General features: G+C 32.3%; 4 protein-coding genes, 2 long non-coding RNA genes and 1 other non-coding gene across 7 annotated transcripts in view; 2 read left to right on the top strand and 5 right to left on the bottom strand.

Annotated features, from left to right (window-relative positions):
• The first annotated feature begins 14,464 nt into the window (after positions 1–14,464).
• Positions 14,465–16,552, top strand: LOC128285560 (uncharacterized). Its single transcript, XR_008276024.1, has 3 exons — positions 14,465–14,578; positions 16,116–16,388; positions 16,467–16,552. It is a non-coding gene; the product is annotated as an uncharacterized LOC128285560 (long non-coding RNA).
• Positions 16,083–16,189, bottom strand: LOC128282061 (small nucleolar RNA R71). The gene has a single exon (XR_008272351.1). It is a non-coding gene; the product is annotated as a small nucleolar RNA R71 (small nucleolar RNA).
• A 16,215-nt stretch (positions 16,553–32,767) lies between the features above and the next one.
• Positions 32,768–39,660, top strand: LOC108483595 (uncharacterized). The gene is made up of 4 exons (XR_008284423.1): positions 32,768–33,377; positions 34,255–34,372; positions 39,224–39,408; positions 39,479–39,660. It is a non-coding gene; the product is annotated as an uncharacterized LOC108483595 (long non-coding RNA).
• A 3,481-nt stretch (positions 39,661–43,141) lies between these two features.
• LOC108481228 (uncharacterized protein At4g02000-like) lies at positions 43,142–43,876 on the bottom strand. Its single transcript, XM_017784388.1, has one exon. It carries the CDS (start codon positions 43,874–43,876, stop codon positions 43,142–43,144), a length of 735 nt encoding a protein of 244 aa, XP_017639877.1.
• Positions 43,877–45,270: 1,394 nt separating this feature from the next.
• Positions 45,271–46,146, bottom strand: LOC108481992 (lysine-rich arabinogalactan protein 19-like). Its single transcript, XM_017785097.2, has one exon. It carries the CDS (start codon positions 45,996–45,998, stop codon positions 45,372–45,374), a length of 627 nt encoding a protein of 208 aa, XP_017640586.1. The 5' UTR covers positions 45,999–46,146; the 3' UTR covers positions 45,271–45,371.
• A 1,637-nt stretch (positions 46,147–47,783) lies between these two features.
• LOC108482180 (nuclear transcription factor Y subunit B-3-like) lies at positions 47,784–49,038 on the bottom strand. The gene has a single exon (XM_017785293.2). It carries the CDS (start codon positions 48,716–48,718, stop codon positions 48,164–48,166), a length of 555 nt encoding a protein of 184 aa, XP_017640782.1. The 5' UTR covers positions 48,719–49,038; the 3' UTR covers positions 47,784–48,163.
• Positions 49,039–71,759: 22,721 nt separating this feature from the next.
• LOC108482466 (uncharacterized) overlaps positions 71,760–72,089 on the bottom strand; it is a 1,477-nt gene continuing 1,147 nt past the window's right edge. Inside the window, exon 1 of the mRNA XM_017785600.2 lies at positions 71,760–72,089. This exon is cut by the window's right edge and continues 1,147 nt beyond it. Within this exon, the coding sequence (XP_017641089.1) occupies positions 72,010–72,089 (80 nt within the window). The 3' untranslated portion in view covers positions 71,760–72,009.

A 72,089-nucleotide genomic window follows, 5' to 3' on the forward strand; every position in this document is an offset into this window, starting at 1 on the left:
TTTTTTACTAAAAGTGTTTTTTGGAGCCTAGTAATACGTTACTAAATTGGTTGTTAAACTATTGATTTTAGGTACTAGTGTTTTTTTTTGTGGTTCTGCATCAAAATTTAATCAGGTGTGTGTTTCTAACACGAAAAAATCGATTCAAATTGAAAAATCTAAAGAAAATAATGTTGTTTTCGAACTACAGTCTGCGTCACACGACCATGTAGGCCCATTTTTTAAAAAATTTCACTTAGACCCATTTGACTCAAAAATGCATAATTAGACCATCTATGGGGTCCATAGACTTGAATAAGACCCGAAATGTTATATCTGTCAGTATGAGATATGACTAAGGTAAGTGAAAAACTTATATTCGATCTGTGTTCTGATTACTTTGAAAGCACAGTTATGTGTAAAAACATGTGTGCGATCTGTACGCAGAACAACTGTTAGTATAAGTGTAACAGCCTGATTTCCAGTGGTGTCAGAAACAGTTGTTTGAGGCCACCAAATCTGACGAGTAAGCTCACAACTTTTATTATTTAGTATTTATGAGTAAAATGTGGTTTTAGAAAGATTTTTAAATAGGAAATTTATATTTTATAATGATTTATTAGGTCAAGTAGTTTTAGAAAATGAGGTATCGAGACCTTGTTTCTATAAACCGAGCCGTAAATATTTTTTATAAATATTTAAGGAGTGTAACTAAGGTCGTATTAAAGTTTCGTTGAAAAATGTTAATATTTTGATAGTTAATTAATTAAAAAGGACTAAATTGAATAAGGCGCAAAACTTTCTAATTATAAGAAATAAGTGATTAGATGGCTTAATTATTAAACAAGGGAGGACTTAAGGAGTAAATATGCCTAAATGGAAGGCATGAGGCGGCATAAAAAAGAAAAATAATAAAATAATGTAATTTAATGGCAAAATGGTAAATTGTTTGAAACTAAACATACAAATTAGGAATTAAAAGGTTTCTAGGCAATTCTTCTTCAATTTTCTGCCCAAAAATGCCATAGGAGAGATCCTTAAGCTGATTTTCATATTTTTGCTTCATTTGAGTTCAATTCTTTCCCTTTTCTTGAAATTTTTATGTTTTTGAGATTGTTACAATTAGGTCCAACTAAACTTTACCTTCGTTTTTGATTTAATTGAAAATTTTGGAAGTTTACATTGATTAATATTAGATTTTTGATGAATAACATGGATTTAGAGCTTTAATTTTTGTTGTATGATGATTTTATAGAGTGATTTTGTTAAATATTGATTTTAGGATCAAATTATAGAAAGGTTAAAATATTAGGGTTTGGTATTAAATTTATATTTTATCAAGGGCTGTATGATATCCTATAATATTTAGATAAATTATTAATTTATAAAAATTAGTTAATTTGATAAGATTAATTAGTTAATGACTAAATTGGAAAAGTTGTGAAATTTTGGGGTTAATTGTGTAAATTTGAAAAATTGAAGGGAATTAATTGTGAAATGAATTAGAACTGAAATATTTGCTAATGAATGAGTAATTTTATATTTTATATCAAGATCCTGTAGATACTCGTGAAAAAGAAAAAATTAGTGGAATTGCCCCTAAACTACTGCAAATATTACAATTTAACCCAGGTAAGTTCGTATGGTTAAACTTTAATATTTATATTGAATTGATGAATGGTATTATGTATTTGTTTTATTTTTGAAAATGAAATATTGTTAAAGTTATAAATTTGAATTGGGTATTCGGATTAAATGGAACGCAGGATTTGAGTACATTCGACATTCGACGAATTGACGGCATTGGAGGAAAATGACAACAAATTACCCAAGTAAATCGAGGTTCAGTATTTGTTGTGAAATTTCACGTTTACTTTCCAATTAGGTCTCACGAGCTTCTGTTTAACTCATATGAGTTTCGGTTCAGCTCTATTGAGCTTCTGTTTAACTCTTATGAGTTCCCGTTCAGCTCTTACGAGCTTTTGTTCAACTCTTAAGAGTTTTTGTTTAGCTCTTATGAGCTTTTGTTCAACTTTTCGGCTTCTGAAAATGATGAACTTTTATCCGTAAATTGTTCTACGATTTAGGAAGATTTGGTAAGTGACTTATGAAATTGAAATTGAAAGACATATCGTTTATTATTGGTATTGATATGAAATGAGTGTATTCATCGATTGAAGTTGTGATTGGCAGGGAGTTTACATTGAATAAGTTTATTTAAACTGATTTTTTGTAGTAGGTTCGGTAAGATTTATATTTAACCCATTAAACTTACTAAGCTTCATTATGCTTACTCGTGTTGTTTAATGTCTTTGTAGATTTTCGAGAGGTCAGAAGATTGGATCAGCACATCAAGTCACACTATCTAGCTTATTCCGGTAGTTTTTGAAGCATTCAATATGATTTATATGGCATGTATAAGGATTGATGTGGATTAGATTAAAGTTGACATGTATAGATGTTATGAATGATGTTTTGTTTACATAATCAACCTAGATATATATTTTGGTTTGGAAATGAAGTAAATTGTGATGTGGTTATGATGGATATATGCTTATAGGTATTTAGTTAGTAGTAAACCTTAGTAAAATTTGCTAAATAGTCTAAATAGGTAAGTTTGAGTATTTAAGGTATATGTGATGATATATTGTATATAAAACATGACTTTGGCTTGTTTTGAATGCTTTGTTGTGATATATTGATGTGTTAAAATGTTGTGTTTAGGTTGATACCTAAATGGGTGAGAAATGTGGCCTTGATATGGCCTATTTTCGTCCACACAAGTAGAGACATGGGCGTGTATCTCAGCTGTGTGTGACACACGGCCTAGCACATGGGCATGTGGTTTGGCTGTGTGTCCCCTGCATCTTTAAAATTTAGAAATAGAATGCTCAAAATATTCACACGGCTTAGCACATGGGCATATAGCTTGGCCGTGTGACCCAAGTTAGAGAGCACCCAAGTTTGGACACGGGCTGGGACACAGTCGTGTGGCCCTATTTCAAATGCCCACATGATTTGAGACATGGGCATGTCTCCTGACCATGTGAGCCAAACGGGCGTGTGTTCCCTACACCTTTGAAAATTTTTTATGTTTCCGAAAAATTTTCTGAATACTCGATTTAGTCCTGATTTATTTTTAATGTGTAATTTGGGCCTCGAGGGCTCATATAAGATATTTTATGAATGATTGAAGATATGTTTGCTAGATAATATAATATGCCTATTATTCGATCTGTAAATCTCGATAATGCTCCGTAACCCTGTTCTTGTGATGGATACGAGTTAGGGGTGTTACAATAAGCAATTTGTTATGTATGATCTACAAGAATATGATTAGGTATACATGCCATACCATTTATATATGATATGTACGTATGTTATTACGATTGTGCATGTGCATTGGGCTGGATTTTTTAATATGATGGAGGAAGTGTTTCTAGCAATTTTACTACACTTTTGGCGGTTAAACCACAATATCTGTCTGGCAGCTCAGCTGCACTATTATGAATGGCATACCACCATGACTCGATGTGATTGGGTGGATGGACTCTTGTAGTCCTATTTTGTAAGACCCTTTAACCCTTATCCGTAGCCAGAACAAGGTTACGGAGCATTACCAGACATTTCAAAAAAAATATGAATAATTATATAATAATATAATATACACATCATAATTTAGCCATAATGTCCCTTTATTGAACCCTCGAGGCCCAAATCACGTGTTAGAAACAAATTGGGACTTAATCGGAAGTTCAGAAAATTTTTCCTAAGTGTAGGGCTCACACGCTTGTGTGGCTTAGGGACAAACCCGTGCTTCAAGTCGTGTCCAACTCCGTGTAACTCTCTAATTTAAACAAAAATTAAGTGCAGTTTCCACATGGTCAGAGCATATGCTCATGTGCTAGGCCATGTGCTTCACATGACTGAGACATACGCCCGTGTTTCTGCCCGTGTGGAGATTTCTGAGCATTCTGTTTTGAAAATTTTAAAATGCAGGGGACACATGGCCTATCCACACACCCATGTGTAAGCTTTGTGTCTCATACGGTCTGATCACGCACCTGTGTGTCAGGCCGTGTGGACTCAAAATGAGCCTTATTCATCAAGTTTACCAACCCTGCAAATCTTAAACAACAAGCAACTCAAAATTCAATCATTCAATCAATACAAAACAAATTCAAACATATCTAAAACATGTCAAATAAGCAACCTAATGATTTAACCAATGTACCAACATAGGTATCTCACAAATATTTACTAACTCAATTCATTTAACTTCATTTAAACCAATTCATACTTTATACCAAATTTCAACGTAAAATTTGCATATGTTAAAGTCATTCATACTTCAAATAAAACATACCATTTTATAATCTCAGCATAACTCATAAACTTATAAATATAACCAACTAAAATCATCTTATTTCATCACTTACAACCATTTCTCAAAATGACGAACACAACATCCTAGGTCCATGCCATTGACTAAAAAGAAATGTACTTCACCACAATGAGTTAGGGATCGGCCTTGGATGCTGATTCAATGTTCTGACTTTACCCTAACCTGTGCACGGAAACAAACCGTATACTAATTATAAACTTAGTGGTATTTCTATAATCCGAATACTTTAAATAATATAACATTAATAAGTATACACTTAAACCATATAAAACATTAGCTAATCAATAATTAAATCCATCCATTTAACTTTCATTTCTCATCACTAACTTTTCTCACTTTGATTCACATATCATTTAACAATAACATTACTCTTTTCATGAATCCATGATTCATGTTTTTCCATTTGAATAATTCAATTCAATGTCTACTCCAAGTTCATGATCAATATCATTCAATATCTATTCCAAATTCATGATCAATATCATTCATATTGCCAATTTATTCATTCTCCCCTATTAATAAGACTCGGACTTTGGCGAATATAGGGATCCAACCAAAACACACTAGTATGGCACCCAGTGCGTCATTGAATAACTCGAAGTAATAGATTGACACTCAGTGTCTCATCGGCCATGCCGAAGTAAGTTGGTACCTAGTACCTCATCGAATTTATCCGAAGTAATAATATGACACCCAGTGTCTCATCGACTTTTTGTCGAAGTAACCCTAAACACTTCCAATCCTATGGCATGCCAACTATATCCGACTTAGCCTGATACAGTTAATAGGGTATTCAAATCACTTTTCAATTTCTCAATTCAATTTCAATCAAAATCCACATCAATCACAAATTCTCATAATTTCAATACAACTATTCACATATGCTCATAAAATTCAATTCCATTAAATTTTCAATATCACATTATCAATTACTTACCTGAATCAACTTACCATACACATTAAGTAATAAATTCAACAATTAATTATTAAATTCGAATTATAGAAATACAAACCAGAATTTTCGAGCTACTCCTCGTTAATCTTGTCTTTTCCTTTCTTAGCCGAGGTCTCTGGCTCAACGTTAGCTACAGAATTAAAACAATTTAAAATCATTAATACAACACAATTTCACATTGAATATTTCAATTTATACTCAAACTTTTTCCTAAATTTCAATTTAGTCCCTAACCAAAACTAACTTTATTTTCTTCACAATTTATTCTATATTTTAATTCAATTACCACTTAAAACTAAATTTATCTCTCTAATTTCACCATAAATCCATAATTTTGAAATTCTCTCAATTTAATCCCTATTACTCAAAACTTATGATTTATTTTACAATTCAATCCATTTTCTCAATTCTAACTTGAAATTCTATTAATTTAACCCCTAATTCTTCAATTTTTCAACATGAACAACATCTAAAAATCCACTAACTTCTAAAATTTCAACATAAATCAAGTAGTATTTTATTCTAGGATTCTAAAAACATCAAAATTACAAGAAAATGGATTAAATTGACTTACCAATCAAACTTTGAACCTTTAAAACTCTAATTTTCCCTTTCTTTTTCTTTCCCTTTTTCTCCCCTGTTTCGTTTGCCCTTATTGTTTCTATTATTTTATTTTCTTTGTTTTATTTATTTATTTAGTATAATAGTATAATATAATAATAATTTAACAATAAAATAATATTTACTTAAATTATAAGTAATTATTTAATTATTACAAATATATGTTTATTATTTACACACATGGAATTTATTTTACCACACACATGTCAATTTATGGTTTAATTGCTTATTTAATTCTTTAACTTTTTATATTCTATAATTCAACTTTTACCTTGTTTACAATCTAGTCCTTTCATCTAATTAACCTTAATTCAAGCTAATTCACCTAGCTAAAACCTAATTAACCACACTCCTAACTTCGTAAATATTTTTAATAAATATTTACAAATCCATTTTACAAAAACGAAGACTCAAAAATGTACTTTTCCAATACCCGTAAATTTTGGGTCGTTACATATTTTGTGTGGTTGGTTGGACGGAGTTGGTATGTAGTGGATGGGGGTAGGATCTATGATTGCATCTATAAACGATTATGAAATACATCTGATTCTGTATAAGAGAACGTGTTTGAGATTTTGATTCTGAAATTATGAATTCTGTTATGATATTTGATTATGAAAATATGACATTTTGATTTGACAAATGTTTCTGGATATATGACATCCTGATATGACTTTTGCAAATGTGAATACTAAAAGTAAAACTCTGTTTTGATATTTGCAATTGTGCATGTTGTAGTAAGAAAATATTGTACGCGAGTTAAGCCACACACTGAGCTTCTAACTCATTCGTTTGTTTAATATGTCTTAGGTAATCTTTTGACTTAGGACGGTTCAACCTACGGGAGCTCAAATTGGTTTTCACATAAAATGATCTGTTTTGGTTAGTAAATCAAGATTTTCGAGCTTTTAATTTTCGGATTAAGTTTTCAAATTTTGTTTTGTTTTCAGATTTTTTTTGGATTTTGCTTTATTTGTCGGTATTTAATATTTTCGAGCATAAAACTACAAATCGCACTAATTAGCAAATTAGTTTTTAGTTTTCAGAACTAAAACAAGCTAAGGATTTTCATTGCAAATTGAAATGGGTTTTATGAAAATTTATAACGAATGTTTCAGAATATGCCCAATTGGCGAATATGTTTTCACTTATTGAAATCACGGTTTTTAAATTATTAACTCTAAATTTCTGCTGCAAAATTTTATTCAAAATTATGAGTTTTATAAAACTTTGACTTTCGATTTCGTATCAAGCTACGTTTTTGAAAGTAAAGATTTTAACGTATTATTGTAACCTTCCAGATTCGACCATAACGTCTTGGCCGAGTTTGCGGTGTTACAATTTGGTTCACCATTTGAGTGATTTTGTTGAGTTAGTAATGCACTTCTATTCCTTCAAGTCCCGTAATAGGTGTTCAATGGTGAGGACTCTAGATAGCTATTCAGATTTTCATTGAATAGAAACAAAAATGTCTTCCTAAAATCTCCCCTACACATTTTCACCTTGAAAACCATTATTTCTGCAAAAAATCACAAATTAGAGTCAAAATTAAAATGTTTCAGTTTTTATTTTTGAAAAAAATCAGACAGAAAAAAAAAATCTCTCTCTCATGGCTTGAAAGAAGTATAGGAAGTGGATGTTGAGCCTGCAAATCTAAAGATGAGGAAATCATGAGTTGTTTTTATAGATAAAAAAACAAAGAGACAAAAAATATGTAAAGACAACATGCAAAAGAGACATTGAAAAAGAAAATGGAATAAGTGGTGATATCGTACGAGGGTAAAAAAATTGTTGACCCTAACATTGATTTCCTATGAAATAACATCCTGACAGGCCTTTTGACCTTAGTATCTCTAAGTATGACCACCCGTTATTGCTCAATAGAGTCATCCACTCAAATTTAAGTGTGAATATTGTTTAAATGGGAACACACTTTTGAGGCAATAAGGAGTTTATTTAAGCTTAACTACCTCGTACTCCTAAAATCCCATGATATGTGTCTGTTGTTATCCATTACATGTTTAACGGGGTTAAATGTATATCCTGATATGTCATATCAATGGACAAGAGGATCTCTCTTATAAACACCTTGGAGAATAATGAACAGAGGATCGATCTTTTAGCACCCTAATGTAACATCTCGTTTTTCAGTGGTATGGAAATGGTGATTTTAAAATCCTATTTCTGATGACTGAGTCCGTAAATATTATTATTTAATATACGAGGTTAGTATATAGTTTAATTAAAATTTGATCCACTAATTTTTTTCATTTGGATAGTTAATTAAGGTACAATAACTAAATTATAAAAGTAGTAAAAGTTAATTGATATGAATTTTTAATTAATTGAAGGACCAATCAAGCAATTGAACCTTCCTTGTTATGTCAAACGGTGGTGGGTTTTTGGTTGGAAACCACTAAATTGTTAAACACAATTAAGTTTAATTGATTATGATTAATTAATTAATTATTAAACTATGTATATAAGCAAAATCAAGGAAAAGGAAACTATTTGTTTATATTTATCATCTTCTTCATGAGACAAAAGAAGAAAAAGTTAGGGTTTGAGTTTCAAACTTTCATACAAGGATTGGCAAGTGTTTTTAAGTCTTTTTCTTATAATTTATATATTTTTTAGGTCTTGAGAGCTTGATTTAGCTAGCTAGTGTATCAATTTGTAAAACTATTAAAGTTTTCAAAACTTTCCATTGTTTAATACTTGATGAAATTGGTGTTATTTTGTTAGATTTTAAACTTAGAAATGAAAAAGGTACTAGTTTATAAAGTTTAATTGCTAGTTTTTGAACATCGGGACTAAAGCACATGAATTTCAAAATTGGTGTAATATTTCTACAATTATAGATAATAGAGGGTTTCAAAAGGATGAAATTGAGATCGGTTTTGAAATTGATGTTCAAATTTGAAAAATATTACAATTTTGATTTTAAGGACTAGATTGAATAAAATGCAAAACTTTAGGAATCTTTCAAAAAATAAAATTGAATTGACATATTCATATAATAGGATGTTATAAGGTAATTGGAATTGATAAATTGAAATGAATTATCGTATAGATCAAGATTTGAATCAATCGGAGGATAATCAAGGAAAATATAAAATTACAAATTAGTCCTCGACATTTCGTTTGTTGTTGTTTTTGCCAGCTAAGTTCATATGGAACTTACTATGTTATTTATGTTATGTTTGAATAATATTATAATGTCTATTTGTTTAGATTAATAGTAATATTGACGGTTTTGACATCTAAAATACTAAATTATAAACTATGAGAAATATAGTATTACAAGTGAATATTTTGTATAAAATTGATGTGAAATGTTTATACGATTGAGTGGTATATATACAATAATGATACAAGGCTTGAAATGATACAAAAAAGGTAATAGTACCCGAGTGAACTTAGTAAACGATTAGGATATGAATGGCATGCCATTGAGGTCCGAATGGGAAAAAAAAAGAAAATTATTCAATCAAAAAGAATCAAAACAAGTGTTTGATCAAGGATTAATACGATTGTAACGGCCTAATTTTCAGTGGTGTCGGAAATGGTGATTTGAGATCACTAAATTCGACAAATAAGATTGAACAAGATAGTAATTTAATATTTATGAGTCAAGTAAGAATTTAGAAGAATTTGTGAAATGGTGAAATTAGTGAATTAAAAGAATTTATTAGGTCAAACGGGTCAAAAATGAGGTATCGAGACCTCAAAGTTGAAAATCGAGCTATAAATATTTTTATAAATATTTATGGAGTGTCATTGAGTTAGTATTAAAGTTTCGTTAGAAAATTTTAACGTTTGGATGGCTAATTAATTGAAAAGGATTAAATTGAAAATAGCACAAAATTTGTTAAATTGTGAGTAAATAGCTTAAGTATTTAAAAAGATGGATTTAAAGAGCAATTAGACCCAAAGGTTAATGGCTGGACGGTTTGGGTATGAAATAAGCAAGAAAACAATGTGAACAAGGGCAAAATTGGAAATAGATAAAAGTTAATAGTTAAATAATGATGTAATTGAAAAATCTAGACATTTTTCTTCATATTTTCTCAGCCAAAACGCCATAGAAGGTCTGGAGAAAGCTGGTTTTCATATTTTTACATCATGTGAGTCTAATTCTTGCTTTTCTTGATAATTTTATGTTTTTATGACTTTTACAATTAGGTCCACTTGTAGAATTCATTAGTTTTTGATTTTATGGGTGAAATTGGAAGTTACCTTGGATGGATATGGGAATTTTATGATGAATTATTATGAAATTTAAGTTCTAATTTCATATTAAGGTGGTTTTATTAAGTGATTTTGATAGGAAATGATATTTAGGACCTAATTGTGAAAAAGTTGTGAATTGAAGGTTGCTGTTGAAATTCAGAATATAAAAGGTTTTGAAATAGTTTATAATGATAAAATAAAGTGTTAATTGAGAAAAATTAGTTCAATTGATGGGTGAATTGAGTAGGGACTAAATTGTGAAAACTGTAAATTTTGGGGTAAAAGTGCAATTTCGAAATTTGAACAGCATAAATTGTGAAGTGAAATAGAAATCAAATAAATGCTAATGAGTAGAAATATTTTATATTATAGATCAAGAATCCAAAGAAGAACGAGGAAAAGAAAAAGTTGCGGAATAGTCCCAAAATTTCAATATCTTCTACAAATTAGCCGTAAGTTCATATGGTTGAATTTAGATGTTTATTTGTGAATGATTGAAGTTTATAATGTGTTATTATATACTAATTTGCTGTGGGATTGTGTAGATTTTGTTAATGAAAGAATAAATGTGGAAATGCAAATTAGGAAAACGCAGGATTGAGTAACGCTCAGATCGTGACTTGTGATGAATTGACGGATAAGACCATGGTTGTTCCATGGCAAAGTGTGAAATGTAGGTATGGTATCATCCATACTAAGTTGTGAAATGTAGGTATGGTATTATCCATCTTGAGTATGTGAAATGTAGGTATGGTATTATCAAATCCATACTTGAGTTAAGAAATGTAGGTTTGGCATTTCCCATACCGAGTTGAAAATGTAGGTATGGTATTTCAATGAGGAAAACCATACTGAGTTGTGAATCGTGGCATTGAGCAACGACGTACTCAATTTCGTAAGCCGCTTCCTAATTTGATTATAAGAAATAAAAGAGAAGTGATCCAAATGAAAGAGATTGAGTAGTTGTTCTTGTTGAGCTCAACTATGTGAATTATTATAACAATGGTTGTGAATCGCAGAAACTTTAGTAAATGTTTTGGTATTGTTTGGAAATATTATGTTTGGTAAGTATTACTTTTAACCTATGAACTTACTAAGCTTCAATAAGCTTACTTGTGTGTGTTTAATATTTTTATGTAGATTGACTTGAAGTGAAGTGGGTAGATCGAATCAACACAACAAAGCACACTATCCAGATCAATTCCGTAGCTTTTGTTTTATGTTTGAAGATTTATATGGCATGTATAGAGTTTAAATGAAGTGAAGTAAAGATGTTATAAACTAGTTAACAACATTTTGTACTAAAACAGTTTTTGGTTAGTAGCAGTAGTTTGAGTTTGAAAATTTACCATAAATCATGAAAATCTAATTAGAGGTTGAATAAAATATGAAATTAAATCTTATTGAATCTAGTTTCACATAGAAGAAACAGTGTAAGCAAAAGGCTTTCATATCAGGAGATATTTGAATTTTTGTGAGACAAGGTCAGAGTGATTTTGAACTCCCCTGTTCTGATTTGTAAAATCATTAAAATTGTAAACAATTAATTAGGAGTCATACTATATATGCATGGATTCCTTATTTAGTCTATTTTTAATAGAAATAAACGTATTGGTTATTTGAATTCTGTACATGGAGAAATTTGGTTCGTAGTGAACAGGGGTCAGAGCAGCCGAACCCTGAAACAGGGGAGACTTCAACTAATAAACTGTACTAATTGGCCCAACCAAAAATTCTAGAAAAAAATTAGTAAGTAGATATATGAGCCTAGATTTAGGGAAAATTTACGGATTTGGATTTCGAGTTTTGTAACTCGAAATATGATTTTTTTTGCATCTGTAACGCAGTTGGACAGCTTGTCTGGAAAGTGTGATATAAATTGTTTAAATTTGTTTAAGTGTTCAAATAAGTTTAGTAATGCCTCGTGCTCGACTCCGGCGACGGTCTCGGGTAAAGGGGGCGTTACAACGATGCCTTGAGATCCAACATATGTTGCAGATTCTCTGAAGTTATTGTAAGTAGCATCGAACCTTAATATGAAGCTAGTGTCAGTAGCCCGAATATGTCATCTTGTGTGAGCAAATTAGTCCCATGTATCCGAGTTAAATTTTCTATAGTTCTCCGGGAAAAAAATCGAAGTTAAATGGAAGATATATTGAAAGAATGAATGAATTATTTTTGAGTGAAATTATTTGTGTAAGCAAATGGTTCATGATAGGTTAATACATGTTATATGATGAATGTTAAAATCATGTTATGAGCTTTTATCTTATAAATGATCTAACCCTAAATGTACTTGTTGATGTGTATATGAAATCAATAGGATGCCAACAGATTACCAAGCTTATTTTCAATATGTTTTAATAGCTTAAATTGTTGAATTATCAAGGTAAGTTCAGTAATTTCATTTAACCTTTAAGCATTCAAAATGTTTACCATTGTCTTCCTTTTCTTTATAGATTATCAGTTTTTGAAATGTGCCAGTCAGATCACCTCGAAGCTCACACTATCCAACTATCTAATCGGTAAACTTTTGATTGTTTCAGTTTGATTATGTGGCATGTACATAGTTGTTAATATATATATGCTAACTGTGGAAGATAGTTTGAATTGAACATTAAATAATACTTGATTTTGGAAAGGCTAGTGCTCATGTGTATATGTGTTTGATTTGGTAAATTGTTGTGATTTTGAATGACTCTCAAAGGGTATGTTTGAACTTGAAATGGTATGGTGAAATGCTGGTATTTAGTGGTTAAATGTATGATTGAATTAGTTGAAATTGTATAGGTAGAATTGACATATGTTGAATGGTTGTTTTAGTGCCAAATTTGGCATATTGGGTTGAATGATGCAAATTGATTGAAATATGATTATTTAGGTATGTTTTTGTATTAGTTTGGTGTAGGTATAAATGTGCATTTATGCACTTATTGTATAAGTTGTTGTTGGCATAAAGTAGGATGAAAACGAAGTTTTTTTTTTTTTCAAAATTAATAGTATCGATTCAATATGATTGGGTATCGATACTTCATAAATTTTATTAAATTTTCAAAACATCAAACCTTAAATGATATTGATACCATCATAAAGTAACGATACTTTAGAACAAGCATCAATATTTGTCATTTTTTATCAATTTCTCAAAACTTCAAAGTTAGAAATAGTATCAGTACTTATCAAAAGTATCAATACCTTTTCAAAAATTTTGAAACTTTACAATTTGGTCCTATTTTGTAAGCTAGATTAATGCTCAAATTTATTTGTTTATAATAATATATAGATATTTATGATATGATTGAATATTGAATCTGTTACACCCTAAGCTTTCACATATGCATTTTTGGCTGTTGGCGAAGTGTGTACGGTAAAGGAATTGCGCGTAAGCTAGTTTAAATAACGAGATTAGGCTAGTTATAGTATTGGCATATCTTTTTTAGATTTTTCATTTTGTTCTGCCATATTGTGGACTCTTAATTTGTATTTGGTGAGCATTGGCGTTTGGCAAACTCTTGTATTTGGTGAGTACTTCCGTTAGCAAACCCTCCAATTGCAAGTTTAATGTTGCGATTGTAACATCCCTAAAATTTTCGGAGTTCAAAACAGTGACAAATAACTGATAAACCAATCATAATTTGAGAAAGCCAAAAAATAAGGGTTATCAGTGTTATGAGACATTAAAAACAAGTATTGAAAATGATAGGAAAAATATACATATTAAGATAAATAAATCCAAGGTATTGACTAAATTGTAAGAGAGTGAAAAATATTGGGACTAAAGTGAGAAATTTTAAAGTTAAAATGGAATTGAAGGGAAAAAGAGGAGGGACTAGAGGAGGAAATTTACCAAAAGAAAAAATGAATCATCTATGGGGTTGTATAAAAATAAAGATGTAAAAATGGTAAGTATTGGATAGGATAATTGTAGAGACTTAATGATTAAGGATTAAAATTGGTGGCAAAATATGATTAGAGAGTCAAAGTGTAAATAATTAATTTAAAAGATATTTTAATTAGATTTTTATATAGAAAAGTCTAGAGAAATTGAGAGAAATGAAGGGAAAAGGGCTATAAATCAGGCATCACCCAATGGTTCTCACGTTACCCCCTATGGCTATTAACTTAACCGTTTCTTAACCAATTAAGCTCCAACCTTCAAAATTTCTCCATAAGTAGTAAATGGAATTAATAGAAAAGAGTAGTAGCTATATCAATTCCATAAGATAAGCATACCAATTAAGCTCCAACCTTCAAAATTTCTCCATAAGTAGTAAATGGAATTAATAGAAAAGAGTAGTAGCTATATCAATTCCATAAGATAAGCATCCATGGTTGTCTTAAAGGAGAGAGAAAATAAGGGATTGTAAAGAATACAAGCAATTGAGGTAAGTACTTCAATATTTCTTCAATATTTCTATCTTTTTTTAATTTAAACCAAGTATAGAATATACTAAATTGATCTAATTAATTGTGAATATGCAAATAATATGTATGAATTTAAATTAGTACATTGAAGTAGTAGGAAAATGATTAAATTGTAAAGTGTACAAAAGTTTGTGTGTAAGAAATAGTATTGTGTTAGACAGTTTAAAATGAAATGTTGAGTGCTAGTGAACTAGTTAGAAAATGATTTTATAGTGAAATTATATTAGATGATGAATTGTCATGATGCTAAGGATTAAATTGTAAAAGTTATGAAAATTATAATTGAAATAAGAAAAGTTATTTTAAAGCTATATGTTAATGATAAGTGAGATATAAAGATTAAATTGGATGATAATTAAAAGTATAATGGTTTTGTGTGACTAAATGAAAATTAATGCAAAGAATCTTGAAAAAGTAAATATTAGCACCAAACAGTTTTGGACAATAGTAGTGGTTTCACTTTGAAAATTGACCAAAAATTTTAAAATTTGAATGAGAGGTTAAATAAAATATGGAATTAAAGATAATTGAGTCTAGTTTCACATATAAGAAACGATATAAGAAACGGAATTGTATATTGTGAGATATAATAATTTATGTGACACAAGGTCAGAATGATTTTGGATTTCACTATTCTAATTTTGAAAAATCATTATAAATTGTAAAAAAAATGTTTAGGAGAAAAATTAAAATTTTGAAAAATATTAATGAGTCTATTTTCAAAAGGAAACAAACAATATCTTAATATAAGACTTGTACTAAAAGATAATAGATTTTTGGTGAAAAAGGGTTAGTGTTGCCTAGCAATAGAAGAAGGGAAGATTTAAAGAATAAAATGTATCAATTTGCTTAAAAAAATTCTGAAAATTTTATGGTAGAAAATTCTTCGAGTCTAGTTTCAAGAACAAAAAACATAACTTAATTTTGAACCCTACATGTCAAGATACAAATAATTTAGTGACTGCCACTCAATGAACAACTTTCATAAGAGTATGTGTGAGATTAAAGAAACCTTAATTAATGTCACACCTAGGAATGGTATGTTAAGAGTCAAAGATTTAATAAATATATAAGTTAACATTAAGGATGTGGATTGGAGAGAAGGAGGAGGAAAATATTTGGAGAATTATAATACTAAGAAATTGTTACAAAGGATGGTTTTGTTAATCCATAAAGGAAGTGCAAATGTTTTATTAAAACACTAAGTAACTGATGTAAAATGAATTAAGGAGACCCTAATTGACAAATTGATTGTTAAATATTGCTAATAATAATGATAGGTAGAGGGGATAAACTAATTTAAAGTGTAACACCCTTAACCCATATCCGTCGCCGAAACAAGGTTACGGAGCATTATCGGAGTTTACAGAACAATTACAGATAATTCATGTCATTTATTAATCATATCCAAAATTATTCATATCCAAATTTTTACTGAAATACTTTTCGCCGGCTAAAACGGCTAAATTACGTAATGATATCTCTTCTTTTGTACAGATGGATTTAGAAACACTTTACGATGCATGAGAGAGATACAAGGACTTACTGAGAAGGTGCCCTCACCATGGGTTACCGCTTTGGCTTCAAGTGCAAACATTCCACAATGGACTGAATCCCTCAACTCGGCAAATGGTTGACGCGGCTGCTGGCGGAACCATCAACAATAAAACACCGGAAGATGCCTATGAGTTTATAGAGGAGATGTAACTGAATAACTATTAGTGGCAAGTTATGAGGACAAAGCCAATGAAAACAGCCGGCATTTATAATGTCAACTCAGTTACTATGCTGTCAAATCAGGTAGAACTTCTCAATAAAAAGGTTGATGGTTTACTTGGTTTTACACAGGTACATCCAGTAATGAGGTGTGACGCGAGTGGAGGAGGTGTGCATACAGAATATCAATCCTTCAATCCCACAATCGAAGAGGAACAAGTCAACTATATGGGTAACAATAACATTAGATCTCAAAATAACCCATACAGTAATACTTATAATGCAGGTTGGAGAAACCACCCGAATTTCTCCTGGGGTGGTCAATGGAATCAAAAGTAATAAAATCCTCAGGGTTTTCAACAGCCACCTTATCAACAAGAGAAAAAACCAAGCCTTGAGGAGATGCTCTCAAAATTCATATCAGTGTCAGAAACTCGCTTCCAAAATGCCGAGACAGCACTCAAGAATCAACAAGCATCGATCTAAGGGCTCGAAACCCAGATAAGCCAGCTTTCCAAACTAATCTCGGAAAGATCACTAGGAAATTTACTTAGTAATACCAAATCAAGAGAGCATGTCAAAGTAGTTACACTAAAGAGTGGGAAAGTGTTAGCGGAATCTGAAAAGAAGTTAGTACAAGAAGCCGTGGAAAGCAAAAAGAGGGAAGAAAAACCCGAAAATAGTGACAAACCAGTGCCGGAGGAATATACACCACCAGTCCCATATCCAGCAAAATTAAAAAAAGATCGCATTGATGCACAATTCGGTAAGTTTCTTGAATTTTTTAAACAATTACATATCAATTTACCTTTTGTTGAAGCCATCTCGCAGATGCCTACCTACGCAAATTTTTTGAAGGAGCTTCTAACAAACAAAAGGAAGTTCAAGGACTTATCTACAGTAGAACGCAACGAGGAATGCTCTGGCATACTCTAAAACAAGCTGTCAACCAAACTAAAATATCCAGGAAGTTTTACTATCCCTTGCTTAATTGGTAATCTGAATGTTGAAAAAGCACTAGTTGATTTAGGCGCCGGTATTAATTTGATGCCATATAAAATGTTCAAACAACTTGGTCTTGGGGAACCTAAACCTACTAGGATGAGTATACAATTAGCCGATAGATCTGTTAAATATCCTAGGGGTATTATAGAAGACGTACTCGTAAAATTAGATAAATTTATATTCCCTGTTGATTTTGTTGTGCTTGACATGGATGAAGATGTGGAAGTACCATTAATTTTAGGATGCCCATTCCTAGCCACTGGTAGAGCGGTGATTGACGTGGGTGACGGTAAATTGGTACTTAGAGTAGCTGACGAGGAGATGATCTTTAAAATTTACGATGCTATGTGATTCTCTAGGAAACAGGATAATTCATGTTATTTCATTGACTCTATTGATCATGTTACTCAAGAATCTTTTTAGGAGATTGTACAAGAGGAGACGATGAAACCATATCCAACTCAAGACGAGGAGACAGGTGAAGAACCTAATGACCATTCGTCAAGACAAGTAGAATATGAGGGTATTAAGATAAACGATGACCTTAAGCAAAAACCCTCTATTGAGGAGTTTCCCAAACTGGAACTTAAACAATTACCAAACCATTTAGAATACGTATTTCTTGGAAATAATTCTACATTACCAGTTATTATTGCTTCTAATTTGTAACCCAAGGAGAAAGAGGAATTAATCCAAGTATTAAAAGAACATAAGAAGGCCATAGCGTGGAAAATTTCTGACATTAAAGGAATCAGCCCTTGTTTCTGCACCCACAAAATTTTGATGGAAGATGAATACAAACCGTGTGTGCAAGCTCAAAGACGTCTGAACCCCAACATGAAGGAAGTTGTAAAAGCCGAGGCAATTAAACTTCTAGATGTTGGAATTATTTATCCTATTTCTGAAAGTTCTTGGGTAAGTCCAATGCAGGTTGTCCCCAAGAAAGGAAGCATGACGATCGTGACCAATGAGAAGAATGAATTAATCCCAACAAGAACAGTTACAGGGTGGAGAGTTTGCATAGACTACAGGAAACTGAACGACGCCACAAGAAAAGATCACTTCCCCTTACCATTCATTGACCAACTGTTGGAAAGATTATCCGGACACATGTATTACTGCTTTCTAGACGGACTCTCTGGTTACTTCCAAATCCCAATAGCTCCTGAAGATCAAGAAAAGACAACATTCACATGCCCATATGGTACGTTCGCTTATCGTAGAATGCCTTTTGGATTATGTAATGCTCCTGCCACTTTTCAGCGCTGTATGAGAGCCATATTTGACGAACTCGTGGAAGATATCATGGAAGTCTTCATGGATGATTTTTCGGTATTCGGTAACTCTTTCCACCTCTGCTTTAAAAATTTAAAACGAGTTCTAATAAGATGTGAGGAAACAAACCTTGTGCTTAACTGGGAGAAATGTCACTTTATGGTTCAAGAAGGTATTGTATTAGGGTATAAAATTTCTAGTAAAAGGATTGAGGTGGATAAATCTAAAATAGAAACAATCAAAAAATTACCACCCCCTAGTTCAGTTAAGGATATTAGAAGCTTTTTAGGACATGCTGGTTTTTATAGAAGATTTATTAAGGATTTTTCTAAAATAGCTAAGCCTTTGACTAAATTACTAGAAAAATATATACCTTTTAACTTCGATCAGGAATGCTTAGAAGTATTTCATACTTTAAAGGATAAATTAATTAATGCTCCAATCATAATTGCACCTGATTAGAACTTGCCATTTGAACTGATGTGTGATGCGAGTGATTTTGCAGTAGGTGCAGTATTGGGACAACGAAGAGACAAGCATTTTCAACCTATGTATTACGCCAGCAAAACCTTAACGGCTGTACAAGAAAACTATACTACTACAGAAAAAGAGTTGTTAGCCGCGGTTTTTACATTTGATAAATTTCGATCATATCTCATATTGTCTAAAGTTGTTGTTTACACTGACCATTCTGCCCTTTGGTACCTTTTAACTAAAATCGATGCAAAACCTCAACTCATTCAATGGATTCTCCTATTGCAGGAATTTGACTTGGAAATTCAAGACAAGAAAGGTGCTGAAAATCTCGTGGCTGATCATCTGTCCAAGCTCGAGAAATCCAATACCATATAACCAGATGACGTGGAAATAAATGATTCGTTCCCTGAAGAATAATTTTTTGCTATATCTAAATCCGAGGTACCTTGGTTTGCAGACATCGCGAATTTTTTAGCTGCTAACATTATCCCAAAAGGGTTAACACACCAACAAAAGAAGCGATTCTTTAATGATGTGAAAAACTACTTTTGGGACGATCTATTTCTGTTTCGCAGATGTGCAGATCAAGTCATCAGAAGATGAGTTACAGGATCAGAAATATCAAAAATAGTGAAACATTGCCACTCAGGGCCCACCGGAGGACACTAATGGTACTAAGATCGCACACAAAATACTTGAATCAGGTTTTTATTGGCCTTCGTTATTCAAAAACGCTATCAGGTATGTTACTTGATGCGACAAATGCCAACGGACAGGTAACATATCTAAACGTGATGAAATGCCTCAAAACTATATGTTTTCTTGTGAAATATTTGATGTTTGGGGTATCAATTTCATGGGCCCATTTTCCAGTTCATTCGAAAATAAATACATCTTAATAGCAGTTTACTACATGTCCAAATGGGTAGAAGCCCAAGCTCTACCTATTAATGACACTAGAGTTATAGTACGTTTCCATAAAAAACTCTTCTCGAGATTCAGAACACCTAGAGCAATTATCAGTGATAGGGACACTCATTTTTGTAATACCCAATTTGAAAAAACCCTTAAGAAATACGGAGTTCATCATAGAATAGCCATCCCATACCATCCTCAAACTAATGGACAAGTTGAAGTAGCAAACCGAGAACTCAAACGGATCCTTGAAAAAATAGTAGAATCAAATAGAAAAGACTGGCCAACAAAAGTAGACGATGCCTTATGGGCTTACAGAACTGTTTTTAAAACTCCTATAAGGATATCACCTTACAGACTTGTTTATGGAAAAAGTTGTCATCTACCATTCGAACTAGAGCATAAAGCTTTTTGGGCTATTAAATTTCTAAACCTTGATCCCGAACTTGCAGGAAAGAATAGGTTGATGCAGCTGAACGAGCTAGATGAATGGCGAGCCAATGCATATGAAAATTGACGCCTATACAAGGAAGCAACAAAGCGGCGCCATGTCATTCATTTAAAGCAACGAAAACAATTTGAAGTTGGGGATCTGGTCTTATTTTACAACTCAAGACTCAAATTGTTTCCCAGGAAACTAAAATCACGATGGTCAGGACCTTTCGTAATTCAATCTGTTCATTCATATGGCACAATAGAGGTAAGTCACTCATCATACAGTACTTTCAAGGTAAATGGACACCGTCTCAAACTTTATAATGGTGAGAATTTTAAAGTCGATGGAGAGGAGCTACGACTCTACAAACCGTCCTGAATATAGCAACAAGGTATGAGCTTAGACTATAAATAAGCGCTTCTCAGGAGGAAACCTGAGTATTATCAATTTTAAATTATTTTAAATTCAAGTTTTAAACATTTAGGTCACTAACAGGGTATTTGAAGCACAGGTTCCCAGCTCCACACGGCCGATAACACGGCTGTGCTTAAGGCCGTGTGATCAACACGGAGGGAAACACGGCCGTGCATTATGGTTGTACGAAAATAGGGTAAATGATTTCCTCAAAACACGGGATACGATAAATCCACACGGCCGTGCGACATGGCCGTGGGTGAATTTGATAGGTGAGCACAGGCGTGGGAATAGAAAAACATGAGCGTGCCAGGGGCAAGGCTCGATTCTGTGAAGCTGTGGACAATAATACACGGGTGTGGTACCTTAACACATGGGCGTGGTACCCTAACACATGGGTGTGAGAGAAACGAACAAAGCTAGGAACGACCGTGCGATATGGTTGTAGGCCACACACGCCCAAGACACACGGGCGTGGGATAGTAGCCGGGCACGACCTAAATTGAAAATTTTGAAAAACACGGGCTCACTTTCAGAGTACACGGGTGTGGCCCTAGGCCGTGTGGCTTCCCCCTATATAAGCAAACCACTATTCATTTTCTTCTTCCTTTCAAAACCCTAGCCGAAATCTCCCCCTTTCCACTCCCTAATCCCTATTCCGGCCACCATTCCACAGATTCTCACTTCCTCAACCCCTAACCCACCCTAAACTCCACTCCACCTGCATTAATCCTCACTTTCCCCTCTCTTTTCCCTTCATTTTTCCTCTACACGGTTGTACCCCCACAGCACGAGGACCCACTGACTCAGCCACCACCACTCTCTCGTCCAGTTCATGCGGCGACTTCATATGTTGACATCTCTGAGCGCCTCACCCGATTCGAGCAGCAGTGTTTTCAATAATTTGACAACATTGATGCTACTCTACAGCAGATTTGTCAGCACCTCCACATCTCATCTCCAATCCCACCTCGCGAACCATCCAGTGATAAAGATGTTTAGAAATATTTATTCTATTATTTTATGTTTTTAATTTTTATTCAAACTACTTTTTATTTTTTTATTTTTATTTTTATTTTTTAGTAGATTTAAAATTTTATTATAAATTTAGTTATTTCTTTTCGAGTATTTATTCTTCCTAATATCTCCTAAAAAGTTCCTGATTTTATCACAGTTATATAGAGCTCTTAAGCTCATCATCACGTAGGAACTAAAACTCCACCGGGAAAGGGTCTCCACGACTACCATGTCCTGCTCGACCATGACCATAGCTACAACTAGATATAATCTTCTTTTGGTGCAGGACTTATGGCCTAATGAACCTCTACGACCGCCGGAGTATCCTACTCCACTCTCGAATCGATCACTCTCTAAAACTCTAGTTCGAGGAATTCATCATACAAGAAGTTTCACTTCTCTCCCAATCTTATTTTTATACTCTAATATCTATCTTTGTACATTGAGGGCAATGTACATCTTAAGTGTGGGGGGGTATTTATTTTATTATTAGAAAAATCCCTGAATAATCATCTTCTTCTCTTGAAAAACTCTCATATCATATTTAGGATAAATTTTAATTAAGTTATGATTTTGATTGATATATCTTAAATTAAAACATAGGGATTTATGCATTGATTATTTAAACTTTAAGACAATAGAGAGTTAAGCATGATGAGTTGATTTTTAAGAATTCAAAATCTTAGGCTGTTTCACTAAGTCTAGGTATTACTTTGAATTGGAATTCACGAGTATAAACATTAAAAAACCATAATTTTTGTGAGATTTTTGAGCCTTTTGAGCATCTATTCATCCTTTCATGCTTACTTTTATTATTGCTTTGAGTGCGTCAGTATTGAACTGTTATTCTAGAACTTGCTTGATTATGCTTGTCGAGACCACACCATTTGATTTGATATATCAAAATGATTAAGGCACTTAGGATTAACCCACTCATGCCATGAAAAGCCTACCCCCACGATTAATCCCTAGTAAACCTCCTTGAGCCTAACAAACCAATTTTTGTATTACCCTTAATATTAACCTTTAACCCATTATTGAAATCTCCTAAATTAATCCCTATTTTTGTCGAGATTTGATTTGAATGGATTGCCTAGCTATGTTTTGATCTTGATATTTAGTCTATATTATTTAACTTGTTCTTAAAAAAAAAACTATGTATGCATATCTGTAATTTCATAATTCTGAGAGAAGCTCTGTTGTACGCAAGTGAAGATTAACTCTTTTTCTAGTTAGGCAAACTTTCAATTCAATCTCGATTCTAACCCTTTCTTTGAGCTTGTGACCACACTTCCTAATCAAGCATCATTACAAACCTCTAAAGACCTTTTGATTGATGTTTCATCTTAAATTATAGTGGTGGAGTTTTGATTTTCATGCAAGCCTTTGGTAATGACTTTCCATTATTGACTATTGAGTGCTTCCTTTATTATTCTTAAAACACCTCGAGTGATTTAAGTGAATCTTTAGTGAGGATATAAAACTCTATGATATTCTAAATTAAAAGTAATTACTTAGATGAGGGAAGACACCTATGTTTTCGGAATAAAATGCTCAACTTGGAATGATTGAAACTTTTATGTTCTTTTAGTTAAATTCTCAATGTATGATTACCTATGGATTAATTTGAGATATTATTAATAGAAATTATAAGTTGAGAAAGATTTTTTTTGATTATGAGTTGAGAATTTTGCTTGAGGACAAGCAAATGCTTAAGTGTGGGAGTATTTGATAAATCGTAAATTATACATATTTTTACCCTATGTTTAATGCATTTTATGGATGATTTCTCATTAGAATTGGTGAATTCGATGCTCCTAATGCTTTAGTTCCATGTTTTACACTTAGGAAAGCATAAGAGAGCGAAAGGAGCCAAAAAAGAGCCAAGAAGGGACAAAACGGACCAAATCGAGAAGATGACACAGCCTAAGCCTTACCACACGGGTAGCCCACACACCCGTGTTTTTTGAGGGTGTCGACCAAGGCTTTCATGATTCACACGGCCTGTCCATTGACTCACATAGCCGTGTGTAATTTAACGGATCGAACACGGCCTAGCAATCAATTCATATGGCCGTGGCACACGGGCGTGTCCCTGCCGAGCCCAAGTTAAGTCCAATTCAGAAAAGGCTATTTTAGAGGGCTTTTAGGCATTCCAAAGCCTATAAATACACCCTAGAAGAGAGGAAAAAGGGAGATGGAGAATAGAAGGGTAAGGAATTACTCCAAGGAAACCGATTGATCCATCTCAGAAGCAGGATTCATCATCAAAACTGAAGATCTCTCCTCAATTTCCCTTCAGGAGTTTTGGATTTTCTTTATGTTTTGTATTCTTTATTCTTCTGAGATGTTTTCTTATTTAGTTATGAACTAAAACCCCTAAATACCTAAGGGGAATGAAACCTAAGACGAATCTTGTTATTATTTTCTTAATCGTATGATAAATATTTAACTTGTTCTTAATTATGTGTTCTTAATTCTTGTTTTGATATCCCAGGATATTGATTCAAGACATGCTCTTATTCAGAGGAGGAATAGACCCTATCTAAGAGTACTTTTGTCATATTTAGGTGGAGTTGATTGCACGTCTAGAAATAGGGTGACAAGATTTTGCCGGATTAGGGTGAAACCTAATACGGGGATCCATAGATTGAGTTAATGCAACCCTAGAGTGTTAATTAGAGAAAAGTCTCGGTTATTCAATTTAGGGATTAGACGTTATTAGTCTTGAATAGGGATAATAACATAACTTAGGGATCTTTACGGAACAAGTTGAATGAATAAATCGTCCGGTTCGGAGCTAGAATAACAAGTAAAGTCTAGGTGGATTTTTCCTTAGGTATTATCTCAAGTCTTTCAAATTTCCCAAAAGCAATTCCCCAATTCTCTTCTCTGTGCGTTTTTAGTTTAGATAATTAGTCAATTAAAACAAAACCCCATTATTCTTAGGCTAGATAATAAAAAGACAGTCATTACTAGTACTTTTAGTTCCTTTGGGTTCGATAACCCGGTCTTATTAAAACAATACTACTGTTCGATAGGTACACTTACCTACATCGCGATATTAGTTAGTCTAGGTTTGATCTTCATTATAAATATTTATTACTTGTTACGAATCACGCGATCAGTAAACGAATGATGTGGTTGAGAAAGAGGTTAGTATGAGACGATACAGGTATGAATAGAACCTATTCGAGTATTAAGTAGAGAAAGTTCAATGAGATGGTATCTAATCATGTATTAAGACATGAGAAAGGTTTGTAGTTACTGTGAAATTGGCTTATTTACATTTATTTGATGAATTAAGTTATTTACATACTAGCTTACTAAGCTATGAAGCTTACTTCGTGTTATTTTTCTATGTTTTATAGTGAATCAAGGCTAGCTCGGATCCGAAAATCGTCGGAAACATCATTGCACTATCGGACATCTATTTGGTACTTTTGAGTTGTGTATATATGGTATATGGCATGTATAGCCTAGATGTGGTATTTTGGTTGTGTTTATAGCCATAAGAGTTGGCCTGTAAATGATATTAATGTTGATGTGTGTTTGGCCATTAGAAATAGCTTGTAAATGTATATGTTTGGTTTGCATATATAGCCATGAAAGATGATTTACTTTGGCATGTTTGGTATAAATATGGTTAAATGACTTATGAAGTATAAATGCATGAGAAATGCTTTGATGAAGTATGATTTTAGAAGTTAAGTTGATAAAGTATTTGATTAGGTAAATGACATTGAATTGAGTATTGAAATTGGTTGAAATGGATATTGTATGAAGGGTACATTTGGTTGATGTTTTGGCTGCCTAATTGTATGATGAAATGGTACCATTTTTATTGTTTAGGTGTGCATGAATAAGGGTGGCAAATTGGCCTTGCAAATGGCCTAATTTTGTCTACACGGACAGAGACACGGGCGTGTGTCTCAGCCGTGTGTGATACTCGATCATGTTACACGGCCGTGTGTCCCCTGGTGTTGTTATTAAAATGAAGTCAATATGCTCACACGATCTCACACACAGACGTGTCACAAGCCGTGTGGTACAAGTTAGCATACCTCCTAATTGGCACACGGCCTAGCACACAGACGTGTGACTTGGCCGTGTTTCATAAGTTAGTATACCCTATAGTTTTGGCACGGCCTAGTGCACGGCCTGGCACACGAGCGTATGTGGCCACTTCGAAAGGCACACGGGCTAAACATACATGCGTGTGGTTGGTCGTATGACCCAAGTCAGTATGTATGCCCTATTTTCATTCGGCCTGAGACACGGGCGTGTCTGGAGTTGTGTGAGGCACACGATCTGTTCACACGGGCGTGTGACCCCTATATGTTTGAAATTTTACTAAGTTTTAAAAATTTTCATATGATATCGGTTTAGTCTTGAACCACTTCTAAAGCATGTTTAAGGCTTCGTAGGCCCTTGTACAGGACAAGTAACTGTATTGAATGATTTATGGGAAAGAATGCTTTATGGTTGATAAATGTATGGTATACGTTGTGTATTGATCGGTAATATCTCGTAACCCTACTTCGGCGATGAATACGGGTTAGGGGCGTTACAACTTCCCTGTAGGAACACTACTTAGGATGCTTTGTAAGAAGACCCCTTTGTCTTGGCACCTTTCACATATCTTGTTTTATTGTTGTACACTTCCCCGCTAAGATCGTGATAATGACGAAGAAAAGAAAATTTTCGAAACAATAAACAACTGAACAATAATCGAGTATGATTTTTGAAACTACAAAGTAGTCTCAGACAAAATAGAAAAACAATTTATAGGCTTATTAGTACTTCTTCATAAACGTATTGCTTTGGGATTTAAGGCCACAACCATAAACATCTGAGCACCTACACAATGCCAAATGCTCCTCATCATGGCTATTACTCTTAAAAAATGTTACATTTATGACAATTGTTTTTAAAATCTAATGCAGCTTCACTTTTTCTAGGATAATAAGGTTATGATCAAACTTTAGAGAATGTCTCATAGAAGGTCACTTTATAACCCCACGCTTGACTGAGGAGGGGGCTATTGTTATATCTCTCTACCAAACGAACACATGTCAGCACTAGAAGCATCATTGACCCTCACATTAATTTCCTCTGAAATAAAATCCTGATAGGCCTCTCAACCTTAGTATCTTTAAGTATGACCACTGTTTTCACTCAATGGGGTTATCCACTCGAACTTAAGTGTTGATATTGTCGTAATGTGAAGAAACTTTCAAGGTAATAAGGAGTTTATATAGGCTTAACTACCTCATACTAATAAAATCTCACAATATGTGTCCATGGTTATCCATTATGCATTTAACGGGGCAAAATGTATATCCCGATACATCATACCAATGGACAAGAAGATCTCTCCTATAAATACCTTAAAGAATAATGAACAAGGGGATTGATCTTTTAGCAACCTAAAGTTATTCTAAGCATTTGTTTTCTTGATCAACCTGTCCTTTTGTTCTTGTTCCGACTCTCAACCTCTTCAGTTGAGTCGGCCTCCATAACACCACCTTATCCTCCTCTCTTGTTGTATCCTGCATCGACATATTTTATAATTTTATTACAAATTAAATACAAAAAAATAGAATAATTAATGGCTTTATTTATTTTTAATTAATGGTTTTATTTATTTTCAATTTTAATCAACAATAAAGATTTTAATATATATATGTAAGGTAATTGTTCACTTTTATCAAATAAATAAATATGTAAGATAAGATAATAATTTTAGGCATAATGACTTATTTGGCTTTCAAATTTTATTAAAAATTATTTTAGCCATATTTTTAATTTTTCACCTTTTTAACCCTTGAACTTAGATTTTTTTTGTCAAATCATCCCAAAATAGATGAAAAAGTTAACTTTTTAAACCTTTGTTGATGTGGCATACATGTGGATTATCACGTGGATGACACATTAGTATTTAATTAATTTTTTAAAATTTAAAAAATTAAAAATTATTACAATAATTAAAAAGTATAAAAATATTTTTATATATTTTTTAATTTTTAAAAAATTAATTAAATGCTAACATGCCATCCACATGACACTCCACGTAAATGTCACGTTAGTAAAGTTAACAAACGTCAACTTTTCCATCAATTTAAGATGATTTGACAAAAAATACAAGTTCAATGATTAAAAGTGATGAAAATTAAACAAATGGCTAATTTTATTTTATTTTTGTAAAGTTGAACTCCCAGAAAAATGATTATGCTTAAAATTTTTTTATCAAAATGCGAATGACAAGTCTTTATATTCGAAATAAGATGAAAAAAATTGTAATTTATTTTTTAGTTGGAATGATATCTTTTATTTAGTTATCAATGGTAATTATGAAAAGAATTGGTTTATTCAAGTTTTTTTTTATTACAAGTGAAGGCTAATTTACTAAAAAATGCCTATTTCTAAAATTATTTATAAAAATGGACTAATTTTTTGATTATTTATCGGAAAGGTCCAAATTCTCCAAAAGCTCGTCCACGCCAAATAATGAAGTCGAAATGTGTCGGAAATGCATCCTTGGGGGAGCATTTTTGCCATGTTAGCACAAATTGCGCCCTCGTGGACACGCTTTGCTGATGTGGCAAAAACACTCCCCCGAGACATGTTTTAGCCCGTGTTTAAATTTTCAAAAAAGGTCATTTTTTTAAATAATTATAAAAATAGACCATTTTTTTTTGAAATTTACAAGAATAAACCTTAAAAAAAGCTCAAAGTGATAACACCACTTTTTTTAAGGTGTCACCAATTAATATGGAAACAAAACTTACAAAGCAAATCTTTATATAGACTCAAAGTCTCATTTCCCCTGTTTTCTTAAGCAATGTGGGATATGAGATATGTGTATATATAGACTCCTGAATAAGTTTGCAGCGTATTCCTAAACAATGTGGGATTCCTTCCTCTTTTAACTAATAACATGAGATTAAAAGCTACACTATATTTTATATTTTTTTACTTAGAGTTTAAATTTTTTCACAAAAAGTTAACATTTTTTACATTATAAATAAAAATTTTAAATTCTATAAGTAAAAAAGTTATAAAATATAAAATGAGTATGGTAAAATATTAAAAAAATAAATGTAACACCCCCTACCCGTATCCGTCATCAGAACAGGGTACGAGGCATTACCAGAGTTACAAATTTATTTATCAGACATTTTATTTCATCTAGCATTCATATTTGGGACCAATCAAAATCAAACATATTACCCCCTAAACATACTTATTTTTCTTGTATCAATGTATCAAAGATAATCACATATTTACATGTCATGATAAATATCATTCTCTTACCGTTTCTTCATAAACATAAATCAGTTAATTCATTATATCAATATTTCATGGACCATCAACTCATATTTCCTTATATCACATAATTAGGTTTCACGAACTTATCTAGCTAAATTGCAAAAATACCAAAATTTAGGGGCATTTTGATGATTTTCTATTTTCCTCGATTTTTCAACTAATCTTGATCTAAATTAATAATTTCATTCAATTTATTAATTTAGACAATAAAATTATCCATTTCACTCAATTTGGTCATTTTTTATATTTTTACAAAATTGCCCCTAAAGTTTTACTTTTATTCAATTTTGTCCCCGAGCCTAAAACATGCAAATTAACCACTTTAATGTAACTCATGCTAACTAAATATTCATATATTTTTTCCTCCTCCTCTCCATTTCATATCCTTAATGCATATATAATTCCACTATTTTCTCATATGTTCATACCAAGCTGTCTACTTGAGTCATAGTCACTAAATTATTTATATCTTGAGCTACAGAATTCCAAATTAAGAACCTCTTGATGTTTATGAAACTAGACTCAAGTATATTTCTACCATAAAAATTTTAGAATTTATAATTTAGCAAATAATTACAGTAAAATCTTCAAACTTACCCCTATTCTGCTGTTTAACAGCTTCGATCTTTCCTTACTAAAAATTAATTATCTTTTAGTACAGAATTTGAATGATGTTTCTGTTTGTTTCTATTGAAAATAGAATCATTAAATATTTAAAAATATAAATTTAAACCCATAATTATTTTCCCCAATTTTTTATGATTTTCCGAAGTCAAAAAAGAGGAACCCAAAATTATTCTGACCTTGTCTCATAAAATTTATTATATCTCACAATTTACAATTCCATTGCTTACACCATTTCTTCTATGAAAAACTAGACTCAATAAAATTAATTTCATATTTTATTCAACCTTTAATTTGATTTCCATAATTTTTGGTGATTTTTCAAAGTTTAACTACTGCTGCTGTCCAAAACTGTTTTAGTGCAACATATTGATTACCAAGTTTATAACACCCTTATTTCCATTCTCTACAATATTTCTCATCATTTTCTCTTATTTCCCTTCGCTAATATATCAAAAACATAGAACCTTATATAAGAAAGCTCTACCTTAACATCATTTTCATGCTTTTGATATTACCTTACATGAGAAACTCCACTTAAAATATATTGAAATCTTAAAGTTCTTACCTTATCCTATTGATTTCAATCTTTAACTTGATTTTTCTCTCTCCTGAAGCTTCTATTTCTTGAATCCTCAAACTTCTATTTCTTGAATCCAACTTGATATTCTAACTCCCCTTAGTCTCATTAACATTTTTCTCTCTTGGTAGCTATGGAAATTCTTTTGATTTCTAGGTGAAAATGGTTAATTTTTGGTGGAAAGATTAAATTGTAAAGAAAGCAAAACTTTCTTTCTTCTCTTCTCTTCTAATGTGAAATGCATGGAAAAATGATGGACGGTGTTTGTGTGTGTGTTTTTTCCACACACACATATATATACTAAATAAAATAATAAAATAATCATAAATATCTTATTAAAATATCAATAAAATAATATTTATCTAATTAATTAATTTAAAATATCATCAACATAATCATTACATTCTAGAATTCTCTCTCTTACTAATTGACCATTTTGCCCTTCATAATCTTTTAAAATTCCATCATTGAGTCATCACTTAATTTGAAAATATTATAATTTAGTCCCTCATAATTCTTCACCTATTCGACTTGGTCCTAATTCATCTATTTTCCTTAGTTTCTAGATTATTCCACCCCTAAAATATTTTCACTATTGGTCCTTTAAAATTTTCATATTTACACTTTAACCCCTCAAATTTTGAGTATTTACTCTTGGGCAACAAAACTTTTCTCACTTTTACAATTTATTCCTTTCTTGAATTAATAATGTAATATATCATAATATATTTCCTATGTTGACATAATAAAATTTCCCTTTTGTCACTTTATTTCTTTACTTAACTATATCAAGGATAATATCTTACTTTCTAACTATAGTAATTTTCGGGTATTACAATAAATGTTTAAAAATTACTAATAGTTGAGTGATCATTTTGTAAGTTTTATAATTCGATAGCTAAAAATCATAGTTAAGTGACTACTAATGTAGTTTAATCTAGATATAAAAATATGAAAATAATTATTATATTTTATGTATATTATATATTTCTATAAAAAACTTATTTAACATAATTATATACTATGTTTAAATAGATTAAACTTATTTAACATAATTATATACTATGTTTAAATAGATTATCTATCTAGTCAAAATACATCTAAAATAAATTTATCAACATTTATTAGATGATGAAAATTAAATTAAAATTAGAATTAAAAAATTAATTAGTATAGTAAAATATTAGAAATAAGTAAGTATTTTAAAAGATATATCAATTTTTAAAATTACAAAAAATACTATTTGAGTGCCAAATACTCACCATTTATTTATTAGTCAAACATTCATAATATAAAATAAAAATAAAATTAAAAAATTTAAAGTATAACTTCTAAATTTAAATAATGGAAAATTATTTTAAAAATTAGAATTGCATTGATATTAACTTCAAACATTTAAAGTTGAATAGAAGATTATTGCATGTACAAGTTTTATATGTGCAATTTGTTCTCTTTCTTTAATAGTTCTTTTGTATAGGTTAACAATTCTAAAATGCAACAAGATTAAATATCTCAAAAGATAATTTTATAATATGAGAAAATGTTAACAAAATATAAAAAAATAGAAATTGTTTTTATATATATATATATATATATATATATATATATATAGTGTAGCATTTAGTCTCATGTTGTTAGTTAAAAGAGGAAGGAATCCCACATTGTTTAGAAACAAGCTGCAAACATGTTCATGAGTCTATATATACATATATCTCATATTCGACATTGCTTAAAAAAACAAGGGAAATGAGACTTTGGGTCTATATAAAGATTTGCTTTGTAAGTTTTATTTCTATATTAATTGATGACACTTTAAAAAAAATGGTGTTGTCACTTTGAGCATTTTTTAAGGTTTATTCCTGTAAAATTTCAAAAAAATTGGTCTATTTTTATAATATTTAAAAAAATGACCTTTTTTTTAAAAATTTAAACACAGGTTAAAACGTGTCCCTGGGGGAATGTTTTTGCCACATCAGCAAAGCGCGTCCACGAGGGTGGGATTTGTGCTGACATGGCAAAAACGCTCCCTCAGGGATGCGTTTTGCTAACATAGCCCTTGACTTTACGCTGACGTAGACGCGCTTTCGGGAAATTTAGACCTTTCTGATAAATAATAAAAAAATTAGCCCATTTTCGTAAATAATTTTGGAAACGGCAAGTGAACAAGAGAAATTTAGTTATTTTTTTTTTTTTAAAAAGTGGAGAACCGATACATTAAAAAATGGGAAAAGTAATAGCTATTACAGTTAAATCAAAATATCCTATTCTACCTACAGGCATTACAAATGCCCTATTTCTATTGCCCTTAATGGACAGTGTCCTCGGGAAAGCCCAACCGTCAAGAAACAAAACTTTATTCCTAATTAATAAAAACAAAAGTAAACCCTAAAAGAAAAAAAAATAAAGTTAGATCCTTAAAGACATAGCCTTTTACCCTTCCCCCTAGCCATTCTCCTCAATGGCATCGACAACTTATCAGAGAGGATTGGTTTCGAAATAGTATCGATGAACTCGTTTCCTTTCATCCAATCCCATTTCCCATTGAGCTCTTCGGAGTATTGATTAATTTCTCCAAACTTAAAAAATAATCTTTCTTAAAATATTCTATTTGAAAACCCCTTATGTCCATTGTCACAAGTTGATCAATTTCTGAGGGAACTTCCTCAATCCAATATGCTGGAGTTTCAATTCTGTGGTCGTATTTTGCCATCCCATGAGCTACATTGTTCACCACTTTTGAGATATGCCTGAAGGATAAGTGTCTATATGTTGAAATTCTTGCTTTAATCTCCTTTATAACATTTGCAATTTCTAACTTATCCATATCATCTGCATGCAGTTTCTTTATGATTGTTAATGCTTCTCCCTCAACTCTGATCTCTCAAAAGCCTAGATCCTCTACAAAATTGACAGCCTAAAGACAAGCCCAAGCTTCGGCGGTGGTGGGATCCCGAACATTTTCCCACTGGTAAACACTTACTCCCATTACCAATCCCTTAGAATTTTTTAAAACAACTCCTCTTATACCTTTTTTTGATTACTTATGGTATGATGCATCGAAATTTACTTTAACAATCCCTTCTTCTAGGGGAACCCATGTTTCCTTGACTGTTGTGGATCTTATGTCTTTTGTATCTTCTAACTGCGTTAGATCTGTTAAGTATGGTTTAATGAACACTACTATGTCCTGCACATTGTCTTTAACACCTTCATGCATAAGTTTAATTATGTTGAACCATAGTGCCCAAAAAGTTATAGCAATGTTGGCATAATCTTGTGGAATTTTATTTCCAAGTTCTATTACTAACCATAGCTCTCACTCTTGCTCTGTATTGTGCATAAGAAAGTTATCCCAATCTCTTGGAGAACCTGCTTAGTCAGATTGCAATCATGGAAGCAATGTGCCACAGTTTCCTCTCCCTCGAAGCAAACTCTTAATTTTCTAACCTTCAAGTTGCTTAGAGTAGGAATAAAATTGTATGTAATTTTCCATAGGTTTATTTTTATTTTACTGGGTATTTTTAAGCTCCAAATAAATGTAAAGTATTTCTTTGTATCTTCGGCCTATATTGTATCATTATTCCCCAACAATCCTTGTTCTTCTGTTACTAGCCACCTGTACCCATTTTTGGCTGTGTAAACTCCAAAGCTACCACCTCTCTATACAAATTCGTTTGTCTGTAAAGTGTTCACTAAAGGAACAGATCGTATCTTTCCTGCTTGCTCATCACTGAATAAATTGTTGATATCTTCGACCTTCCAGTTAAATGTTTCTTTATGAATTAAGTCCGAAACTGTTGTGTAGTTTATGTTTATGTTTTGACACTCTATTCTTCCCTTTCCAGGTTTCGACAACAATGCGTCATTCCAGATGTTCACTAGTTCCCCATTCCCCATTCTCCATCTTATTCCTTTTTGCAAAAGGCTACGAGCTCCCCAAATGCTGTGCCAAGTAAATAAAGGGTAAGACCCCAACCTTGCACTCATAAAATCCCCTTGTGAGTAATATTTTGCTTTCATCACTTGTGCAACAATATTGTCTGGATTGGTAATTAGCTTTCACCCATGTTTTGCCGAGAAGACTATATTAAATTTTGAAAAATCTCTAAACTCAATCCCACCTTGCATTTTTGGGGTGCACATATCCCTCCAACTACTTCAATGTATACCTTTGTTAGTCTTTTGATTTCGCCACCAAAATTTGCACATTATATTTTCTAACTCGTGGCATAAAGAGACTAGTAATAAGAAACATTGTATCGTATAAACCGGTAAAGCTTGAAAAATAGACTTAATAAAAATCTTTTCTCCACCCATTAATAAATTGTAAATACCCCAGCTTTTTATTTTCTATAAAAAAATTTCTTTTAATTCAACAAAAGCATTCTTTTTTCTTCTTCCAACTACTGTAGGCAAACCTAATTATTTTTCCAGATTATTTGCAATTTGAGCCCCCAATATGTTTCCTAATTGATTCTTATACCCATTATTCATGTTGCTACTAAAGAAAATTAGTGATTTATCAAAGTTCACTAATTGACATGATATGCTCTCATATTTGTTCACTAATGCCTTCATTGTCGTTACGCTTTTTACTGATGCCTCACCAAAAAGGATATTGTCATTTGCAAAAAGTAAGTGATTAATTGATATATTCCCTCTTCCTAATCTTATTCCCTCGATATTTTTATCCCTCTTAGAAATATTAAGTAACTTCGAGAAGCCTTCTGTGTAGATAATAAAAAGGAAGGACTTAGGTGGTCTCCTTGTCTTAGTCCTCTAGTGGCCTTCAAATTAGTACCTTGACCGTCATTTAGCACCACTAAATAGGATGCACTTTTTATACATCTCATAACCAGCGATATCCAGCCTTTACAAAAACCTAGAAAGCTCACCATATTTTTCACAAATTCCCATTCTACCTTATCATAGGTTTTGCTCATGTCTAATTTTAGGGAAAATGCCCCTATCCTACCTTTTTTTTTCCTTGTATACGAATGTAGAATTTCATAAGCCATTAGAATTTTGTCTGTTATTTTTCGTCCGAGTACAAATGTTCCTTGTGCTTCATCAATACAAATATTAAGAACTTTTCTGAATCTGTTCACCATCATTTTTGATATTATATTGTATATAACATTACATAAACTAAGAGGTCTAAACTATCCCATGTTCTTTGGCGGTTCCACTTTAGGAATAAGAATTATGTTGGTTTTGTTGATTTCTGCCACGTCTTTGCCATTATTTAACACTTCAAGGCAAAATTTTGTTACATCTTTTTCCATTATATGCCAAAAATTTTTATAGAACATAGCTGGATACCCATCCTTTCCAAAGGCCTTGAGAGGGGCCATCATCTTTATTGCTTCTACCACCTCCTCCTCTTTAAATCTAGTCAATAAATCTTCTTTTATACTTACCGTGGTACATGGTTGGATTTCTACTCTTAGGTTCTTGCAATTTTGTATTGGTTTTGAGGTAAATAGCTCCTTGAAGAAATTTGTTGCCAAGTCAATCAACTCTTGTTCTTCTTTTAACCATCTTCCATTATTATCTTCCAGTCCTACAATCGTATTTCGTCTTTTTCTGGTTGATGCATATTTATGAAAGAAAGAAGTATTACGATCTCCCCTTCAGAGCCAATTCACTCTTGTTCATTGTTCCCAATACATCTCTTCTTTATCAGCTTCTAAGTTTAATGCCAGCTTGACTTTCACAATTTCTACTAGATTTTCTTTTTCTGGGTCCTTCTCGTTTAATTCTTTTAACCTTTTCTTTGGTATTTATTACCCATTCCTTCATTTTTCTACTTAATTCTTCTAGCTTTTCCGGTAAACTTTTTCATTCGATTTCCATCCTTATCTAATTGGTCTTCAAAATTTCTTTCAAAATACCTAATCTGAGTTAAAACAGAAAGGAAATTCACCTCGTATTCTTTTACTCTCCATATTGTCGACTAAAACTGAACAATGATTCGGTATATTATGATTTAAATGTGAAACTAAATACCCTGGGAATTGGTCCCACCATGCTGGATTTGCAACCCCTCTATTAAGTCTTTCCTGGATATTGTTCCCTGGTAACTTTCCCCTTCCTATGTAAAACATTAACCTAAGAAGCCTAGATCATATAACTCACAATCTTCTAATGCTTCTCTAAAAGCAGTCATCTATCGTTCTTCTCTTAAATAGCCTTCTCTTTTTCAAACGAGTAAATAACTTCATTGAAGTCTCCTAACACTAGCCAAGGTAGATCATTACTTTCCTTCAACTATTTGAGAAAATTCCATGAGTCTTTTCACAAATTTTCAACTGGAGATCCATAAAAACCAGTAAATCTCCAAACTTTAGGTTTATTTTCAATAGCCACTTCCACATTAATATGAGCTTTAGAGAAACTTTTTAGGCTTATTGAAAGATCATCTTTCCATCTAAGTGATAGTCCACCCTTTGATCTTTCGGCTCCCACATCAATACCGTTCACATATCCATACTTTCGTCTTATCTTTTCCATCCTTCTCGAACTGACCTTTGTTTCTATGAGAAACAACTGTTGAGGCTGTATCTGTCTCAAATTGTTCTTGAGATGTCTAATCACCCGTAGTTTCCATAGATCACAGACATTTCAGCTTAGTGTTTTCATTGCGTCCGGTCGACGTGCTCATTGGTGGTTGTTGATATCTCAATATTTGAATCTATGATCATCAAAATGGTATTATTGCTATTTCCATCTTGTTGAATTCTTTGTCTTTTCTTTCCATACTTATACTCCATTGGCCTATCTTCAAGACTTTCCAGTGCCTCCTTTGTTTTGTTCTTTTTTATAACTTCAGCGTTCTCATATCTCCTCTTAACATTTTCTACAACTCCTTTCCTAAAACCCCTAGGTGTAATTGTTCGTATTTCATTGTTTCTTTTAGTGAGATCTTTCCCCGATTGTTCTCCTCCAACTGGGTTTTTTCCTCTATTGTCCCTATTCATTTTAACTCTCACCTCCTTTGGTTCCTCTATCAACCATTGGCTCAACAACGGTTCTGCACTTTTGGGTAGAGCTCTCAAAGTGATATCCCATCCAAACTCCATCTCTATTGTCACCATCGTTAATCAGATTGGGCAAAAGCTTTCTCTATACGTTAGCCCTGCATAAAGAAAACAAAATAACGATAGCTTCTTATACTGAAACCTCGCGTATGTAGATTTATCCTAGCCATACACAATACATTTCTTCCTTTTTAGTGGGGATCACACATCCAAACGTACTCGAACCCTCATGTATTTCTTGGCTTCTTTAGTTGTAAGCACCACATCATATTCTAGAAAAGCCCTTATAAAATTCCCCAATTGTTTGGCCATACCTTTTGAAATGTATCCTGTAAGTAGATTATGGATTTGTACCCAAATGTTTGTACATAAAGGTGGAACTTAAATCGGAGCTTCCCTTATAACTAAACTGTGGAAAATTATTAAGTGTCTAAAAACCAATGTAAACCATCAACTACCCTTTTTATATCAATCTCATTATAGAACCGGAATAAGATTCTTTTGTCTTTAATTTCTGTAATTGTAACTCCTTCAATCGGGTGCCATAGTTCTGCTAACACATACTTCATAGACGGAAAGTGTATTGCACTTTCAATTAATACTTTCCTTACCAGACAGAAGTTGAACTCGTCTTCAACTTCATCTTCTTCTTGCCTATATGTTGAGTCTTTTTCTTCATTAGCAAGATTTAAATTTGCTAATTCATCCTCCATTCTTTTTGTTTTGCGCCTTGCAAAATTAATTGTCGTTGCTTTTTCCTTGTCCAGATCCCTAAATTTATTAGAAAAGACAAAGGGAACCTCTCCAATGAATCAGTGATGATATGCAATTGGAGGAGGCTTACTATTGTGACTACTTTTTCTTCATAAAAACCCTAGGTTTTTGGCTAAAATGGAGACAAAATCTCCAACAAAACTGTGACTACAGCAGATAAAAAGAAAGAAAATGACGTGCTACTTTGGCAGACTCTTAACTTTTCTATTAAATTAGTTTATTTTTTTGACGTAAATACTGAGAGATTTATTGGAAATAAAAAATAAAGAGTCAAATACAAAAAAACCAAACAAATGATAAAACTAATAAACCACCCTTAGCTGTAAAGCACTACAGAGAAAAAAACATAAACTCTCGGCACAACTTAGTGGGAAAGATGGAACGAAAAATCAATGCCCACTTCTATCTCAGCAGCAGATTAATAAAAACCCAAAAATTTCTCCAGCCAAAAACCCCATACAGAGCACCCTTCAAAACTGAGAAGCCATGCCCGCAAGATCTCTGGCCAAGTAAACTTCTGCCACTGCTGGTAAGTCCTCGACCTAGAAACTATCTTCCGAAATCAACATCCTCTCTTCTGCTAACGTATGAGCAACCATGTTCGCTCGTCTGTCAACATGCTGAAAGGAAATACACTGAAAAGAACTTACTTTTATCTTTATTTCTTTGATGTAAGTCCCCATGTCTGAAAAATCTGGAAGAACTTGGTTTATTTTAACAATCGTAGTTCTAGAATTACCCTCCATTTGCAAATGAGTAAAACCCATATCCCTAGCGAAATCCAGAGCCTAAAGGCAGACTATAGGCTCAGCAGTGAACGAATCCGAGACAAACTTATTAAAAATGGTTCTGCATCCCATCACCTGACCCCTAGAATTTCTGATAATAAAACCAGAAGATGACTGATGAAGAGTTATTTTGAATGCACCATCGAACTTTACCTTGACAAAAGGTTCTTGAGGAGGCATCCAAATGAGATTCATTTTGTTTACTGGAGCAGGTATTCTCTCTTTCAACTCACGCATCTCCTTTATAACACTGAAAGTAAGAGAGCAGATATCTTGGGCTGATTGTCGATTTCCCTTCATTGTACGTTTATTTCGGGCTTGCCAGAGTGCCCAGGCCGTGGTTGTAGCAATTTCACCAAAATCATGCCTTCTATCTTGAAAAACCAAGTTAAGCCAGGTACAAAAATCCATACTCTCATTGAAATTTGACCAGTCAACCCCCATTGATTGCCAAACATCTTTCGCAGGTCCACAAACCAGGAGAGTATGCATGAAATTCTCCGAGGCTTCACCACAGTTGGGGCAACTTGAGGAAGAGCTAATACGTCTATTGTATAGATTAACAGCAGTAGGAATATAATCTTTTGTAAATCACCAAACAATGATCTGATCTTTAGGGGAAGATTTAATTCCCAAATTTTTTTGTAAACTCCTGATGAGTCAGTATTCATAGCGTCTTCAACCCGCGAACCAACAAGACAACGATACCCACTATGAATCGTATACCTGCCGGAGTTATCAGCAAACCACACCATTCTATCTTCATAGTTGTAAATCGAAAGAGGAATGCAACAGATTGCAATAGCTTCCAAAGGGGTAAAACACCAACTAATTAAATCCACTTTCCAAGACTTAGTAGAATAATCAGTAAGCTCAGACACTCTATCAAACTCGTTGTTTGCAGGAGTAGCCTAAATTTTCCCCCTGCCCAATGGGGTAACCAATAATCTTGCAAAATTGAGATTTGGGAACCTGATCCCACTTTCCAACCCAAACCATTTTCTAAAACCTTTCTGGCCGCAAAAATACTCTTCCAAGTATACAACAGATTAGTGCCTAAAGTGGCATTCCAAAAGAGGTATGGGGATAGTACTTAACTTTATAAATACGTCCCAATAAAGAATTCAGATTAGTAACTAACCTCCAACCTTGTCTTGCTAAAAGGGCAATATTAAACTTGCCAAGATCCCTAAAACCCATACCACCACAATTTTTAGGAATACTGAGATTAGCCCAGTTACACCAGTGCATTCCATTTCGAGTTGAAATTTTTTGCCACCAAAACCTACTCATGATACTTTCAAGCTTTGTATACAATGTCTTAGGAAACAGGAAACACGACATCGAGTATGTAGGAATTGCTTGAAGGACCGCTTTAATAAAAACTTCTTTTCCACCTTGGGAAAGAAGTTTAGCTCCCCAACTCTGAACTGTCATCCTCATCCTATCACAAATATGCTGAAACGCATCTTTCTTTTTCCTCCCAACCATCGTAGGGAGACCCAAATATCTCTCCATACGTAGCGATCGCCGAACTCCTAACATCTGCACCAAATGACTACAAGAAATATCAGAGACATTTGAGCTGAAGAAAACCTGTGACTTATCAAGGTTTATCTTCTGCCCTGATGCAGTTTCATAACGTTTCATAATATCCATCAAAACCCGCCCTCCTATATTGTTTGCATCGCCAAAAATAATACTATCATTAACAAAAAATAGATGAGTGACAGCAGGGCTCCCCCTACAAATTTTCACCCCTTTTAAGTTGCCCGTCTGAATAACAGAGTCTAATAAAGCTGAGAAGCCCTTCGTGCAAATCAAAAAAAAGGTAGGGGCTTAAAGGATCCCCTTGACGTAGTCCCCTTTGAGGGAGAAATTTCTCACTCGAGGACCCATTGAAATTGACAGTATAAGACACCGAAGAGATACAATACATGATCAAACTAATCCAGTCCGATGCAAAACCCATATGCTTCATCATTCCTTCTAAAAAACCCCACTCCACTCTATTGTAAGCTTTGCTCATGTCAAGCTTTAACGCAAAAAAACCTTTCTTCCCTTTTCTCTTTTTCTTCAAAGCATGTAAAATTTCATATACCATAAGGACATTATCTGAGATTAGTCTACCCGGCACAAACGCTATTGGTCCAAAACCAATTTCAATCTATTAGCAATGGTCTTAGAAATTATTTTGTATAAGACTGAACATAGACTAATAGGGCGAAATAGAGACATCATATCCGCATCACTTACTTTAGGAATGAGAATAATCTTAGTAGAATTAACTTCATGAAGTGAAGTCTCCCTATTAATGACTTGTAAACAAAACTTTGCTACATCCTACCTGATTATGTGCCAGAACTTTTGAAAGAAAATAGCATGAAAACCATCAACTCCTGACGTTTTAGTCGGCTCTACCTCCCAAAGAACCTCTATGATTTCCTCCACCTTGAACTCACGCAATAGTTGTTCATTCATAGATGGAGATATTCTTGAGGAAACTCCTTCATAGGTATTATCATCATCCTTCTGCCGAGAACTAGTAAATAATTCTTTAAAATAGCTGACTACTGTCTTCATCATCTCATCTTCCTCAGTAATAACCGAACCATCCTCACATCTGAGTCTCATGATCTTATTCATGCGGCGTTTGTTAGAAGTAAGACTGTGGAAAAAATTCGTATTACGATCCCCATTCTTAAGCCAATTAGATTGGGCCTTTTGTTCCCAATACATTTCGATTTTATCTATATCCAGATTAAGATCTAGCTTAGCTTCAATAATTTCCTCCAAGGTCTCGTTATTCGGAGGGGCGTTGTAAAGAGCATTCAATCTGCTATTAAGATAAATCATTTTACCATCTTTCTCCCCCCTAATCCTCATTGCCCATCTACTAAGACCTTCGCCAATAGCATAAAGACGCTCCGGAACATTAAGATGCTTATTCAATTCCCACAAAAGCTTAACTTCAACATAACATGACTCTTCTAATAACCACATTTTTCAAATCGAAAATCCCGATTCTTAACTACATATTTATCATTAGCAGAAAAATCAAAATTTAGGAAAATAGGACAATGATCCGAAGTCGAATTTGGTAAATGAACAAGCTTATAATTAGAGAAAAATTATACCATTGGAGATTCTCAACTCCTCTATCTAATCTTTTTCGAATATTGGTAGACTCAAAATTCCCCCTTTCCCAAGTATACCAACGACCTTGGTAACCAAGATCCGTGAGTCCACAATAATCCAAAGCATCTCTGAAAGCTTCGATTTGTTTTTCCTCTCTAAGTCTTCTTCCATATTTTTCTTGATTAGATAAGATTTCATTAAAATCACCCAACACGACCCATGCTTCTGAAAAATTATGATTGAGGTTTCCAAGCAGATTCTAAGAACCAATTCTGTCTCTAACATCAGGAGCTCCGTAAAACCCGATAAGACACTAATTCGGTCTATCGTTGTTATTAATGACCATAGCATCAATACAACTGTCATTATAACCCAATAGTCAAATATCAACCTCATTAGTCCAACTAATAGAAAGACCACCCCTAGTACCATTGGTCGCAACCTCAATTCCATTCTTATACTCGAACTTTCTCCTTATTCTTTCCATTCTACTTCTATCAACTTTAGTTTCCATAAAGAAAAAAATATGGGGACAATATTCTTTCAGCAAATGCTGAACACGTCGGACAGACCGTGGATTCCCCAGTCCACGAACGTTCCAGCTTAAAATTTTCATAATATTCGGCTGACCCGCTAAGTAGGTTCGGCCGATTTTTCATTTTGATAAAAGTTCATCCATTCCCTATGCCTTTCAGAAGAATCGCTTTGAATTGCAACTTCCTGCACAAAATTGGGCCTCAATCTTTTTTTTCCTTCATTGACAAGAATAGGCCCTTCCTCATTCATTGCTCCATCGTCCATAAAATTTTCTTCACTTGGGGGGAAAAAGACTTACCCATCAAGTTTAACCCTAAATTTGTTTCATAAATGCGCATCAAATTAGGAATATGTTGGTTCCTATAATCGCTCCCTGAATTTGATCCTGATGCCCCTGCCATTACTCCCCAATCTGTAACGAAATCCTTAAGCCAAGGACTCCCACTTACCATCGCTCACCGAGGAAGAGCTCTTAACGAAATATCCCATTCCATCGGTAAATCTTTACTCCCATGATACATTCGAATCGGACAGAAGCTTTCTCCATGTCCTAGACGTCCACATAAGAAATAGAAAGTTGTTAACTTTTCATATTTAAAACTGACACAAAATTCTTTCGATTTAGCAACCAGTAATCGCTTCCGTCTCTTCAAAGGTTTTCGGACATCCACTTGCACTCTAATTCTCATAATATTTCGTAGACTTGCTGTAATGGCTTTTGTATCATACTTTATGAAAGAACCTATAAAGTCACCAAACTGTCTTGCAATATTTTCTGAATACAGACCTGAAGGTAGATCAGGGATCTGAACCCAGAAATTGGCGTTATTGAGAGGCACTTCCAGCGTGTCTTCCCCCACTTTTAACATAAAGATGATGAACAAATGATTGTTGAAGGTCCATGGTGACCCTTTAACCACTCTATCTCTGTCCACTTTACAAAAGAAACGAAAAAGAATACTTTTTTCACCAATGTCAGTAATAGAAACCCCTCTTATAGTGTACCAGAGATTGGCCATCACCGTGCGCATAGATTGGAAATTGATAGTCGTTGTTGTAAAGAAACAACCGATTAAACAAAAATTAATGGCCTGCTCCGTTAAGTTTTCTTCTATTTCAATCTCCCACAACTCTTTATCTCCACTCTCCTCTTCCTCTTCGATTTGTAAACTTGCTAAGATGTTCTCCATATCTTCGCAAAAGGAACCAAAACACAAAAAGATGACAGAAAACTTCCTAAAAAAACTAAGAACAGAAAGCTACACTACGGGCATACAGAGAAAAGCCACACTACGGGCATACTTTTTAGGAATAAAATGTTTGTTTTTTCTAAATTAGTTTATTTTTAAGTGAAATCCAAAATATTTCATTAGTTTTAATTAAATAAGAAAAAGAAGTCAAATAAATTAAGGAGGATTCACTTATATATAATGTAAACATTAAAATAATTTTACACACTTTCGTAATTATTTATATAATTGATATTTTAACCATTATATTTAATTTGTTGATTATATATTAATATATAGAGTATTTTTTTTTGGGTAAACTACACCCATGGTCACTTTTGTTTACCTCAAGTTACATTTTGGTCATTTATGTTTGAAATGTCACGTTTTAGTCACTTACGTTATCGTGTTGTAAAATTTTAGACACTGACGTGGCATGTTAAATCATCATTTCAAACAATAATTTTAGGGTAAATTATACAATTGATCCCCATATTTCTTTTCATTTTGGCCAATTTAATTTTTTTATTTTATAATATTTTAACTTTTCTTTTTTTTTTCTTTATTTTCCATTCTCTTTTATTTTTCCTTCTACTTTCCTACCTTCTCAATTTCTTTTAACATATTAGGAAGTCGAATTGGCAGTGAAGAAAGAAGCATGGTATGGGTTTTGGTTATAGGCAATGATAGCTTTCGACTTCTCTTCACTGCCAATTCAACTTCTTGATATGATAAAAGAAATTGACAAGGTAGGAAAACAGAGGGAGAAATAGAAGAGAATGAAAAAAAGGAAGGAAAGTTTAAAGAACATAAAAGAAAAAATTAAATTGCTCAAAAGGGTCCAATTGTATAATTTAACCTAAAATTTTTGTTTGAACAGATAATTTAACATATCACGTCAGCTTATCATTACATCGTTAATGACAATTAATGGCTCAGTAACTAAGTGACTAAAACATAACATTTCAAATATAAATGATTAAAATGTAATTTGAAGTAAAGAAAAGTGATCATGGGTATAATTTACTCTTTTTATTTTTATTGATACGATAGAGATATATTGTAAAGGTGCTAGTGGTCCATCTTCTACAACTTTTCTATTTGATTGATTATCACTTTGAGAATCTGCTTTCTCGATTGTTGGACAATGACTGTATAAGTAGAACATTTTTCATTTAAAATAGAATTTTAATTCACAAATAATATTATTCTGGTTTTAATTGATTGCCATTTAAAAATATCAAATTCAGCATTTGGAATTAAGGTGTATGTATATAATTTAGTAGGTAACTCATAGGAGAGATGGTTAAGGACAATTTCATTTTTGCTCCTCCCAAATGATAAAAGCCAAAAAATTGATAATCCACACAATAATTTTATTTATATCAAATAATACATGCAAATGAAATAATAATGTGGAAACCAGAACCTTTTAAACTCTAAAAAAAATTTAAATCTAAAGAATCAACGCCGATCCAATAACCAAACTCGCTATTAGAACAACGAACCCCACTTCGTAACCAGATTTTGAACCCGACTCATCATTAACCGCTGGACCCTCCCCACTCTCCGGCGACGAGCCCACTGGAGTCGCCATCGGCGGGCTACTGGTCGATGGGAAAATTGCAGGACTCTCCGCTGGCGTCGCTGAACTAGAAGGAATGTTGGCAGAAGACTCGGGAGTTCCAACCGGACCTTCCGCAACAGGTGGAGCCCCGACTGGAGTCATGGACGGAGGAGAACTTGCCGTTGGGGGTGGAGTCGCTGGGGATTGAGCTGGGGGGCTAGAAGAAGCAGGCGGAGTGGCAGTAGGAGATTGAGAAGGTGTGGGCATAGCAGTGGGAGTTGTTGCAGGCGGAGGCGATATTATCGATGGGGAACTGGCAGGAGTTGCCGACGGAGGTGATGATGAAGGAGATTTAGAAGGTGATGTCATTGGAGGACTTGAAGAAGTGGACGGAGGTTTCGCCGGAGACACAGGAGTTGTCTTTGGCGATGGAGAAGGTGCATTATCGGCTTTTACTAGGATGCCAGTAACAGAAATAAAGAGAACACAAATAGAAACATGGATGAGTCTATTCATCTTTGCTTTCTAAATTCTTCTCTATTTGCTTTGATGATTGATGATTTTCTGTTTTTAAAGATGGAAAAGGAGAAAGTGAGAAATTTATAAAAGTAGGCTTTCAGAATTTGAAAATGTCAAGTAACAGGTTAAAGGATTTGATTAGGATAAATACAGAAATTTTGACCGTTGGGAGTGTATTTCAAAAAGTTGTTTCTACTAAAATAGCCGTTAACTCTAATTTGGTCGCCTTAGGGTACCAGAAAAGTAGACCCGATTCCAAAAATCTATAAGCTGTTCATGTATTGTATTCTTTAAAATTTATTATTTAATTCATATTCATATATATTTTGAAATATTACCAAATACTATTAAAAATAATAATTTATAGGATAAATTACACAAATAGCCACTTAACTATAATAATAAAAAATTTATTTTAGTATCCAAAATAAAAAGTTCGCAATTTAAACACTCATATTACATAGTTCAATCATTTTGGTCACTCATGTTAAAATCACAAATGGCAAACTAACGTGTCAACTACAAAAATTAGTATAATAATAAATTTAACCCTTAACATTTACACATTATATCGATTTTATCATAATTTTAAAATATTAACTCTTAAAAGTTATAAATATTCTTAATTTGATTCTAATTTTAAAATTTTTAAGAAAATATATAAAAATACATAAATATTTTTAAAATATATAATAAATTTAAATTTTATATTAATATTAAATAAACATATTTATATTAATATTAAATAAAATAAAAATCCCCACCCTTCCCCACCAAACCTCCCCACCACTGTCTCCATCCCTCCTCCCACCACCGTCCCTCTCCAAAAGTATATACATACTAAAAGTTTTAAGATACTTCTCTATAACCCTCCTCAACGCATTCAACGAAAACAGGTGACAGAAAATCAACTTGTGAAACCAAACTAATACAACTGCTAGAGGTCAAATACACAATATGACAAACAGATATTTTATATTGCTCTACCAATGACCACTCATCCCCATGAACGATTTACAATGTTTCTCCCTTAACGAGGAATTCACTCTGCATGAACCAATTGGTATCCTTCAGTCATGTAGTTGTACATCTTATTGGTATCCTTCAGTTATGTATGTTACATCTTTACTGTAGAATGTTTTATATTATGTTATTTTTATATATTATGTAATTTATAATATAAATAAAAAATATTAAAAATAATACAAATGAACCTAAAACGAGTTTGGGTTAACCATTTACAAATATGAATGAATTTGGACAAAATTTTAATTCCATATTTCGAATTGGACCGAGCTTGATAAACACAGAAATGTTACTATTATACATAGACCCAACTGAAACTCAGTCCGACCTAATCCATAAAGATCCGTAGTTGTAATTAAACTTAAGAATTAATGATATAAAATAAAAAATAAGATATAAAAATTTGTTTATTGCGTTATATCTAAAGAGTAATTCACTCAAAATCTCCTTATATGGAGACTTCCTCCTTTAAAGAATTTTGCCTTTACAGCTTAATTATAAATAAAACATTTTGATCACAATAATTTGCATTGAAATAATTTCCGGATTTGTTAACCTTATAATCAATGTGTATATTACCACCTGAATCTGTTGTTGTGGTATCTATCATTTGAATCATTTACAATATTTTTATTTCTTAATTCAATTACATTAATTTTTATTTAACTTGCTTCAAAAAATTATCAAAATGTGCCTTTTAAATATATAAAATTTAAAAGTAAAATTGAGTTGCATAGAAAATTTGCAAATGTCACATTATTTAACCCAAATTAAGTAATTTATAAATAATAAAATCATAATAACTAGAGCAGAGGGCAGCTCAAAATCATCACAGAAATATAATCCTAGTGTTTTATTCTTCTACTGGAAACCGAACTATAACTAAAATCTCTACGCTGCGGATCTCAAATCCAAGGGCCCAAAACTGCCTCTTCCTTCTTTTCACCGTACACGTGTTATTGAGATGACTAGTGGGCCCTATCATAACTAGCTTCTCTTAAAGCTTACACGTGTACCCAATGATGACCTAACTGGGCCAACCCAATTTGGAGTAGGCTCAAATTTAACAAACCCGAAATTACTATCAAATTCATAAGAAAATCATACACGTGTCAGTGATAGTGACAGATGGGAAACTACTTCGGCCTACCCAAATTATTCGGAGGCCCACCTTTACCCAACCCACTACCCATCTGATGAAACCCAGTACAACCATACACGTGTCCTTGATGCTGATGTACCATCATCCCATACACCCCACCACCACCACCACCACTAGCAGCAACAAGAGGCGCGTCTTTATCACGTGCAACCGTGGTCTTCTCGCCTTCCATCTCCCTAAACCGCTGCAAGTAAACCTTCAAGGGCTCAACGTAGTCTTCAAAGCCTAAGGTGGTCATGGCCCACAAGAGATCATCACCGTTGATGGTCTTCCTCTTCTCCTTTTGACACTTGTCAGACGCTTCTCCGGTGATGAAGCTGATGAACTCCGATACACATTCCTGCACCGTTTCCTTAGCTTCCTTGGATATCTTGGCGTTAGCAGGCAAAGCCTTTTTCATGATCCTGCCAACGTTAGCAATAGGCAGGAACCTGTCCTGCTCTTTCGGGGAAAAAAGATGGTTATTGTTGCCTGCTGCGTTTGAAGCGTTGTTTTGAGCTCCTCCTGATTCACTGTCTGAATCCGCCATGGCTGGATCGTTTTTGGATGGTGAGCAAAGGTCTATAATGGGTTTCTTTTCTCTTTTTTTTTTTTTTTTTGCAGTGATAAAGAGGAACTTGAGTTGAATATATATATATTATATATACTAGTACTAGTACTAGGTTTTCAGTTTCCTCTCTTTTGGTAGGGTTTTTATGGTTGACAAAAGCGAAGCTTGTTTTAATGGAAGATGCTGAGGACCAAAGAAAGAATATATATATATATATATATATATATATTTGAGTTCTTCAAATATCCTTTTCCCGAAAGAACACTTGACCTTATAGACAGATTTGGTACTTTGATACTGAAAAAACAGTGAAAGGGAAAAGGTGGATATATATGGAACTTTATATATAGAGAATGTAAATAGAAAAAAATTAGTATACAAAATGGTAGTAAAAGGTTTGAGGAATAAAAGAAATTTAATGTCATATGAAATAAAAATTAGTAATAATGATTATTTAAATTCAAAGTGAAATTGATGTATATTTTTATATTATGCTTGGACTGAGAAATGATTCAAGCTTATTTTAGATAGAAAATATTACAGAAAGTCAGTCATCAAGTTCCAAATATAAAATGTTTATGTTTGAAAATAAACATCCAAATAAATAGGATATATATATATAGGATAATTATTTTATTTATTATAAGATAAGATAATTATCCATGTATATTTTTTAAATATCTAGTGTTTTTTCATTTTATATTGTAGTATAAATATAATTAGATTACAAAGTTATTGAAATATTATATAATAAATATATTTATAAAAATTGGATATGCAAATTAGGTTTTATTTAAAAAAAAAGAATGCAAATTAGGTTTTAGTTGAAGTAAAGTTAAAACATTAAAGTTTATGGTGTAATTTGTATTTTCTCCAGATTTGTATAAAAATTAAAATGAAAAATATTTTAAAATAATATTTATTACCTTATAAAAAATATTTTTATATAATTTATTAATGATTTGGTTAATGAATAATACCAACTCAATCAAACTCTTAAATACTTATGATACAAGTGAAAAATTGTATCATATAACAAATATTTTGCAAACATTGCTATACAAACAAACAAATTGGTATTTTTTATTAAAAATTATAAAAGATAAAAATATCCCTAAAATAATATTATTTCAATCATTATTCAACTAAATTGGTGTTTGGTAGACTCGTAACACCAACTCATCAATGACTTAATATGTAATTCAAATAAATGATATATTTACTAAATTATGGCACACGTGAGTAAAAAAATTTGTGTAACAAATATATTTATTATATGTCTATATTACAAATCAAATTATGCTTTATTTGAAATGGTAAAGTTGAGCCTATTATATTCATAGTGCTTTTGGTTCAAATTCCTTCAATTGTAAATTTATATTGATTCATAAAAAATGAAAAGATGAAAACACTCTTATAATAATATAATTTATATGGTTAAAAAATAGAGTTTTTGGTAAATTCATAATTGAGTTGACACTCGATTAATGAGTTACACCAATTCAATTAATCCTTTTATATTTACACTATTATTTAAGTTTTTGACTAAGTTAGTGTCACAAGTCACTGGGCACTAACTCAGTATGGAAGTACGTAAATGTTCTTCCATAACTATTATTTTAAACATACCATATGTAATTTTTTTTCCGCGCGTGATAAGATTTTGAGTGTATATAGAGTTGTGTATAAAAAGAAAAGATATATATATATATATATATATAGTATATAGATAGGTGGTTGGTGTGGTAGAGCTAGAATATTGATTTTGGGGGGCAAGCTAAAATTAGAAGTGTTATGTATCTGACGATTTAAGCATATAAGCAATCGAATCAAAAGAAATAGTATTCCAACATACCACTCTATTTAAACATATAAAAAAATATATTTAAAAGAAGCAGTATTCCAACAATTAAGACGAAATATATATCATTTGACTAAGTTAACCATTTTTTTATTCGTTTTTCACATGAATGCTCACTACTTCACAAGCTATCATTTGACATAATTTTAAATAAAGTTACCAAGGTTTTCTTCCTCCCCTTCACTTTGGTTGTAACTAACTATAATATTATTATCTAACAATTTTTTTTTTTACATTTCTAACAATTTAGAAATCGTCTCCTAATCATTTTACATAAAAAAACATACACATTTCACTTAATTTTATAAGCTTCCAAGTTCCATCAATATCCTTTAATGGCAACTTTTAATATACTTGATAAAACAAAAACTATTGATACATATATGTAAAACAAGTTTAAAATATTCAAAATCTATTAAAAGTTTGAAGAAAACATATTTTATATTTCAAATTTGGAGGAAAAATGATAAAGAATTTTTTTTCCTTTCTTTGCTAAGCACCAATACAAAGACGGAAGATAATAAAAGTCTCTTCATCTTTTCTTTATATATTATTATTATTATATTACTTATAAAATATTATTCAACTTCTTCAAGAAGATTTTCACTTTATTTTTTTAAGAATAAATTTTTAATATTATTTTTAATTCTATAAAATTATTGGAGGGACTTTCTTATATTTTTAAGAAATATATAATATATATACAAAGAGGAAAATTACAAAATTCTTAAACTTTGGAGGGTCTACTTATATTTTTGGGAGAGTGATGGTGTAAATTTACAAAGGATTAAGTTGGAAAAAAATAAACTGGCCCCCCGGGCTGGGTGGTTGGCTCTGGGTCGTTCTTTTCTGATAAGAGTGTTGTTTCAACAGGTAAAATCTAAGCCCTAGATTAGTTTCCAGAGTATGACTCCAACGTGATTAGCGTGGACTTTTCCTTTTCAATCAAAGCACTTAAAAGTAATTATGTCCAAAATATCTTTGGGTATTGGAATAATTAGGTAAGTAATAAAGATAAAAGACAAATTACTGAATTATAATTAAGCAGAATAGTTAAACTTTCCCGCAAAAGTCATTATTGTTTGTTGCAAGACAGTTAAAAAATATCTAAGATGACAACCAAATTATTATTAAATACAATTTTGAGTGTTTTGATTTTGACTTTTTATCACATTATTACATATGTCAGCTTTAAGCATATTCTTAATTTCACATTTAGAAAATAGCATAATAATTTTTTTGACTTTCAACTTTATAAAAAATTATTTTAATTATTTATTTCTTTTAATTTTTAAATTTATATTTTTGTCAATAAAAGATTAATATTTTTTAAATTTTATTGATGTGACATATATGTGGATTGCTATATGGATAGCATGTCAACATTAAATTTAAATTTAAATTTTTAAAATTTAAAAATTAATTAAATGATGATGTGTCATCCATGTGGCAACCATGTTTATGCCATGTCAATAAAGGTAAAAAAATTAAATTTTTATTCATTTTAGGGTAATTTGAGAAAAAATACAAGTTCATAAGCTAAAAGAGACGAAAAATTAAATAAAGGACTAAAATGAGATTTTTGTAAAGCTGAAAGGTCAAAAAGTCATTTTTAAGATGGTAAATTTATAGATAGTTAAGAATAATATTTCATATTGGAGTTTTGATAAATCCTAGTTAGTTATTTATAATAACATTGTATTAAGTGTCAAATGTTGAGATATTATTATATAATAATTATAATTTGTTAAAGAGTGTCATTGGAGTATTCTTATTAGTATTATATTAAAATGTTTTTATGAATGCACTAAAAATTATGAGAATAATAAAATAATATGTTAAGTAGGCATAAGATAAATAGTCCCTCCTTAACAAGACTCTATACCATTAATAAGAAATGATAAATCAATTGAATGCTACATCTCATTGTATTGTATTGATGAAAAAGGACTTTATAATATAATAATCTAAAAAAAAATTAGTTTGAGGACAGTTGGTGTTCTTGTTTTGTTTTGGGTACAAGGACAGTTGTTTATTATATATCATATTAAGTAAGCATTTCATGTACTCAAAGGAGTTTATTTCCTGTTAGTACTAATAATATTTATAGAAAATTTGAACTTTGAAATGCTTTGTTGTTTTCTAATTTTCTTCTTAATATATTATACTTGTGGGGCTTCCTACCTTTTATTTAAAACCCATTTCATAAATAATGTTTTTAAGCCTAGGATGTGTAATTCATAACAAATTTATTTTATTAGGTAAATTACTCATTCAATTTTTTTTATTTTAAACATATGAAATAAAAGATTTATAAGTTAATCATTTACGTTACATAGTTCGATTATTTTAGTCACTTTTGTTAAAATCACAAACGGTAGATTGTTGTGCCAATTAAAAAATAATATAATAATAAATTTAGCCTCAACTTTTACATATTATATCGATTTAATCATAATTTTAAAATTAACACTCAAAATTTATAAATATTCTCAATTTGATCCTTATACTAAAAATTCAAAGAAATATATAAAATACATAAATATTTTTTAAAATATATAATAATAAATTTAAATTTTATACTAATATTTGTATTAATATTATATTAAAAAATTCCCCACCCACCCAGTCCTCTCCCTTTCCCCACCATCCTCCCTCCACTGTCCCTCTCCCCACTGGTTCTCCAAGAGAGACAATGGTGGAGGAGGGAGAGGATGGTGGTGGGGAAAAGGAAAGGGACGGGAGATGGTGGTGGGGAGAGAAAATTTTATTTTATTTAATATTAAATTATTAATATAAAATTAAAATTTAGATTTATTATTATATATTTTAAAATATTATGTATTTATATATATTTTAAAATTTTTAGAATTAGGATTAAATTGAGAATATTTGTAAATTTTGAGGGCTAATTTTTAAAATTATGATTAAATTGATATAATATGTAAAAGTTGAGGGCTAAATTTGTTATTATACTAATTTTTTTAACTGTCATATCAACTTGCCCTTTGTGATTTTAAATGGAGTGATCAAAATGACCGAATTATATAATGTGGGTGCTTAAATTGCAAACTTTTATTTTGGATGCCTAAAATGAAAATTTTTGAGAGTTGGGTCACTATCTATGTAGTTTACCCCTTTTATTATTGGTATTCCACAAAAGCATGCACTATCTGCTTTGAATTTTGATTATTTAAGCTTTTATTTGTAGACATCTCAAGTTGATAACTAAGGATAGTCCGTGAGTGCTCCAATAATTAGTGGGGGAATCAACTTTGCATTAACTCCAAATTTGCTTTAATTTGTTTAGCCTTAAATTAATCATATAACCATGATTTGAGACTTGCACCTTCAATACATCAATCTGGATGCATATATGATATCCACAAAAGAAAAAGGATACCGGGGTTTGCATTACAGAGGAAAATTTCTACAAAATTTGTTAATGGTTCTACAAAAAGGCTACCTCGTATTTAATTAAATGCCAAGAATTGCTAAGAAAAGCAACTTAGAATAAATTACAACCTAACCTACCAAGATACAACTAAAAAGTACATATTGGCACAAGATAGAGACAACTATATATACTTACTTCCATGGTGTTGTTTCCCTTTCCTTGTTGTAGGTCAGGCTTCAAGCTCTTGACCAGCAGACTGGGCTCCATCTTTCTCACCATCCTCTTCTCCATCTTCATCATCTGCTAGTTTGGTAAGCTCTTCCTGAATCATCAGCTTTGTAGATAACTTCCTCGGGGTGAGGTCAGTATCAAACCTTTGCACTGAAACGTACAAACTCTCCATTAGGATATATGCATAGAAGATAATTCTGCAGCCTCAAGAGTGAGGCACTCAGTCCCGAACAACCTTTCGTATTCCGAGTCAAGGTTCCATCAGAGTCTAGAAATAAAAACTCAGAACACAAACCATTGCCAAGACTTCCTTATCAGAAGACATTATGATATTAATCAATGAAGATGGTTTCCATGATTGGTTTTTGTAATTTGATACTGGATGCAAGGTATGTTACCATATTACTTCCTTGGAAGTGCGAAACAAACGGTTTAAAATTCCAAAGTTTTGCCAGAAATGCAACATATTTAACGTATGTTACTAAATGTATCGTTTATCTTCAGAATTTCATACAAGTGAAAAGAATTCATTTCTTGGTGCAAATTAAAAAAATATACGAAGCATACCAAGTAGCTTCAGAATGTCAGTAAACGTCACCTACAGAACAAATTAATACAACTTATGTCAGCAAGAATATTAGAATCAACATCTACAAGGAAATGAAAACATGAGCGTAAAATTTTAAATCCTTTAAGCAAAAGAAATTGCAATTGCATATATCTAGGTAAAACTTGTCAAGATCACACCAGAAGCTGAATGAACTTCATAATACTTTCTCTATTCATTAATGTGAGAGTTCAAGTCTTTAATAGATGGAAGAGAATGAGAATAGCACTAACTAACTTGACAGTTAACAACCGCTTTAGCTAACTAACTAACTTCTAACTCCTTAACACTAACAAAACTCAAAAGCACTTGAGATTCTTATGTCTTATCTGAAATAAAATTGACCAAAAAAGGATCAAGGATAGCGTGTTTCAGAAAACTTAGTAGCAAAAGTAATGTCATTGTTATAATCATTTCCGAAACTGCAAAGCAATGGAAAAGACTTAGCTGATTACCGTACTGGCAATTGGAAGCAGAGAGGGAGTGTACGACAATCTCACTGCATGTAAATATTTTACTAATCAATCTAATATGTTTATGCATAAAGATAATAAATAAATTGAACATCAATAGCAGCACTGTACTCAATGAACCAGCTAAGTATGTTCTTATTCATGATTACATTAACAGACCAATTAATTATGGTCCTCAGACGTTGTCCTTTCCAATCAATGGAGGTGCTGGATATGACAATAATTTTCGTGCTGACCTATTTAGCAAGGAACAAAGTCCTGATAGCCCGACTTTCTAATTTACAACCAGAATACCAGAATAAAGTTTGATGTCAGGACCAGACTGATGCTATTACAAAATGTTATGTAACTGATTCAGCCATTATAGGTACTAAATTTATAGCAGATCTTACCGTATTGAAGTCAACTTCCTTAAGAATCCCACAAATTGTAGTCCTTAGTTCATAATCACTAGGTTTAACTTTCCTCTTTTTAGCTTTGTCCTTTCCCTTTGCAACCATTTTGCCTTAATAGCACTATACACTCATAACCCAAAAGTTTGTCTTACAAAATTTGCCACAAGAAACAAGCATATACATATAAAATGATAATGACTTTTACATCCATATATCTAACGATTTAATGGAAACTAATAGTTCTTTAAACATGATAAACACACTTGACAGGTCTAAAAGCACTGCAATGGTTGTTGAAATATTATATTTTGTTAGAGTTGTGTGACCTAAATTCTAAGAGTTTACTTGCAAGTCAAGCTAAATAAAAATATATTTTCTTTCTAGAATATTTAGTGTTTATTAATATGTTATATTTAGCATTTATTAGCATAGTTTATTTGACTTACTAATTTAGTCTATAAATAGGCTCTTTTACAACCTTAGAAAAACACACCCATTAGATATTAGAACTCATAACACATTTAGAGAATTTTGTATTTACGTTTTGGGGGTTCTTTGTTTTCGGGTTTTCGGGGTTTAGTTTTTATCTCCATCTTTTGTACTTTTTATTCTGTTGCCATTATAGGAAAATTATTTTTGCCCGTGGTTTTTTTATCCTCTTTGGAAGGGTTTTTTCCACGTTAAATTTGTATATTCAATTTTTCAATTTATTCCGCTATTTTTTTCTTGTTGCTTAATCGGGTTGATCCTAACAAGTGGTATCAGAGCTAATTCAATTTTTGTAGATCAGCTCGTTCAGAGATGGCAGCAACAAGGTTTGAAATTGAGAAGTTCGATGGTGAGACAAATTTCAATCTATGGCAAGTTCGGATGATGGCAATTCTAGTTCAAACAGGCTTGAAAAAAGTTGTTACCGGGAAAAAGCCTGAGAATCTAAATTAAACAGAATGGGAAGAACTTGATGAAAAGGCTTTGTCTACAATCCAGTTGTGCCTCGCGAATACGGTAGTGCAGGAGGTATTGAGGTATTGATGGAGAAGACCTTATCCGCCTTATGGAAAAGGTTAGAAACTCTTTATGCGACTAAGTATTTGGCTAACCGTTTAGTGTTGAAACAACGTCTATTTACGTTTCGCATGAACGAAGGTGTACTTCTTAAAAATCACATATGTCAATTCATTACTCTTTTAAATGATTTAAAGAACGTTGAGGTTCAGATTGACGATGAAGATTAGGCTATGCTATTATTGTGCTCTTTACCCCTTTCATACAAGTCTTTTAGGGAGACCCTGATTTATGACAGAAACAAACTCTCGTTCGAAGATGTGAAGGGTCATTTGTTGAGTAGAGACAAACTAGACAATGAGTTTGGTTTGGATAGTAAGGCAGATAGGTAAGCTTCCATTTTGGTAGCATCAAAGAAACGAGAACAAATGTGTCACTATTGTAAAAAGTTAGGTCACATCAAAATAAATTGTTATAAACTGCAAAATAAAAAAGTTGCTGAGAGTAACGAAGAAGATGTAGTTGGTGCTAATTTGGCCGATAAAGGTGGTGATGATTTCTTGTAGTATGTCAACAAGTGATAACTCTAAGCTCACGTCCGAGTGGATCCTAGAATCGGGATGTTCTTTCTACATGTGTCCCAATAGAGAATGGTTCTCCACATACAGTTTGGTTGAAGGTGGAGTTGTACGTATGGGAAACGATTCATCCAGCAAGGTAATTGGTATTGGTACTGTTAAAATTAGGATACACGATGGGACGATTAGGACACTCTCAAATGTCAAGTATGTACCTGATTTACGAAAGAATCTCATCTTCTTGAGTATTTAGATTTGAAAGGATGTAGAATCAACATCGAGTCGAGCGGTATTAAAGTATCTCGTGGAGCTCTTGTTTTGTTAAAAGGTAAAAGAACTGGCAGTTTTTATATTCTGGAAGGATCTACAGTGACCGGTGAAATCGGATGTCCCTCATCCGTTACGGAGTCAAAGTCAACTCGTTTGGAGCGGAGGCAACTTGGTCATAGGAGGGAAAAATGTATGACTGTTTCATTGAAGAGAGATTTTATTTTGGATGCAGGTTTTGAAAAGTTAGGGCACTGTATTCGTGAAAATTAGACCTGGGTTAGTTTTTGATTTGGCAGTGCACAAGTCGAAGGCTAGAAGTCTTCCAGCTTCTAAGCATAGATTTGACTCAGTTAATTCCCTGTATAGTTCAAGGTAGGCCCGTGGCGGGCTTTGGCAAAGATGGCGTTGAAAGAATTCGTGTCAAGGTGGAGATTTTAGAGTTGTGTGACCCAAATTCTAAGAGATTGTTTGCAAGTCAAGTTAAACAAAAATATATTTTCTTTCTAGAATATTTAGTATTTATTAGTATAATATATTTAATATTTATTAGCATAGTTTATTTGACTTACTAATTTAGCCTATAAATAGGCTATTTTACAATCTTAGAAAAACACACCCATTAGATATTAGAACTCATAACACATTTAGATAATTTTGTGTTTACGTTTTGAGAGTTCTTTGTTTTCGGGTTTTCGCGATTTAGTTTTTATCTCCATCTTTTGTACTTTTCGTTCTTTTTCCATTATAGTAAAATTATCTTTGCCCGTGGTTTTTTTATCCTCTTTGGAGGGGTTTTTTCCACGTTAAATTTGTGTGTTCAGTTTCTCAATTTATTTAGCTTTTTTTTTTACTTGTTGCTTAATCGGGTTGATCCTAACATATTTCTAATGTCAACAAGTAGAAACTAAAACCTTTGTAGATTGGTTTGATTTGGTCACAGACTTGACAGCCATTTTCAACTTTCTACTCTTATTAAACTGATAAAAAACAGAAACTATATCTTAGAAAATGTGTAAAAATTGAAAGTTAGCAAAAGCTGCAGTTAAAGTTCAAGACCTTGTCTTTTACAGTAAGTAGAACGACAGTTGTAGCATGAGGGGCCTCTAAAAAGTCTATCAGCTTTGCAATGATATCTTTCTGTAAGTCCATTTTACACTTATTAACAACTATTATAGATGCTTAACTGCTTTAGTATCAAATTAGCATTATGTTAATGCTAGTGAAAGTAGTATTAACAAATCCTCATACAAATGACAATGCAGTACAAATTGCATCACCAAATTAGAGTTCATGAAAACCACAAAATTCACCCCTTAGCCTTCTATTGAAGCACAACCCCAGTAGCAGGATCGAATTCGATACAACTGTTGTATTCCTAGATAGGAATAGGGATAAAAAAAATTCTCAGAACTTTCCTAACTATAAAAACTAATCACAGAAATGAGGTCTCTCTACAGAAAACATTTAAAACAACAAAAAGTTGACTTTCTAAAGAAAAGAAAAGGAATGAGAAGATTACTCAGATATGTAACTTTAAATGCATATATAGACTTGCCTCCATTTTACTGCATTCTATGTACGAAAAAGAACGACATTCATAGCCTATACATTTTGGCTTTTATTGATCAATTTGCATGAATGTTAAGTAGCTATCACTAAGAAATAGTTCTTCATGAATCAAAGAAATAGAATGGTTATCATTTCTTTGACATGTGGACATAATTAAAACACAAATTACAGTAATAATGAACAAACTTTCCTCGCAGTAGCCCTTGTACTTGGTATGTCGAGCATGTCACAAAACTCCAGCAATTTCTCTTTTACTTTAGTTTTTTGCTTCTCCTGTAATTATCACAAATTAGTATTATTTAATATCAACCGATAAGCTAGTTAACCATACATTTGGTTTAAACTATAAGATACTACAAACATCTAATAGGTTAAACGTTAAAGCCCATAAGTGAAATTCTTACAAAACAATCAATTATGTACAAAAGAAATTTAGCTTCTTAATTTAACCCTCTCACCTCATTTTCATGCCACACAAAACTAGAAAAACGAGATATATTGCACTTAACCTGAACAGCCTACAAAAACCAGGAATATAAGTCCCATAAATAGAAAACAAATTAAGCAATGTACTTCTACAGCAATTGAAAACCATCCAAGCAAAGTTTCTTTGCAAAGACACATGGCCATGCTCATGCACACATGTATACTAGAAATTCCATTTAGGTGTTCTTGTAAGTTTGGTATGCCTTGTAAAGTGAAACATGGGAAATCCTGGACATAAACAGATAAAAACTTTGACAGCTATCAAATTACCTTTTCTCTCCTTCCAAAGAGAATAGTATGTAGTCTGAGAGTGTCATCAAGCATCCTTCTAGACAACTTGAAAGTCCCTGCAGAAGATGACATAGCAGATGTCATTTACTTGCATAATAGTCCTGAGCTAATATCAAAGATCTATAACATAATTAAGGTAAAGAAACAAAATTAAACAAGAAACAACATCCTGAACTATATTTGGATTTTCAATAATAACATCAAATAAACCTATTGTAGGTTATTACCCATGTAAAGAATACAAGATATAAAACAAGTAATATTACTGACACAAGAAAAAAGAACACACCATTAGGAATAGGTTTAAGTACAGTACCACGGCCCTGCAAATGCTAAAGTAACTTATTAATTCATATGGACCATCAAAATACTGAACTTACGAATCTAAATCATTATTTGAAAAAAAAAAGATAGCCAATGAGAAAACCTTTTTGATTTGGAATTCCCTAGAAGCATCTTTGTCAATAAATGCAACCAGCCTTTCAACAGATTTATGTTCACGCACAGGGCGATCTTTGAGAGGAGTTCTTTGTTTTGTCTCCTTCTTCCCCCCCTCACCTTTTTTTATCTTCTCTTTAACCTTCTCCCTAGAGTTTTGAACTTTCTTACGCTTCTTAGGTAAATCTTATTTACCCAGATAAGCTTTATTCATATTATAGGAATATTTTTATTTTATCTTTTAATGGTTTATTAGAATAAAGGAACTATTTTCCCAATTAGGATTAGGACTTTTTTCTCTATTTAAGTTCAGTTCATTAGTTAATAATAATAGAACAGTTTTATTAAAAGCTCTCTTGAAAACTTTCATGGTATCAGAGTTAGGTTAAATCTCTAGTAACATTATGGTTAAAACAACATTCACTGGAGATAAGAGATCCAGCAATCAAACAGAGGTAGAAAGTTTTATTGTTAAAACAACTACCGAGAGTACAATGAATCAAGGGATAGAGGTGTCTCACTTTTCTTTTCAACTGACATCTCACAAGCTGAATGGTAAGAATTATCTGGAATGGTCGCAGTCTGTAAAATTAAAAATTGATAAGCGCGGCAAACTAGGTCTGTAACACCCCAAACCCGGCCCAAACGTTATGGCCAAATTTGACGTGCCACATCGGAGTTAAAAATCTGAGTTTCGTTTTAGAGTTTTTAAAAGCCATATGTTTTGCTGAGTTAACAAAATGTATGGAAGCTAAGCACCGTGTAGGTATTCGAGGCGTAAGAGGTGAGCCATGAAGGTCGCTAAGTACCAAGCTCTTTAATTAGATCCAATCCTAGACATGCCCACAACCATAGCCACACTTTGTCATTTCGAGTTTAAATTCGTTTAAGTGGACGTCTTTGATTAACCGATGAATCGTGGTGTTGAGATAATTTGAAAACAAGTATCATTTTGAAAACACGTCCTAAGTCTAGCCCATTTGAATAATTATTAACCAATTTTAAAGTTATTAAAATTAAAATAATCCCGAAAATAAATAAAAGAAAAGTTAAAATTGGCCTTATTACAACCCAAAAATAAATAATAGTTAAAGGAAATTAAATGGAAACCAACACTTTATTTAAAGCCCAAGACGATCACCGTGGCCACTCTGAATCCCTCCGCCCAAGTCCCCACATCAAGGCTCACCTGCAAGGTTAAGGAAAGGGAGTGAGTTTGGAAACTCGATGTGCAACAAGCCCTTTCAGAGCCCAAAACAATAACTACTGTTGGGTCTAAGCCCAAATCCAATCTCAATCATGCATCGGGTCAGTAGCCCTTTTCATATTTCATATTTCATATTTCATAATCTTGGGTCAAGCCTTTTCATATTTCATATTCTTGGTCAAGCCTTTTCATATTTCATATTCTCGGGTCAAGCCTTTATCAGAAATCAGTATGGCCCTTAGGCCCATTTCAATATCACATATAATTTCAATGAAAGAATGCAACCCATTTGGGAGACTACTCAACTCACTATCCGCTACTCTCCACCGTACCAACCAACACACCATGTGGGATTAACTCGACCCACCCCGCTAAAACTCTCCACCGGCAAGATATTTGCTTTATCATATAACCTGGAGGCCTAGCCTCTTTTAATAATCGGGCCAAAGCCCTTTCAATAATCGGGGCATAAGCCCTTTTATAATGGGGCATAAGCCCTTTTGATAATGGGGCATAAGCCCTTTTGATAATCGGGCATAAGCCCTTTTCACTTCCTCCGTCCATATAAAACCCAACCCAATGCATTTATGATTACCTCATGTGTATATCATACATATCATGTGCATATCATACATTTCATGTGCATATCATACATACCATATTTATCAAAATCCCATGTATTAAAATCATACATAAACCCTAGGGGTATAATGGTCATTTTACCTAGGGCAAACGGTCATTTTCATATTATAAGGGTAATCTCGTAATTTTACCAAAATTAGGGTTTCCATGTTCATTAACGATTACTAACAATCCATGGGTGCAAACAGTGATTCGGCCCATTTTTAGCGAAATCGAGTTATTGGGCCTAAAACCCTAATGGGCCCTACTTAGCCAATTTCGTCGTCTAGGCCCACTTAGCCTATATTCCATAACGGTTTTAACAGTCTTATCATGCAATTTAACAGATTTTCGTTTTCTACCAATTTTACCCAAATGGGCCCGAAAGCCCAATGGGCCCCATTTCGCTCCCTCGAGGCCCAACTTACCAAGAACGCCAAAAATCACATTCTTACCGTTTCCATCGTTCTCGATCACTGTCTCATCAATTCTAACTAACTAGTGAGCGTCATTGCTCATAAGTCCTCGAAATGCCGAATTTGAGCATTTCGCTTTTCGCATTTTATCGCTTTAAGCTATGAAAGGGTTCGTTACACACGATTTGCGATATTCCTTGACGAGATCTCTACACGATTTCTCCTATAATCAATTGTTAAATAGATCAGCTCGCAATAATTGAACCAAATTAAGAACTTTCCAATATTAACACTTACACATTCGGCCACCATCCATAATGGCCTTAGGCACCTTACCTTTGTCGCGATTGATGACTAGGCCTAGCTACTCCGGCGATCCAAGCTACTCCAAATCGACACTACACCTTGCTGCTCCTTCAATAAATAAACCAAAAATATTAAAAGAAGACCCCATAGAGTCTATGCCCATATTCGGCCATCTCCCTAAACTTGGAGTTTCGGCTTTTGACCAAAGCTACACTAGAAATTGTTTAGAGTTTGAACACTTACCACAGTCTTTCTCCTCTTGAATCCGGATGTCTAAAAGGTAAAGGAACCGAACGCCAACTATTGAAAAGGAAGAAAAAGTTGCTGGTCACAAAGAATCGGCACCCCCTATCTTCATCGATTCGGCTTTTTAAGACTTCGGCAAAAATAGAGATAAGGAAAACAATGGTGAATGAAAGGAAATAGTGGGCTGATTTGAAAGAAGGAAAAAATAAGAAAATTGAGTAGAAGGGAGGTAGATTCGACTGGAAAAGAAAGAGAGAAAAAACTACACACCAAAGAACAAAATCGGCACAACTAAGACCCTAATGCCGAAATTACTAACCTAATACCCCTCTCGAAAATCCCTCTCCAAACTCCCTTATTCGCCAACTCTATCTCCATATCACATCCCTAAAATCTCTCCCTTATCCCTCCTTAATTTATGCATTTGACTTGATCCAACTCTCTCCTTACGTAATCCACTCGGGTTCCAACACTTACCCTTCCTGCACAAAAATAAATACTCCTATTTGCCAACACAGGAATCGATCCTGTGTCTTCCCCCAACACTTACACGCCACCTTTAAAGCTCCCTAGTGGCGTCACTTAGCCACTTTGCTAGAGGATCTTTTTGTGATACACTTTACCCACAACTTAATATAAGGGCACCTAGCCAGAACCCCTAACTCCTAAGTCCAAAATTTAAAAATTCCACCGGGTTTTGGCCAACTCATGGGCCTTCCATAAGCCCATTTACATACCCAAATTATGAATTCCATCATCACATACCAAATTTTAGAAATTTACTTAAAATATCAGGAATCGCGAAAAACCCGAAAATCAGGATGTTACAAGGTCATTTAAATGGAGAAGTTGAGCAACCACAGGTGGGCGATCCAAAGATGAGCAAGTGGAGGTAAAAAAATTCTATGATAATTGCTTGGCTTATTAATTCCATGGAAGCATCCATAAGTAAACCTTTTCTTTTTCTTCCAACTGCTAAAGATGTTTGGGACGCTGTGAAAGACACCTATTTAGATTTAAAAAATGCTTCATAGATTTTTGAGTTAAAAATAAAACTTTGGAAAGCTAGGCAAGAGGAAAAAGAAGTTACTTTTTATTATAACGAGATGATGTCTCTTTGGCAAGAACTGAATCAGTGTTATAATGATGAATGGGGGTGTCCCAAAGATAGTGTAAAAGCTATGAAAAAAGAAGAGAATGAAAGCGCTTATTTTTTTTTCTGGCTGGTTTAAATAAAGAATTTGATGAAGTGAGATCTCGGATCCTAGGGAAAAAACCACTTCCAAAACTTCGTGAGATTTTTTCTGAGGTTAGAAGAGATGAGACAAGGAGAAAAGTAATGTTAAAGCCAAGGTTTGAAGCTAATGATGATAATTCTGCTCTTGTAACTATTAAAAATAATGATGATAGTGAAAAAGGGAAAAACCCTTGGTGCGATCACTACAAAAAATATTGGCACATTCGAGAAACGTGTTGGAAGCTCCATGAAAAATCGACAAATGGAAGGAAAAAGAGTGGCAATCGTTGTGGTTCACAATTAGGAGATAGCAGAGCTTTCCAAACAACTAATGGAAATTATGAGGGCCAAAGTTCTCTAGAAAGGGTTTCCATTCACTAAGGAACAATTAGAGCATCTACACAAGTTTTTTTAGTCACCACAATTTCGGATGAATTCTTCTATTCCTAACTCATCCAATAATTCTTCTTCCTCTTTTGCCCAACCAGGTATTGATTTTTCTATTTCTTTTAGTGTCAAGCCTTGTAAAACAAATACGTAGATTGTTGATTCTGGAGCTAGTGATCACATGATTAGTAGTCATTTTCTTTTTTCAACTTACACACCTTGCGGAGGAAATAAAAAGATCAAAGTAGCAGATGGGTCCTTCTCGACAATAGCCAGGAAAGGCACTGTTAAAATTTCGTCTTCCTTGGTTTTACATGATGTTTTACATATGCCAATTCTAACTTGTAATCTCATATCGGCCAGTAAATTATCCCAGTCCACAAATTGTTATGTTATATTTGACTCATCTATGTGTAAGTTTTAGGATATGGTCTCGGGAAGGATGATTGGAAATGCTAAAGAATTTGGTAGAATTTGGTAGAATTTACTTTCTTGAAGACGACCATCTAAGTCAACCAACAACTACTTTATGTTTAAATTTTGTTTCTGATTTTGATAAGGTTATGATTTGGCATTATAGGCTTGGACATCCTAATTTTTACTATTTAAGATATTTGTTACCTAATCTATTTAAAAATAAAAGTCCTTCTTCATATCATTGTGAATTTTGTGAATTGGCTAAACATCATCAGTCATTCTTTCCACCTAAAAAATATAAAGCCTCTAAACATTTTTCGTTGATTCATAGTGATGTTTGGGGACCTTCAAGAGTCTCGACTTTTTTAGAAAAACGTTGGTTTGTCACATTTATTGATGATCATATTTGAATTTGTTGGGTGTTTTTATTAAAAGATAAGTCTGAAGTTAAAAGTGTGTTTTAGTCTTTTTATGCTATAGTGAAAACACATTTTGGTGTGAAAATAGAAGTATTTCAGACTGACAATGGTAGGTAATTTTTTAGCAACCAATCAGGTGTTTTCTTAATCAAACATGGAATAGTCCACCAAAGTTCTTGTACAAATACACCACAACAAAATAGGATTGCAGAAAGAAAAAACCGACATCTTTTGAAAGTAACTAGAGCCTCGATGTTCACTAGTTAGGTACCACATTATCTTTGGGGTAAAGCTTTATTAACAACTATATATCATATTAATAGAATGCCCAGTAAAACTCTAAACTATAGAACTTATTTTCGTCTCTTTAAAGATAACTTTCCTAACTCTAATTGATCACAGATTTATCCCTCCGAGTTTTTAGGTGTAGTGTTTTTGTTCATCTTCGCAACTAAGGTAAACTAAATCCTAGAGTAAAAAAAGTGTCTTTGTTGGCTATGCTTCTAATAAAAAGGGTTACAAATGTTATAATCCAATTAATAGGAAGATTATTGTTACCATGGATGTCACATTTATTGAAACACAATTTTATTTTGATTTTAATCTTTAGGGAGGGAATTATACTAAGGAAGATTCTATAATTGATCAAGAAAAGACTAGGAATATACAACATAGAGATTCTAATAATGGGGAAGGCCAATTTATGATTAATACAAAAATTAATGATGTTAATGTTAATGAAAAGAAGTATGAAGGTGTAGAGTCTGATCATGAGAATAAAGAACAAACAAATGAGTTAATTGTTTACTTAAGAAGAAATCAAAATCAAGAAAGTGGAATCCACCAGATTCATCATCAAGAATCCGACCCGCAAGATCTTGTCAAAAGTCCAAGTAAAGCTCATAATCCAGCAAATGAATTTTCTGATTAGATATTCCAATTGCCAAAAGAAAAGGTGTTAGAAATATTGTCAAATATCCCATGTCTAACTTTGTATCTTATAAAGCCTTGTCTTCGATATTCTCAACCTTTGTTTCGTGTCTCGATACTGTAAAAATACCCAAAAATATAAAAGATGCTTTACAAGTTCTTGAGTAGAATGAGGCTATTTTAGAAGAGATGCGCGCTCTTGAAAAAACAGGTACATTAGAAATAGTGGAATTACCTGCAAGGAAAAAACGGTGGACTGTAAATGGGTGTTCACAACCAAATTCAAACCAGATGGATCTTTAGATAGATATAAAGCCTGGTTGGTGGCTAAAGGGTACACTCAAACATACGAGATAGATTATCCTGAAACATTTGCTCCAGTAGCCAAATTAAATTCCGTAAGAGTTCTTTTATTAATTTTTGTTAATCTTGATTGGTCTTTACAGCAGCTAGATGTGAAGAATGCTTTCCTAAATGGGAAACTTGAAGAAAAAGTTTACATGGATCCTCCTCTAGGTTTTGAAGAAAAATTTGGAACCTGAGTATGTAAACTCAAGAGATATTTGTATAGCCTAAAGCAGTCTCCTTGAGCTTGGTTTGAACGGTTCACTCAAGTTGTTAAAAAACAAGGTTACTTACAAGGGCAAGCTGATCACACTATGTTCTATCGACATTCACAAAAAGGTAGAATAGCAGTTATTATAGTTTATGTCGATGATATCATTCTTATAGGAGATGATGTGGATGAAATAAGGCGTCTCGAGGAGTATCTAGTATTAGAGTTTGAGATCAAAGACTTGGGTCCTTTGACATACTTTCTTGGAATAGAAGTGTCTCGATCAAAGAAAGGTCTTGTGGTCTCTCAGAAAAAAAATATGTGATTGATCTTTTAAAAGAGGCTGGGATGAGTAGTTGTTGCCCAGTTAACACACCAATTAATCCAAATGTAAAATTCAGAAATAAAGAAGGTTGATTAGTTGATAAAGGGCAGTACAAAAGATTAGTTGGTAAGTTAATTTACTTATTACATACAAGGCCAGACACAACTTTTGCAGTGAGCTTAGTGAGTCAATTTATGCACTCCCCAATGGAGGAATATGAAGAAGCAGTGTTTCAAATTCTAAGATACTTGAAGAGTTCACCTGGAAAGGGCTTATTCTTCAAGAAATCCGAATAAAGAGGAATTGAATCTTATACAGATGCAGATTAGGCAAGCTCAATAATAGACAGAAGATCTACATCAGGATACTGTACATTTGTTTGGGGAAACCTTGTAACTTGGCGAAGCAAAAAACAAAGTGTTGTAGCAAGAAGTAGTGCAGAGGTTGAGTTTAGATCAATAGATCAAGGAATTTGTGAAATGATGTGGTTAAAAAGAATTATGGAAGAGCTGAGGAAACCAATAATTTCACCAATGAAGTACTGTAGTAGCAAAGCTGCCATTAGTATTGCTCACAACCCAGTCCAACATGATAGAACTAAACATGTTGAGATTGATAGACACTTTATCAAGGAGAAGATTGAAGAAGGCCAAGTGTGCACGCCGTTTGTTCCTTCAAAACAACAGATTATTAACATACTCACCAACGGACTTTCTAAGACAAGTTTTGATTTTCTTGTAAGCAAGTTGGGCATGTTTGATATATATATGCACCAACTTGAGGGAGGGTGCTGAAATATGTATATATTTAAAATTTATTTAGGTAGATAAATCTTATTTAAGTAGATAAGTTTTATTCATATTCTAGGAATATTTTTATTTTATCTTTTAGTAGTTTATTAGAAATAAGAGAACTATTTTTCCAATTAGGATTATGAATCTTTTCTCTATTTAAGTTTAGTTCTTTAGTTAATAATAATAGAATAGTTTTATTAACTCTTCCACTTTCTCCTCCACCTCATCTTTGTTTTCCTCCTTTTTTTACTTCCTTGTCATTTACTTTTGAATGCTATTCTTCTTCCATTGCTTCAGTTTTTGAGTCCTTCTTTCCTTCTTCAAATTTTTCTTTGCTTTCCTTATCTTGTTTACCCTTTTGGTCTTCATCCATCTTCTCTGTCTCAACATTTTCATTGTCTTTCTTATCTTCTTTCATTTCTTTTACCACATTATTTTCTTCTTCTATTTTCTCGGCTACAGCTACACCAGATTTCTCCGGCAGAGAAGTCCCATTAGCCACTGGCTTAGGGACTTTAGTGCTTGCTTTTTCTTCACCGATAAACAATCAAATTCAAACTAAAAGCTTTGAAAAGCAACTTCTTTTCCCTAAATTCCAAAGTTTTACGATTGAGTAACAAATAGGCTGCAAAAACCAAATAAAAGTATTTATAATACATGATAAAACAAGAGTTAACTGCACTCAAGACAAAAGAACCAAGTAAACAATGGTAACACTCAGCACACCATGCACCCATCAAAAACACCTACATTGAACAAATGCTTAAACATGTGGAAACAAACGGTTCATTTAACATTTTCAAATTTTGTGGTCATACTAATTTGCAATAAAAATTTCCAACGCAATCTTTTCCCATAACAAAAGAAATTTCTCTACACACAATAAAATTCTCCTAAGCTTCAAATAAAATACAATGAGCAAACAGTTGTAACTCTCCATAAAAGAAAAATATAAACTCAAGAAAATCAAAATCCAACTGAAATCAGCTACGATAAATCAAAATAGAACGCAAGCAATCAACACTTTATACTACATAAGAAAAGTAAAGCACTTACAGAAACTTTTTTAAGTAAAAAGCAAGAATTGCATCATTATAAACCTAAACTTGAATAATAAAAGTTGTTTGGTTGTCAATATCATAATTCTTTTTTTTGTTTCTCTACCTATATGAAATAATAAAGCGCAGCTTAACAAAAGCTAAAACCAGAGTCTATTATTAGGAAAATTTCAATTTGAAGGCAGAACAAAATATCCTAAATTTAACAATTGAAAAATCGCTTCATGTACCACATTTTTCAGCAACCAAACTAATCCCAATAAATCTCAATAAAACACACTTAAAAAACCAAACAAATTACAGTTTTAAAACATTGAAATAAACAAAAATTCCGAACAAAAACTAAAAAGAAATTGAAGGCCAATTACCAAATATAAACAGAAGAATCGGAAAAAAAGAAAAGAATGCTTACAGTGATGTACCAGTTCTTTATTAACATTCAAAAAGTGTTCTAAAAACTTTTAATTGATTGAAAACCCAGATTTAAAATCTAGTTAAGTTCCACGTTGGATGGGAGAGGGAAATTAATGGACGGTTCTCGTTTATTTAAATCCAAGGGTTGAGGAGGGCCCACATTTTGAGGCTTATGGGTTATGGCCGTGCTAGATTGGGAGGAATTTAAGATATGTTTTCATTTCAGTCACTTCATTAAAAATTTATAATTTAATCATTAAATTATTCTATATTCTTTCATTAAATTATTTAAAATTTTTTATCTAAGTAATTAGAATATATATTTTTAAACAATTAGACTTGATAATGAGTCCAGTTTGAAGACCCGTTCGAAAAATAAGATGATTTGAGTAAAAATATAAGTTTGAAAAATAAGTTTGGACAAAAAAATAATGCCTGTTTAGAAAACGGACCAAGCCTCAAGTAAATTTTTTTGGCCTAGCCCTGCTCAAATTTGCCAAAAAAATTACATTATTTTGCTACCATTTCACTATTATATTGCTATTGTTTTGTTGTAATTGTTCGGATATTGTATACTCTTGTTTTATTGTTAATTTTGCTACTATTTTAGAGACATTTGCTCTTTAAGTTGCCCTTGTCTTAATGTTTATTGAGTATAAAAACTTTTTTTAATTTTTTTCAATTTGTTGGGAAATATTTATTTTAATATTTTGAGTGTATTCGATGATTATATTTTTAAAATTATTTTTATATAAAAACTAATATAAAAAATTTAATACTGGCGGGTTTTAGCATTTTTATTCGGATCAAACTTGGGCAAAATTTTAGACCCATTTTTTAGGCCGGGTTGGATCAAATGAGCCTGGAATTTTGTTATGGCCCAACCCCGCCCATGATCACCTCTAGCGATGATTTGATGAAAGGTACGGTGGATCAGTACCCATCGATGAGTTGAAGAACGTACCTTAAAAAAAGTCTTTTTTTTAAATGAAAATTTTCGAATAATTTAATGACCAAATTGTAATTTTTTTAATTAAGTGACCAAAATGAAAACATATACATAATTTAATAACTAATGATGTAGTTTATACTAAACAACTCAATATCACTCCATCCTTGAGAAAAGGCTTACCACTCTTTTTATTTAAAGAACAAGGATTTCTTAATGTTTAAATATTAATTTTCAAAGGAAAAATATTTGGTATACTCCCAATGAAATTTTTAGACTCCATAAGTAGAGTCAAGGGCGGACAAAGGTATAGTAAAATATTAAAATAAATATTTTAAAACAAAAGAGACATGTGATAATTTTAAAGACTATTTGTAGAAAAAAAGTACTTTGTCAATTAACCAAATACTAACAAAATGCTACTTTATATCTATATATAATATTATTTTTAAAATATAAAATTATATACAAAATATTTTTTAACCACATTTTGAACGTAATAAAATTTAATTATTTAATAATTTTTGTAGAAATATTATTAAAAGTAAATTTTATTATATTAAATTAATATAAAATTTTAATTTTATTTCAAAATATAGATAAATATAACAAAAATTTAGAAAGTAATGTTAATAAAAGAATAAGTATATAATATTTCTCTATTTTAAATTTTCTATTTACATTTACACGTGAATTATTTTTAAATATTAGTAAAAATAATATTTAATACACTATAAAAATATAAGATGATATACTATCATCAAATAACAACAACAATAATGGTCATGCTTTTATACATATATATTGTAGATAGATTAATTATTATTTAATTATATTTAAGTAAAATTATTGGTATTTATTTATAAATTTCCCATTATTTTTATTTTTATTTAAATAAAAATAATGGTATCATATTATTATTCATTAATAGATTGCAAATCTCTCATATAATATTATAATTATAATATTTATATTAAAATTTTGTTAATTTAGTGTAATAATTATAATTGATAACTCAATTGTAAAGCTATTGCATAGGAGATCAAGAACAACTGTTCATGACCGTGCACCCAAATTTGATATTAGTAAAACCAAAAAAGAATGATATAATCAATAGGAATACCAAAAAGAAATCCATTTCCACGAGAAAAGGGCAATTATTTCCCTTGCGATATAAAAGTCAAAATGTTGATACCTTTATACATTGTGTGTCAAAAAGATTAGACATCCTCTATAAAGCATTAAACTTCATCATAGATATGCCAAAAAGTAAGGAATTAAGTCCATGCTATTTAAAAACAACAAAATAAACCAAAAATAATATTAATTCCTAAGCTAAAACATCAAATAGTTGAACTCAAAGTTTAGAAGATAGTGATTTTAACTCTTAAGCTTGAATTTCAAAAGTTGGAAATTTGATAGAACCCATTGAAATGTCGATTTCAATTAGATTTTCTTCCTCATTTA

This window comes from Gossypium arboreum, chromosome 1, assembly GCF_025698485.1.
Source record: "Gossypium arboreum isolate Shixiya-1 chromosome 1, ASM2569848v2, whole genome shotgun sequence".
Lineage (NCBI taxonomy): Eukaryota > Viridiplantae > Streptophyta > Magnoliopsida > Malvales > Malvaceae > Gossypium > Gossypium arboreum.

Coding starts and splice junctions, on each gene's coding strand:
- LOC108481228 (XM_017784388.1), bottom strand. CDS start 43,876: ATGGAGAACATCTTAGCAAGTTTACAAATCGAAGAGGAAGAGGAGAGT.
- LOC108481992 (XM_017785097.2), bottom strand. CDS start 45,998: ATGAATAGACTCATCCATGTTTCTATTTGTGTTCTCTTTATTTCTGTT.
- LOC108482180 (XM_017785293.2), bottom strand. CDS start 48,718: ATGGCGGATTCAGACAGTGAATCAGGAGGAGCTCAAAACAACGCTTCA.